General features: G+C 47.6%; 1 protein-coding gene and 1 pseudogene across 1 annotated transcript; both read right to left on the reverse strand.

Moving 5' to 3' along the window:
* Positions 1 to 34,335: 34,335 nt before the first annotated feature.
* On the reverse strand, positions 34,336 to 35,705 carry LOC123135292 (coumaroyl-CoA:anthocyanidin 3-O-glucoside-6''-O-coumaroyltransferase 2-like; annotated as a pseudogene).
* Positions 35,706 to 43,123: 7,418 nt separating this feature from the next.
* LOC123135293 (wall-associated receptor kinase 3-like) lies at positions 43,124 to 51,880 on the reverse strand. Its single transcript, XM_044554344.1, has 5 exons — positions 50,971 to 51,880; positions 50,657 to 50,868; positions 50,362 to 50,617; positions 46,976 to 47,128; positions 43,124 to 44,364 (listed from the first exon to the last, which is right to left on the reverse strand). The coding sequence occupies exons 1-5, from the start codon at positions 51,878 to 51,880 to the stop codon at positions 43,124 to 43,126; spliced, it is 2,772 nt and encodes a 923-aa protein (XP_044410279.1).
* Positions 51,881 to 72,089: the final 20,209 nt, after the last annotated feature.

The raw sequence follows: 72,089 nt of genomic DNA on the forward strand, positions 1-72,089 counted from the left end.
ACTGGATGAATTTTCGGAAGAAATCGACGATGCCCAAGGTACACGTTCTTCTTACAATTTGGCAAATGTACACTTTCAGTCTCATGTAAGCAGTGCGTGCATGCATTGTATCCCTTATTTGACAGTCCCGAAAGGTTACTAAGAGCAGGCCAATCGTTGATGGTTACGAAAAGCAACGCTCGTAGGTCAAATTCCTCTTGTTTGTGCTCATCCCACACACGGACACCACCCCACAGCTGTAAAAGTTCATCAACTAATGGCCTTAGGTACACATCGATGTCGTTGCCGGGTTGCTTCGGACCTTCGATGAGCACTGGCATCATAATGAACTTCCGCTTCATGCACAACCAAGGAGGAAGGTTGTAGATGCATAGAGTCACGGGCCAGGTGCTATGGCTGGAGCTCTGCTCGCCAAAAGGATTCATGCCATCCGTACTTAGAGCAAATCTTATGTTCCTTGCGTCAGCTGCAAAATCTTTGAACCATCTGTCGATCTTTCTCCATTGCGTTCCATCTGCGGTGTGTCTCAACTCCCCGTCCGACTTACGGTCCTCTTTGTGCCATCGCAACAACTTGGCATGCTCTTTGTTCCTGAACAGACGTTTCAACCGTGGTATTATAGGAGCATACCACATCACCTTGGCGGGAACCCTCTTCCTGGGTTTCTGGCCCTCAACATCGTCACCAGGGTCATCGCCTCTGATCTTATAACGCAATGCAGTGCATACCGGGCATTCATTCAAATTCTCGTATTCACCGCGGTAGAGGATGCAGTCGTTGATGCATGCATGTATCTTCAGAACCTCTAAACCTAGAGGGCAGACAACCTTCTTTGCTTCGTACGTACTGGCGGGCAACTCGTTATCCTTTGGAAACATATTCTTCAACATTTTCAGCAAGTTTTCAAATGCCGAGTCAGCTACACCTGCCTCTGCCTTCCATTTCAGCAAATCCAGTGTGCAGCCCAGCTTTTTCAGACCATCATCGCATCCGGGGTACAGCGCCTTTCTGTGATCCTCTAACATGCGATCCAAATTCTCCCTCTCCTTTTCAGTTTCGCAGCGTCTCCGTGCATCAGCAATGGTCCGACCAAGATCATCAATGGGATCATCACGTGCCTCTTCTTCACCTTCCCCTTCACCTTCAGCATCCTCCATGAAAGTATCACCGAAATGAGCAAGATAGCTTTCATCGATGAAATCATCCCCTTCTTCATCTTCTTCCATTATAACCCCTCTTTCTCCATGCTTGGTCCAACAATTATAGCTTGGCATGAAACCGTGCCGAAGCAGATGCATGTGAACATCTCTTGAGGAAGAGTAACCCTTCTGATTCTTACAGATAACACATGGACAGATAACAAAACCCCCCTGCTTGTTCGCATTAGCCACTACGAGGAAATCTTTCAAACCCGTAGTGAACTCGCCGGAGAGTCGGTTACCGTACATCCATTGCCGATTCATCTGCATTATTATAATATAAAATATATAATTAACCATCATGCATTTGTTAAACTAACTAGCTACAAATAATATAAATTAAACAATGAACTGCACACATGCATATTTTATCAATGACACACATGCATGAAAGGTTCAAGTTGCTAACCGCGATCGAGGAGGAAAAAATAAATGAGGAACCTCAAGTGTGGCTCCAACACTTCATATCATGTTTGTTTCACCCTCTTAGGGCATTTCATCAAACACCTTGTGTGCATAAGAGGAACCAAAAGCAAACCTACACCCCCTTGTGAAGCTTGTGAAGAGAAGTGGCACCAAATGGCTAAGTGAGCGTGCTGAACTGGTATATATAGGGGAGGAGCTTTAGTCGCGGTTGGCCTGGCAAACCGCGACTAAAGCCCGCGAGCTTTAGTCGCGGTTGGCCAGGCCAACCGCGACTAAAGGCCTTTGGGCACCTTTAGTCGCGGTTGGCCTGGACAACCGCGACTAAAGCCCGCGAGCGCCCTGGGCCCAGGCATTTGGTCGCGGTTCATCTGCCGAACCGCGACTGAAGACTTCATTAGTCGCGGTTCCTACAGTTTCGCGACTAATGAGGCTGGACGGAAGCCTCTTTTTCTACTAGTGGTAGTGAAGAAGGCTATGATTATGATGGCTCCGGTGACCCAATGACGGTACAAGAAGTAGACCGTCATGACGGCTCCGATGACCAAACCGGATCCGTCTAGCTAATTGATGCATTCATTGTTTTCGTATGTACACATATTAATTAACTCTCGTCTTTCTTCTATTCTCTAGCCCTCTAGATCGAGGACAACTTCGGTAAAGAAACGAGGCCCGAAGAAAAAGTTGCGCTCGGATGAAAGGTTTGAGATCACAGCAATCGCACGCGATGGCAACACTACTAGGAAAAGGCATGCTAGTGGCGCACCAGTTTTGCCTTCTAATGGCATACTACTGGTGCGCCACTAGCATCACGCCATTAGAATTAAATTCTAATGGCGCACCACTGGTGCGCCATTAGTATCTGGTGTTCTAATGGTGCACCACGTAGTGCGCCATTAGTATTGCCCACCGTGTGCCATTAGTGTGATTATCACAGTGCGCCATTAGTGTCTTGTGTGGTGCGCCACTAGTATCTGGTATACTAATGGTGCACCACATGGAAGTTCGCCATTAGTAACAATTTTTTTAATTTTTTTTTCGTTTTTTTAATCTCAGGTCACTATTTCACATATGAGATATCCAACACATATATATACAACAAGCATCCATATAAAAATCATATCCAACACACAAGTTTCATCATATATACATACATAGCCAACACATAGTTCCATCGTTACATATTAAAAAAGTTTCACATTGTTCATCCAACACCGTTATCCATCCATCCATATATAACAAGTTCCAACCATGCAAGCTCATTGATACAAAATAAAAGCACAAATGGAAAAGAAGCACTCCATCCATGCAAGCTTCCGTGAATTAAATCAAATATGCAAAATGATAAACAACATGTTAGAAGAAGAAGAAGAAAATGAAGAAGAAGAAGACTATAAGAAGTAAGAATATTTAAGTAAAATGGAGCTAACCTAGAAGAAAATGAAGAAGAAGAAGAAGACTAGAAGAATACTAGAAGAAGAAGAAGTAAACTTGGTCATTTTGTGCTAACATAAGTAATTTTGGAGTTAACCTATAGGAAACTAAGTATATTAGAGCTAAGTTAGAGCTAACTTATGTCATTTTGGAGAAGAAGAAGAAGAAGAAGAAGAAGAAGAAGAAGAAGAAGAAGAAGAAGAAGAAGAAGAAGAAGAGGAAGAAGAAGAAGAAGAAGACTATAAGCTTATTATGTAAACTTGGTCATTTTGTGCTAACATAAGTAATTTTGGAGCTAACCTATAGGAAACTAAGCATATAAGAGATAACTTAGCATATTAGAGACAACTTAGGTAAAATGGAGCCAACCTAGATAATTATTCCATCTTGGAGTGAACTAAGCATATTAGAGCTAACTTAGAGCTAACTTATGTCATTTTGGAGAAGAAGAAGAAGAAGAAGAATAAGAAGAAGAAGACTATAAGCTTATTATGTAAACTTGATCATTTTGTGCTAACATGAGTAATTTTGGAGCTAACCTATAGGAAACTAAGCATAGTAGAGATAACATAGGTAACTAAGTATATATATATATATATATCATTTTGGAGATCTGACATACCTAACATAGTTCAGTTCTCATTGTTCTTCTCCTTCTCCTTCCTCAGCCTGATGCGCCAGGAGCGGCGAGGTGGTGGAGGCAGCTGTGGGATGTAGTCTTGTACCACAATTGGCGTGGTCATGTCGCCCAACTGTGCGATCGCCGACGCCACCACCGGTGCATGGTCATTGTCAGGCACCACCACCATCGCGAGGCCACCTTCAGGCAGGACGGGCATGACCATCGCTTGGTCATCGTCAGCCACCTCCATCGCTTGCCCATGGTCAGCCACCACCATCTCTTGCCCATGGTCAGCCACCACCATCTCTTGCCCTTGGTCAGCCACCACCAGCGCTAGGTCATCCTCAGCCTGATGCCCATCATCATCCTGCAGCTCCTCATCCCCACTCCGCTCCTCTTCTCCCGCACTCCAGTCCGGATCATCCTTCTTGTTGTCTTTGCTGCTCCCAGAATCGCTGCTGCTTTCGCTAAAGCCAGAATCGTTGTTGCTTTTGCTACAGCCATAGTCGCTGCTGCTTTGGCTGTAGCCAGTGTCGCTGCTGCTGCTCCCATTGCCTGTCCAAATGCAACAATGACCGTTAACAATCAATGTGAGACAAAGCCAAATGTAGAGGAATAAGAAGAGGCAGAACATACTGGCATCATCATCGTCAGCGTAGCGCATGCGACACATAGTCACGTTGAACACCTTCACGATGAGCATGGTGGCGTCGTCATCGTACCTGAAGAGAAGGAAGTACCCCAGCCGCAGGTCGTAGGCACGCTAGAACTTCTCCCACCCACGATACAAGTACATGTGGCCCTCCTTGATCACCAACTCCACATCCCACAGCCTGTGTAACCTGCTGCCGGCCTGTCGCAGCTTCACATTATTTGGCGGATCTTCACCCAGCATGTTCATAAAACTGTCAGGCAGCCTCTGCAGTTTGGGACAATGAGTGATGTAGCAAACAACAGATATCATAATGAGATGGGTGAAGGGGAGATCTCTCGTTTTATATACCTGCGTCATGGATGATACTGAAGTCCCAAGTATGATATTGAAGAACTCGGAAGCATCCAACTCGTACTGCGGTGTGGCAGAGCGGCGGTGGCTGCTTCCCCCCATCTCTTATAAGCAGCAGAAGAGACCAATTAGTACCCTTACAACAGATCATAAAACATGCATGATAACAGGCTGTACTAAAAGTCCAATTGTACTGGACTATAAATTAGGGTAACAATGACACAGAAGATGGGAGCACCTAGTACATATTAGCAAAACAAAAACGTACCACGCTTAAAAGGAAAGACCTATACAAACACCTCATATTAATAAGGTTTCTTGAACAAGTGTTATCTATCAATACATTTGGGGATTAGCACTAACAATTCAGAAGAACAAATTCTAACAAGGCAATCAACTAACTTGTTCAGTTACAGAGTAAGCTCATCTGCAGCCCCATCATGATAACCGTGATGATGGTCTCATCATTTAGGGTTTGACGACACCGAGGCATCCTAAAAGCTAAGCTTTTATCATTTAGGGTTTGTCGACGCTGAGGCACCCTAAAAGCCTAAGCGTACATCATTTAGGTTCTCATCGACACCGAGGCACCCTATAGAAGCCAAGGTTTCATCATTTAGGGTTTGTCGACGCCGAGGCATCCTAGGTTGGGCCTAATCACTTGGCACTAATCACTTGGCTCTATTGCCACCTATGTTGGGTTTATCATCTAGGGTTTATCGATGCTAAGGAGAATTCTAAGTTGGGCCTCATCACGTGGCTTTATTGCCACCTATGGTTTAATGCAACAAGAATAAAGGGGCAGTTGATCCTACTTAACTAAGTACTAAGATACCCCGGCACATGCATTAGTCTCAAGTACCCCATATGTCCTATTTTTAGCAAATTCATGCTAAAATTCATGAAAAATTTCAGCATGACCTTTGCTGAAAATAGGACATATGGAGTACCCGAATTTGCCGGAATGGAAGTTAATCGACATTCCGGAAAACTCAAGGGCCTCTCGGGGTACCTGCCAATTCATCACGACATAATGGTCGGAGACAAAACCCAGCAAACTAGCACCAAAATCTGCCTCTACTTTCATATGGATGAAAAGGCTTTCTCCCCATTCCTTGCTTCTCCAAACTAAATAAGCAAGCAAAGCAGAGTAGCAAACAAGAAATGCAATAGGTAGATAATATCACAAGTAGTCCAGTGACTACTGACAACACAACTAGCAGCAGCACATCACCAGCACAATTAATGAACTAAAGCTTTAAACACTTGCTAAATAGTTATATCAGCACATCACAAGTAAGTACTAAGTAAACAACAGGTCAGGAGCACAACACAACTAACTAGCAGCAGCAGAGCACAAAACAACACACTATGTATAGCAGAAAGCAACAGTGCAACATAGCACAAGGAAACACAGTACAGAGAACCACCGCACTAGTATACCAGCAACCAGCAGCAGCAGAGCATGACCAGCTGCAAGAAAAATAGCACCAGCAACCAGTAGCTTGAAAATGTTCAGTTAGAATCAAAATGGTTGGCCACAGTCCACAGATCCAATAAATCTGCAGCACACATGACTACATGAGCATATCTGTATATGACACAATAGAGCAGCCGCAACTACACTACAGAACTACTAGCAGCCTAGCACTAGCAAAAGTGAACGAGCAACCGAAGTAACTAACAACAGCACACGAGCAGTAGACTAGCAGTAGCACATGCAACACATGTAGCAGACTAGCAGTAGCACCAGTGCCCCACCAACAAGTAGCAGTAGCAACATACAGCAGCAGCCAACAGCCAAAAAATCATGGATTGCTGTTAACTAAAAATCATGGATTGCTTATAACTAAAAATCATGGGTTGCTGTTAACTAAAAATCATGGATTGTTGTTAACTAAAAAAATCATGGATTGTTGTTGACCTAAACACTAGTCAAATACAGTAGGAAATATATTGCATCCAAGTATCATAGATGCAGTGCAAGTGTGTAACTACTGACAGCTGCTGCTGTGCTCCTTGAGCTCAGTCCTTATATTTTGCACAATCCTATACAACTCTGTCTACCTGAATAGAACATGACAGCTTTGACCAAACAATCAACAAGAGGAAAACAATCAAACGTATTGATCAGCAAATGAATTAGTACTGATTTATTCACACTACTGAACTTTTGCTCTTATACTTTGTCTTATAACATATAGTCTAGATAAACATGACGTAACCATACAACAAGCATTTCCGAGGGATAGCACCATCTAGAGAAGCTGGGTTGAAGAGATTCAAAGAGGACTACTCATTCCTAGCTTATAGTTTTCTTTTGTTTAATACAATCCTATAACCTTATGATACTTCAGAAAGCCATCTGTGTTGTTAGTTTTGTCATGTTATTTGTGATGGCAGTACGCCACTAGATTGCACGAAACAAAGAGCATGCACAGTCTCACCGAAAACATACATAGCTGTTCCAGTGGAAATACTTTGTTTAATTCAACACTTCTACTAGGAGTAGCCTTTTTAGTGCTAGCTGAACTTTGAGTAATGGCTTTTGAGTGGAGTCCACAGCAAATGCTTTTGGATTGAAGCTCTTTCCTGCCTAAAATGAAAGACCCTTGGCCTTGGGTTACTGACCACACTAGCCAAGTGGCTTTGACCATTTAATTCCCTTCACTGAAGAGGGAAACATATACCTATTATGCAAATGGTTTTGATTATGGGTGCAGTTATATTTAATCATGATTAAAATATTATTGCATCTACAAGGCATTCTCAGCATAGAACTGATGGGTTGCTGACCAAAATTAGCAATTTTTTGAACCTAATTTGACCTAAATTAGTGAGGGATTTGACCTAAACCTAGCAATAAAGAGAAGAAGAGGGCATGGCCGGGAGGGAGGAGAGGAGGAAGAGAGGAGAAGAGAGGCAGAGGGAGGAGGGTTACCTGACCACGATGAGGTGGTGGCCGGAGCGGAGATGACGGAGGGCGGAGACGGCGAGCTTGGGGGAGGCGGGGATAGACGGCGGGGAGGTCGCCGGCCTCCTCTCCTGGTGGACGTGGGGCGGCGCCGAGGCTCCAAGTCTCCGGCGGCTCCGAGGGTTAGGGAGGGAGGCGAGAGAGGCAGCGCTCGCGGGGGAGGCGGGGCTCGGGGGGGAGGCGGCGCTCGAGGGGGAGGAAGGGGAGAGGGAGGCGGTGGGGGCGCGTGGGCGGCTGCGGCGGACGGAGGGGGCGGCGGCGTACGGTTGGGGAATCTGGCGAGGGAGGGAGGGAGGCCACAGTGCAAGGTGAGTACGTGATGTGGGGGGAGGGTTCTAATGGCACACCGACCCCTAGTGCGCCATAAGTACGACGATTCTAATGGCGCACCTCCCCTTGGTGCGCCATTAGAATTTTGTTTTAATTACTAGCCCGACTGGTCAGGTTATATACAACCTAACCCTATCTACATCAGAACACGCCCACTAGCCTGACTGGTCAGCACGCAGCACACACACTAGGAGGTCTTGGGTCTGATTCCCAGGCTCCCCAATTTTTGTTTTTATGCATTTAAAATGCTTTTTGATATTTATTTGTGTTTAAATATGTTCAAACTTGTTTAAATCATAACAGTAATATTTTTTATAAAAATAGTAATATTTTTTTAAAAATATCATCAAATTTGTTATTTGAAAATATTTATGAATATGAAAAAATATCATCAAATTTGTTATTTGAAAATATAATCAATTTTTTTTGCAATTTTAGTTGCATTCATTTGTGACGGTGGAGTGGGTCGGGGAGGGTGCGGGGAAGAGGGTGCGGGGGGTCGTCGGCGGTGGTGGAGTGGGGGAGGGTGCATGCCGGGGTAGGGTGGTCCTGCTTCTTCTTGTGGTGTATGCTGATACTTCATCGTCATCGTCATGTTCCATCTTCGGGTCGCCGTACTAGTCGAAGTCTTGCTCATTGGCGACTCCATCCATTCCAATGATCTTCCTTTTTCCTCTCCTCACGACAACACGACTGGGCTTTGGCGGGTCGGTAATGAAGAAGCATTGGTCCACTTGGGAAGCCAGTACCCATGGCTCATTTTTCGCGGTGACATTTGCGCCCGCGGTCTTGGAATTGGCTTCGGGTATAACCATGGTGGTGAAATACCGGTCTTCTTTTATGACGCTCTTGGCCCATCTGACACGGAACATCGGGACCTTCGCTCCAGCGTAGCTCAGCTCCCAGATCTCCTCGATCCTTCAGTAGTATCTGTCCTTGTCGTTACCGGTGTGGGATTCCATCGTTACCCCGGAGTTCTGATAACCATCGGTCTTCATGTCCTTGTCCTCGGTGTAGAATGTGTAGCCGTTGATATCGTATGCCTCATAGGTCATAAGGCTGTGCTCGGCGCCCTGTGACAAGGCGAATATGAGTTGTTCTTCTGCGGAAGAATCCTCATGTAAAGGGTACGACAGAAGCTTCTGCTTGAACCAACACGTGAAACATGAGTTGTGCTCTTTGATTATATCTCCGTCCGTCCTCTGTTGGCCTCGGTCATTGTACGTCTTCTCAATAAAGGTTTTGTGATCTACCACCCAAGGATCGACCACGTCTATGTGTTGTAGCGCGACTAGGTTTTCTCTTTCAAAGTCGGCGAGTCGACCCTCGAAGTCGACATGCATTTCGCGGCGACCCTCACGGTGACCCCATCCAGCGAGCCTGCCGAGTTGCCTATTGACGGGCAGACAAACGGGGTCCTCGATGCATAGATAATTCGTGCAGTAGGAGATGCACTCTTCGTTCATAAAGCCCCTAGCTATGCTTCCCTCTGGACGTGACATGTTGCGAACGTATCCTTTGATGACACCATTCATCCTTTCGAATGACATCATGCTGTGCAGGAACGTCGGCCCGAGTTGGATGATATCCTCCACGATATGGACCAGCAGATGCACCATAATGTCGAAGAATGCGGGCGGGAAGTACATCTCAAGCTCACATAGTATCACCACGATCTCTTCATGTAGCCTTCTGAGTTGCCTCACGCCAACCGACTTCCGAGAGATGAGGTCGAAAAAGATGCATAGGCCAAATAGCGTTTCACGGACGTGCACGTCCATGATCCCACGGATTGCAACTGGAAGTATCTGCGTCATCAGCACGTGACAGTCGTGAGACATCATCCCGCTGAAGTTCTACTTTGCTGGGTCGAGGTATCTGCTTCTCTTCCCCGTGTAACCGTAAGGAAGTTTTACTCCTACGAGGCAGGTGAAAAACTGATCGATCTCCTCTTGACTTAGAGTGAAGCACGCGGGAGGGTAGTCATTTCCGGTCTTCTTGGCCTTTTTGCCTTCGCGACGACTTTCCATGTCCTGCTTCACCTCATCATCATCATCATCATCATGATCTTTAGCGTGAAGCTCCTCCCTGATGCCCATTGATTTCAAGTCTGCCCTTGCTTTCAGCCCATCTTTGGTCCTCTCTGGCATGTTGAGCAGGGTACCAAGCAGACTCTCGCACACATTCTTCGTGATATGCATGACATCAAGGCTGTGAGGCATACGGTGGATCTTCCAGTACGGCAAGTCCCAGAAAACAGACCTCATTTTCCATACCTTCAGCAGCGGCTCTGGCGCCTTTCGCTATTTCCGGGCTCTGGCGCCTTTTGCTTCTTTCCCGGCAGTGGGCAATCTTTCCAATTTTCAACAGCTTGTGTATTTCCTTGCCGCTCCTCGTACGCGGGCATCTTCAGGGTTCGGTTTCACCATCGAACAGATCCTTGCATTTCCTCCACGGGTCATCATGGCGAAGCCACCTTTGATGTCCCATGAACAAGGTTTCGAAGACCCGGGATCTCTATCTAGCTTGCGATACGTTGTGTCATCCATGCACCTGACGCATCCAGAAAATCCGTGGACCACCTGCCCCGCGAGATATCCGTAACCGAGATAGTAGTGCACCATCGTGAGCAGTGCGGCTCTCATAGGGAAATATTCTTTCTCTGCGGCATCCCACGTATTGGCTGGCGTTTTCCACAGCGTGTCTAGCTCCTCTTTCAGCAGCCCTAGATACAGATTGATGTCGTTCCCTGGTTGTTTCGGCCCTTCAATTAGCATACTCATGTGAATGTACTTTCTCTTCATTCACAACTAGGGGGGAAGGTTGTACATCCACACAAACACAGGCCGGGTGCTATGTGTGCTTCTCTGGCTGCCAAACGGATTGACTCCATCGGTGCTCGTGCCCAACATGATGTTCCTTGGATCCTTCCCAAATTCTGTGTGTTCGAAGTTCAATGCTTGCCACTGCCTCGCATACTTTGGGTGACTCATCATCTTGTCTTTTTTATTTATCTCTGGATCATTTGCGTCATATTCTTGCTTCTTCTCCTCCATATTCGCGTGCCAACGCAGGAGCTTTGGTACCTTAGGGTCCGCGAAATACCGCTGCAGACGAGGAGTGATCTGAAAGTACCACACCACTTTTCGAGGAGCTTTCTTCCTCTTCTTTTATCGAGTGACGCCGCACACCGGACATATGGTAGAATCCGCGTGCTCGTCCCGATAAATGATGCAATTGTTCATGCACACATGGTATTTCTCGTGCGATAAATCCAGAGGACACACAATTTTCTTCGCCTCCTCGAAACTGGTCGGGCACTTGTTCCCCTTGGGAAGACGTTCGTGCCAGAATGACATGTTCTCGTCGAAGCATGCGTCGGTCATTTTGTGTTTTACCATCATCTCCAGAGCCATGAGCGTTACTTTCAGGCGGGTATCCTCGGGTCTGCATCCTTCATACAACGGAGTAACTGCGTCTATCTCCAGTTGATCCAGCTTGGCTTTCTCTCGGGCGGCAGCTCTTGCGTTATCCGTCTGCTTGAGAAGCAGCTCTTGAATATGAGGGTCTTGCACCCAGCCCATCGATGGTCCATCGTCGTCTGCTCCGTTGGCATCTTCATCTTCATGATCATGCCCTTCGTCTGCTCCAGCATCTTCCTCATCATCATGTCCGGCATCTTCTACATGATGACAGTGTACAGCATCACCGTCGTGATCATGTCCTGGAGATTCTTCGTCTTCTCGCCCGCCCAAGCCGCGGTGGTTGTCTTGCTGCCCTTCCTCATTTCTTGCCCGGCCCCCATGGACGACTTCATAGTCATCTTCATCACCTTGCCACCGATAGCCATCCATGAAACCACCCAAGAGCAGGTGGTCCCACACCTGCCCGGAAACTGGGTCCGCAATAAGGCTCTTCAGATTGCATCTTCGACACGGACATCTTATCTCCGTCTCGTTCTTTTGAAGCATCTCGGCCTTCGCGGAGCTCAAAAACCTATTCATGATGCCTTCGGTCATCGTGCGGACCATGGTCGCCTGTGGGGTAGAGCAAAACAATATTTTAGAACCAAGAAAAATTTTGGCATGACTTTCCCTAAAAATAGGACCAAAAATAATGCATAGTGCCAAAATTCTCGACGAAACGGAAATGAATCGACATTCCAGCAAAATATTGGCAACTATCGCATTTCAAATACCGGTACCTGCAAACACAAACATATATGCAACACCACAAACATATGCAACACCACGAACATACATAGATCTAGCTAGGCCACAAAAAGTGCATGTGCACATTGTTGGAGAGGGAGAACAACATAAAGATAGCTTCCCCCCTTACTTACCTATCAAAAAAAGGTAATTTAACCACTTAATTTGGATGAATCTATGGTGCAAATGAGGTGAGGAGGAGGAGGCAGCCGAGACAAGCTTGGAGGAGGAGGTGGAGAGAATGATGTGGGGAAAGTGAGTGGGTAGGTGGGCTGTCCAAAATATCTTGTTGGTCCGAGGTTACTAATGGCGCACTATATGCAAATGTGCCATTAGTAACCCTGGTTACTAATGGCGCACCTGCTTCTGGTGCGCCATTAGAAGTTTTGCAAGAAAAGTATATATTCTAATGGCGCACCGTGGCACAGTGCGCCATTACTAGTTAGCACTAGTAATGGCACGCCGAGCCATGATACACCAAAACATGTTGCTCCATTAGTATATACTAATGGCGCACCTGTGTCCATCTCATCTATAGCCCTTTTCCTAGTAGTGCAAGCCGATTGAACCCATCCGGACAATGGATGCATTTCATGCTCAGTGCGGGGTTCTTGTTAGGGACAAGATCCTGATCAGTATCCAGCAATGGTTAAAGCCTAAGAAGGAAGACCCTGAGGTGTCTTATGTCTCCGATATGCAGAAAGAAGATCTTTGAACATCACTTAAGGCAACTTTCACCCTACCGCCAGAGGAGGATCCAGAGAAGCCAGTTAAAGAGCAATTGATCAAGTCTCATGCTCTTAAGAAGATGGCAGAACTATTCAGGAGGTGGAAGAATGAGCTAAAAACAGAGTTTGTCGATGAAGATTTGACACCAGAATTCACCGTAAAGTATGAGAAGATCAGAGATCACTGGCCCGCATTTGTGGCCCACAAGACATTGGAAAAGAGTAAGAAGAAGTCAGCGATAAACAAGAAAAATGCTGCAAAGAAGAAGCATCACCATCGCACGGGGTCAGGTGGCTACCTCAAAGCCCGACCTTTGTGGGACAAGGCTGAGAATGACCTGATTGGTAAAGGGGTCGAACCAGAGACATTGAACTGGCCAGACCGTTGCCGGACTTGGTTCTTCGGGGTTGGCAGAACCTTGGACCCTGTAACAGGGAAGTGTGTTTGGACGGAAGAGCAACTTCGAATACCCATCACAAGGCTTCAGGAGTATATTGAGAAAGCGCAGCAAGGGACGTTCGTCCCAGACAGAGAGAAGGACGAGCTCACAATGGCCCTCGGGAATCCTGAGCACCCTGGACGGACACGAGGCATGCCAGGCTCCTATCCGTGGAAGGCTGGCTTTCCGGACGTAGGGGGGACAAAACCCAGGAGAGGAGGAAGAAAGTGGAGCATAGCCAACTACAGGCGCTGCACGAAAGGGTACAAGGGCTAGAGGAACGAGAAGCAGATCGCAGCAAAGGACCTGCCGAATCTTCCCCTGAAGCTACCCCGCCATCTCAGAGAAGAAGCAGCGTGGCTTCCACCGAGCAGACTCAGTAGCTGGAGCCTTTCACGGCTCCTTCTAGCTAGCCCGTGGATGCTATCACGAAGTCTCAACATTGACACCTTATGACGCGATGGATGACATTGAATGTCAAGGCGGCTGTTGGCTCTGTTATACCTAATGAACCTGGCTCAACCTACCACGGCCAGCCGATTCCAGAAGGATATGCTAGGGTGATGGTGGATCAAATAACAGACGGATTTGAGGACCTTCAGCTTGACCACCCTATGGGTGAAGGGGAGATTCGGTCGGGTTCTTCTTTGAAGACTCCATGCCTATGGCGGAAGGAGCTCATCAACCTTCCGAACTGGACGCCTCCACCTCCTCCTCCTCCTCCGGCGAGTCAGGGCAATCCGCCTCCTCCTCCCCCTCTAGCGAGTCAGGGCAATCTGCCTCCTCCTCCGCCTCCTCATCCGGCGAGTGATCAGGGCACTCAGTCTCCTTCTCTGGTGCATGGCGGCACTCCGCCTCCTTCTCCGCCTGCGCCGGTGTGCCCAAGCAACCAGCCTCCTCCTTCTCCGCCTCGTGAACAAGGGCGGATCAAGAGACCCGCCGCCGCTCCAGCTGCTCCGACGCATCGTAGTCCTTCTCCTCCGCCTCGTAAGAAAGGAAAGACAGCCGCAGCCGCTCCGTCTGCTCCGGCGTCTAGCAGCACAGCCAGAGCCGGGAGGCAATACAAATTCGGTCCTTCTCTCAAGACTCTAGATAAGTTACCATATGAGAGGATCATGGAGGAAAACAGGCAGATCGTGCAAGCCGAAGTGAAGAACTTCTTTGAAGGTGTGAAAGCAAAGAAACAGCCACCTCCGGAGGAGAAGATAGATCCGGTAAAAGTGAAGCTTACTCTGGCTGCCCTGAAGAAACCGCCAAAGTCTCCGGCAAAAGGCAACTATGAGCGCATTCTTACAAAGTCATTTGTGGAAGCGTCGCGGTCGGGAAGTACTATCAGTGGTCAACGACAAGATGGGAAAAAAGTTGCCCAGCTCGTTGAACAAGCGAACCAATCGTTCCCCATGCTGCAGGTGTCTAGCGATATCGTCGGTAATGTTCAGGGCGGGATGGTTCCCGGTTATAACAATCTTGAAGATTACCTGCCCGACGATGTACATTATGATTTCTTGAAGGTGAACGAAGACAAATACGTGTACGCGAAGCCTCTTGTCAAAGATGAAAGATCTCTACCAACGATGATGTTCAGATTCCATGACTGGTACATGAAAACCTGCAGAGAGTCTGAGGGGACGAATATTTGGACGCTGAGAGTAAGAGAGGAGCATGACCTCATTGTAATTGAACTGTTGAATGTTCCATTTGAGGAGTTCTTCATGTTTTTCAATCTAAAGGCCCTTGATAAATTAATCATCACTTGCTACTGCCTGTAAGTACAATACTACTTCTGTCATTAAGTCTCTCTATATAGGTCAGCTCTTTCATTGCATATATTTTTAATTATCCTCACTATATTATGCAGATTGAAGACCGCCGAATTGAAGAGAAGACAAATTTGTGATATTGGGTTCATTAAATCTCATAGATGCATATATGGTTGAATTTCATGCCAAAGATACAGAGGCCAAGCTGCTACAATCGTTTGTATTAAATCAAAACAAAGCTATAATACTCTTCCCTTACGAATTCTAGTGAGTGTTACTGTCTTGTGCATATTCGGTTTCCCTTATTAGTCGAGGTTATAGTAATGTAATTGATGAGTTATGCATGCGTGCGCAGATTCCACTATATTCTCCTAGAGATTAAGCTTGAGCAGGGACTAGTAACCGTCTTAGACTCGAGGCGAAAAGATACCAAGGAGTATGCGGACATGATTGAAATTCTAGAGAAGTAAGTTAAATCGATCATTATCGCACCATATCGCAACTTTGTTCATTTCCTGATATCAAGTAATTGTTTTCTTTGTCTGGCAGGGTTTGCAAAACATTCACCTCAAAAACTTCAGGACTGCCGAAGAAGCTGCAATTTAGACACCCGAAAGTAAGTACTATAGTACGTAGCATGTTCCACGCATCTCCTAGTGATTCAAGCGCTAGTTTCATCAATTAATACCATTTTGCATGGTTCCTAAATATCAGTTTGATTGACCTCTGTTTCTTGTAAAGTTGTTGTGGCAGGAACAAGGGAATGATTACTGTCGATACTACATTTGCGAGTCCATCCGCCACACGACCTGTGAGCGGGGCTACTCTGACAAACAATATGAAGTGCGTAAATAATAATATTCACAATTTTATTTTATTACCATCATTTGTGTTCAGTTTCATTTATTCATATATATATATATATATATATATATATATATATATATATATATATATATATATATATTGGCCCCCTTCTTCAAATTAGATATTTCGGATGCACTACTAGGAAAACCCTTATCAGTAGCGCTGGTTATTTGGCTATTAGTAGTGCGGGCGGGCGCGCTACTGCTATTTTTTAGCAGTAGCGCTTGTTTGAACCAGCGCTACTGCTATCTGCATCTAGCAGTAGCGCACATCTGCCCATCCCTACAGCTAATGCTAGTAGCGTGGCCCAACAAACAAACACTACTGGTAAGCAGCGCTACTACTACTCCAATACCCCATGCTACTGCTAGTATTTTCTTTTTTTTATGTTGCTGTGTTCGTATTTTCACATGTTTTATACAGTTACAACATTCACATACACTGGAACTATATGAAAAAGGAATGTCTCATCATCATCATCGAAGTGGTACAACATAGTCTCATCATATCAACATAGTCTCAACACAAATGATGTCGATCTCATCATCATCTCGAAATAGCGATACAAGTTATAATGATGACATGTATCTTACATTGTCACCGTAGACACATGTTTCATCATCTACCTAAACTAAGACATACACGATAAGAGCGATTACGATGATCAAAAGCGGTATTATGTAGTAGTTTTTGTAGCGGCGCTGGTTCTAAATCCCCTGGTTTGCTATGAATCTCAAGTAACTAGCTTCGGCTTCCGCTCTACTATCAAACCCTTTCTGCCTTCTGCCGGAGAAGCCAGAGACTTGGTCCTGACACTCTGGCCACTCATCATACACACCCGGAACATGCCCTACATACACGGCATACCACTTCTTCGCCATCGTTGATCTATATACCTGTCAGAGATGCACATATATATACCATGAAGCGAATTCAACAAAATAGTTATGAAATAGAAGCAACATATATAGTAAACATAGTTAACATATTTTATCATACTGAAAGTAATTAACTAGAGCGCGGCACCATACATCTAATAGTTTCGTCGTACTGAGAGATTCGAAGTTTCGTCGTACAGAAAGTAACAAGTAACTAAACAGACACATTGTTTTTAAGCAGTGCACTCTTCCCATCGGTCCATATCTGGGAGGACAGACCCAAGCTTAGTGAAAGGCGTCATGTCCTGACACTGTAGGGAAATGCGGTTTTGAACGTCAGCTCGCGATATTGGGCCGGCGTAGAACATCCCATTCTCTTCGAGGACATCTTTGATGATGATTGACGCAATTTCCTGTTGGATCCGGTACAAATCATTTCGAAGTCAATTATCCGGCACGGTTCCAAAGGCAACGGCCCATCTCTGGATATGGGTATCGGATGAAGATTTCATGCAAAGTGATTGCAGATCCCTTCTATACTCCATCATTAGATGGATGACATAGAATCCATCATTCTCACTTCTTGCCGGTTGCTGGATGCAACAAAAGTCAGTCATGTGGGTGAAACAAAGCTCGGCCTTATTTGTTTTTTTGTGTTGGATGTAGCCACCCCGCATGCTGAAGCCCAACATAGCTCTGTCCAGAACATACTTTATGTGTGTGTAATCTTTCTTCTGTATGTTCTTCGACAGGTCCAAATATAGAGTGCGGGAGTGACGCGGGTAAAGAACAATGAGAACGGCATGACACCCCCCGCTGCGCAAAATACACGATCAAGTATAGCCTCCATGCGTGCAAAGTAACTATTGAAATGCACAAAAGGATGTATGTGTTATAGTGCTATCCACGGATGACTTACTTGGGATGATAAGGTAGGAGAATCGTTTCTTTGTCATTATTGCTGACCATGAATTCTTCGATGTACCGACTCGCATATTGACGGTTGGCGTCCGCGACCGCAAGACCGATGACTTGCTCTCTTCTGACGATGTAGTTCATGTGCAGCGCATACAGGCGAACGAACGTAAAATCGAGTGTCCTCATTTGAAACATCTGGAAGATGTAATCAAACCTCGGGAAGAAGAGGTCCGCGGGGCATGTGTGGACATACATATTGCAACTGCTCAACACATGAACCGTATAAAGTGGGTATCCTGGATCATCCGAGGCGAGGAGGCTTCTCTCTGTCGAAAGCACATGGTCATGGAGTCTCCTGAGATCCCCTTCTATGGGAGCTAGTGCATTCGCCGGTACCATTGGCTCTCCCGCGACATGGATTAATGGCGCATGTTTCATCGGTACATGGTAAACCTTGGTCGAAGGCTGCTGGCTGCTAGAACCAACATTTCCAGCTTTATTGGATTTTCTTGCCGCCGGTCTCTTGCTCTGCTTCTTCTTGGTGGTCTGAGGTGCTGGTGGGTCTATCAGACCCTCCCTGAGAACCACCCTAGTGTTTCCGGGCTCAGCATTGGACGACTCTGGCTAAGTAGTTGAGCTTCGGTGGAGTCGGCATCTGGAGGCGTGTCCTGCGAGGATTGCATGAACAAAGACTTCTTGCACTCCCGAGGACGTTCCGGCTCTGGTACATGCATCTCATATTCATATGGTTGACTCATGATTACTTCGTTGTCAAAGGAAGTATTGAAATACTGGTTAGGGTCATCGTCGACATCATTCGAGTCATGATCCCTATCCTCTTCCATCGGGCAGATGGCATCATCTGCCGGCGGAACGGTTGGCCCTCCTTCCTCATGTCTCTCGATCTCAGCAAGCAGCACAGACGATGGTTGTACTTGTGTAGGTGGTGTTGTGGTCATACCTTCATGAGGTCCCGTTGGTGTGCTCCCGGCCACCTCGACACGAAGAAGATTTTTCGACCATAGGATCGGCTAATTTTTGCATTGGCCAAGCTGCGTGGGGGTCTCGTCATCCTCTCCATCAGTTTGTATCAGATGAGGGAGACCCTCGTAGACCGCTTTCACACTCGCCACGGAGACCCTTAAGGCGTTATCAGGCATCTGCCGGCGGTGAAACAATCGATCCTTAGGCTTCACTATAGTACCCTTCCCCACATCCACTAACCTGCCCTTCATGTTGTAAAGGAGGGTGCACGGAGTGGAGTCAGCCTACAAAGACATATACATGCGGCATCAGAGATCCAAAAATAATGGCAACTGAAGATTAATTAATTAGTTGAGTTAATGAAGGTGCGACGACGCGTATTTACCGTGAGGGCGTCGAGCTCAGCCTATGTCGACGGCCCGACATTCAAGCCAGAGACGGAGCTAGGGCTACTGTGAGAGCTGGGCGTAGGAGCAGGTGCTGGAGGAGGTGCGGGTGCGGTTGCCATACTAGGTACGGGTATGGGTGCGATGTTCATTGAGTTGCTCCCGGTGAAGCTGGCATTGGGAAATTCACTTGGTGGCGCATTTGGATTTTGTTGCACCCATGTGACCACTGCTGGAATCAAGGTTGTAAAGGCATCCATGAAATCAGATCTACAGGCAGCGATTATCTCAGCTTTGGTCTCACCTTTTGCTTTCTCCATCGCCCGCGCCACCTTCTCATCGATAGTCACTTGACTGAACTTCTTTCTCTGTCTTTTGGCCTCGGGGTCCTTGCTATAATAGTACTTCCAAGTGGCCCCATCCCAGGCGCCATGCACACGTCCATATTGCGGCCGCTGGACGGGCGGGTTTCCCATCATTATGTTCATGGCCCGGTTGAAAGGAGTGTCCCACTTGTACTTCGCCGACGGCTGAGTCGATTGAGTCGATGAGTCGCTCTCGGCCACCGCAAGCTTGTGTTGCTCTCTCTGCAAAATGGACCGTGAATCATTTACGAATGCGACTAGAATGTAGTAGACTTTGTTGATCAAAACCTAATATGTATGGTGGTCAAAGGATAATTACCAGTATTCTCATGAATTTCCTAGTCGGCCCGTCGGTGAAAAAAAAATCTTTTTCTTGGGGTCGCACGAGAATCAGGCCCTGATGAAGTCGTGCTCCTGCTGGTCGGTGAACTCAGCCAATGGGTCTGGGATCCCCTGACGTTCTGCGTCTTCCTTAGCCCACACGGGCCTCTTTCCCGTGTAACCACGACTTCCAAGGCGGTGGTTCCCCATGTTCTTTGCCTGCAGCTGCTTGCCTCTCTCCGACCTGGCCTTGGCAGCTTCTTCATTGCAAGTCTCCTTGAACTTTTCAAATTCCTCTATCGTAATTTTCGGATTGTCTGCAACAATCTCAGTGTAGGTTTCATGGTCTACTTGAATCACCTTTTTCACCCTAGTTTTCCAAGCGCTCAATGCGTTGCTGAACTTCCCTAGGGCTTTGTTGTTGATTTTTTTTCATGGCATGATCATCCCATGGGTCGACTTCATCATTATGACCGGGGAACAGGAATCTTGCGTGCAACCTAGTTAGAAGCAGCTTCTTCAATTGATCATTCTTCCATATTTTTGTGGTGTTGATGTTAGCGGTATCCCATAGTTAGAAGCAGCTTCTTCAATTGATCATCGGCAGCGTGCAACCTTGTTAGAAGCAGCTTCTCCAATTGATCATTCTTGCTAGTTGGTTGCCGTAACACGCTGCCACTTCTCGCGGATCTATTTGCTCGAACTCACCAGGGTGCACCGCCGTGACCACCAGTGTTCCGGTGCCGAGCTCATTTTGGCGTCGTGTTCTCTTTTCATTCTTTCCCTCACTGGCTTAGGAGGTCCCACCTTCCATGGTATAGTTAGGAACATCATCAACGCCAGTCTCTGTGCCAGTGTCGTTGGTGGCATCAGTGTCGGCGCCGGCGCCACCACCGTCATCATCTGTCGGACACCCAGCTTCCTGTCTCTCCTGATCCGCCAAAAAGTCGAGGTAGGTGTGTGCTCGACCTAATTGGGAGTGAGAACCTCCGGCCTCATCGGTGTCGGTCATGTTTCCTAGGGTTCAATGCCGTAGTCGTTTAGTTATCGAGCTTCATATAATAAAGTGAATAATGACAAAAAAAGTGACGACCTTTGTTTTGCCAGAAATATCGTTCATTCCCGTCGCGACAAATCTCAAGCACTCGATATGTCCAACTTTCTAGCACCAGTCATGCCGAAATTCACAGAAAATTTCGGCATGACCTTTGCCAGAAAGTGCACATATAGAGCGCCTGAAATTTGCCAGAATGGAAATGAATCAACATTTCCGGCAAAACATAGGTCACTTAGGTCAATATTTTGCCAAATCATCAATATAAGCTGCAAAACTGATCTCACTACATAGAAGATCTCAATAGCATCCAAATCATCACACACACACACACACACACACACACACTGAATTAACTGAATCATGCATGATTCAGTTAACTGAATTTATTGTCAATAGCAGCAGCACACATGCACCAATAGCAGCAGCACACATGCATCAATATTAACACTAACTGAATTTCAAAAACAGTAGCAGCACACATGCATCAATATTAAAACTAACTATCACTGGGCTAACACTAACACTAACAGCAATTAACTAACTAGCACTAAAAGCAAATTAAGCTAACTAACAATAACTAACACTAACATCAATTAAATTAAGCTAACTAACACTTGGGAGGGGAGGGAAAGGCACCTGTCTAGTGCTAGCTGGCGTTGCTGGGCGTCGCCGGCTGCTTCACGGAGGGAGGCGCTGAAGGGGTCGGGGTCGGTGGCCGGCGTCGGGGTCGCCAGGGTCGCCGATCTGTAGAGAGCGGGAGGGGGTCAGAGAGGGAGAGAGAGCCGGGGCTGAGGGGTCGGAGAGGAAGGAAGAGGGGGCGGGTGGCATACATGAGCGGGTGGGGGTCGAGGCGGGGCGGGGCGGGGCTGGCATCGGCGGCGTGGACGGGATGGGGCGGGGCTGGCATCGGCAGCGTGGGCAGGGCGGGGCGGGGCTGGCGTCGGCGGCGGGGCGGGCGGGGCAGGGCAGGGCTGGCATCGGCGGCGGCGTGGGCGGGGCGGCATCGGCGGTGGAGTCAAGAGGGGATCGACCGGAGCGAGTGAGAGAGAGTCAGAGGGGATCGGGCGGACCGGTGCTATAGCTAACTTAGCTATAGCGCGTGTTAGCAAAACGCGCTATAGCTAACTTAGCTATAGCGCTAGTCCAGCAAAAACGCGCTACTGCTACTTCTTTTCTTTATTTATTTTTTATTTTCCTTTTTCTTAGCTATAGTGCTTCCGAGGATAAAACGCGCTACTGCTAACTCTTTTTTTTTCTTTTTTTTTATTTTTTTATTTTTCTTGCATTTCATTTTCCACAACTTATTAGTTTCTTTTTCTTTTTCTTTTCATTTCATTTTTCAAAACTTCCTTTCTTTTTATTTTTATTTTTCTTTCATTTGCACTTTTCTTTTTCTTTTTCTTTCATTTTGCAATATACCATTGTTACCCTCCGGATAATAATTAGTATAATATATTTCTTACATCATTTGACCGCTATCGGCGGTATACAAAATAGCTAGACACACACAAACTTTGGGATTAGTTTGTCGATCAGCTTGGGCGACGACGACGCTTCAAACTGATCTTCTTCCCACTTTTCTTCGTTGTCGAATAATTGAGCCCATGGTCGTGACTTTTCCTTCTCCAGGGAATACGATCTTTCGTAGGTAATGTAGTCTTCATTCTTATTTTGACATATGTTTTGTTGTCATCAGCATCATCTTCCCTCATCGGATCACCGTACTGGTCATAGTCCTCCTCGTTGGCGACTCCATCCATTCCGGCGATGCTCCTTTTGCTTGTCTTCACGACAACACGGCTGGGATTGATCGGATCAGTTATGAACAAACATTGTGTCACGTGTTTAGCGTGTACCCATGGCTCATTTTTGGCGATGGCGTTGACGGTACAGCTATCATCGGAGTCGAGTATACACATGGTAGTGAAATTTCAGTTTTCTCTGTGTACATTTTTAGCACGTCTAACATGGAACATCGTCGCATTATGCAATCCAGAGTAGTTAAGCTCCCATATCTCTTCGACCCTTCCGTAATATCTTTCAATTACATTCCCGGTCATGGCTTCCATCGCCACCCCTGAGTTTTGGTCATCACTGTTTTTATCTTTCTCCTCTGTGTACAACGTGTATCCATTGATATCGTATGCTTGATAAGTCGCGAGGTTGGTCGAGGGGCCATGTGCTAAGGCGTATATGAGTGTTCCGTTCGGACAACCCTCTTCCGAGGGATTAGCCAGAACTCGCTCATTGAACCAATGCAAGAAAGTGGAGTTGTGGTCTCTAATAACTTCAGCGTTTGTCCTGTGCACCCCACGGTCACGGTACTTCTTTGCGATGGTCTCTTTGTGCAGTGTCACGAAATCTTCTAGCACATCTAGGTGTTGTAGCACTACTAAGTTTGCCCTGTCAAGGTCATTTTGTCAGCCCGAGCGTAACACATTCACATCCCTATGGCCGTTGGTGTGACCTTCGCCTTCGAGCCTTCGAGAGTGCTTGTTGACGGGCAAACCAACAACAGGGTCTTTGGTCAGATAACTCTCACAGAAAGAGATGCACTCTTTCGTCAGATATCCCTGGGCTATGCTTCCATCTGGACGGGACATGTTACGAACGAATCCTTTGATTACCCTATTCATCCTCTCGAACGGCATCATGCTATGTAGGAATGTCGGCCCTAGGTCGATGATGTCGTCCATGATGTGGACACATAGATGCACCATGACATCAAAGAACGCGGGCGGGAAGTACATCTCTAGCTCATTCACTATGACAACGATCTCTTCCTGTAGCCTATGGAGTTGCTTCACACTGATCGACTTTCAAGAGATAGCATCGAAAAAGTGGCATAGGTCAGTAAGCGTCTCACGCACATGTGTGTCCATAATCCCTCTAAGTGCAACCGGGAGTAACTGCGTCATCATCACATGACAGTCGTGAGACTTCATCCCACTGAACCTTTTTTTCTTACTGTCCAGATATCTGCTTATCTTCCCACAGTATCCGGAACTAACTTTGATTCCGGCAAGGCACTTGAACAATTGATCGACCTCCTTCGGATCTAAGGTGAAGCAAGAGGGGGGCAATATTGTTCTTCCTTCTTGTTTACATTTTTCCCTATCTTCCGTCTCCGTCTCCGTCTCGGTCTCCTCTGACGACCTTTTACCGGGCATTTGAAGATCTTTCCTCATTTTCAAAAATTCCAAGTCTTTTCTTGCCTTCGGCCCATCCTTGGTCCTCTCCGGCATGTTCATCAATGTTCCAAGCAAACTCTCAAGGATATCTTTTGTGATATGCATTTGATCAAGGCTATGAGGCGTGTCGGGTATGGGCCAGTATTCCATGTCCCAAAAACAGATCTCGTCTTCCATATCTTCAGTAGGGGCTCCGGCGCCTTTTTCTTAGTCTTTCCCGGCGAGGGGCACTCTTCCCAGTTCTTCCATAACTCATATATTTCTGCACCGCTACACTTACGTGGAGGACCTTGATGCTCAGCCTTACCATTAAATAGATCTCCATGCTTTCTCCATGGGTCATCCTTCTCGAGCCATCTTCGATGCCCCATGTACATGATTTTCGAAGACCCGCCATCTTTCGATAGCTGCAGAGAAGTTGTATCATCCATGCACCTCGTGCATCCGCAATATCCATGGCACACCTGGCCGGAGAGATAGCCGTAACCGAGATAGTCTTGCACCGTCGTGATCAGCGCGGCTCTCATGTAGAAATACTCTCCTTTGCTTGCATCCCATGTCTTGGCCAACGTTGTCCATAAGGTCTGTAACTCCTCTTTCAGTAATCCGAGATACAAATTTATATCATTTCCCGGTTCTCGGCCCTTGAATAAGCATAGCCATGTGTATGTATTTTTCCTTCATGCACAACCAGGGGGGAGGTTGTACATCCATACAAACACGGGCCATGTGCTATGATTGGTGTTCTGGTTGCCAAATGGATTGATGCCATCACTACTAGCGCCAAGCATGATGTTCCTTGGATCATTTGCGAAAAATTGAAATTCAGCATTTAATGCTCTCCACTGGCTAGCATCTCCAAGGTGTCTCAGCTTCGGTTCATCAATCCGTCATCTGGCTTCACCCTCTTCGCGTGCCAGCGCATAAGCTTTGCTTCCTTAGGATCTACGAAATACCGCTGTAGACGCAGAGTGATCGGAAAGTACCATACAACTTTCTGTGGAGCTTTATTTCCGGCCTTTTTATATCGTGAAGCATTGCACTTTGGACAGATGATTTTTTCCGCGTGCTCGTTCCGATACATGATGCAATCATTGATGCATGCATGCTATCTAATATGTGGCAGATCAAGAGGCCACACGATTTTCTTTGCCTCCTCGACACTAGTAGGACACAGGCTTCCCGCGGGAAGAACCTTCTTTAGGTACTTCAGAAGCTCATCCAGGCTTGTATCTGTCCATTTGTTTTTTGCCTTCATCTTTAGAAGTTCTAGTGTGAAACTCAAGCGGGTCACCTCGGGATTATTGCAACCATCATACAAACAGTCATCGAGTCTACCTCCAGTTGCACCAGTTTGGCCTCCTCTCTAGAAGCAACTCTGTCGCTAGTCGTCTTCTTGCGAAGCAGGTCTCGAACATGCGGGTCCCGCATGGCTGAACTTAGTAGCGACGAATATGGTGGCGTGTCCGCGTCTTCTCCACCTTGAACTGCCTCTTCGCCATCGACATTTCCGAGGTCGTCTTCCTCTTCGGGCACATAATCGGCCATCTCTTCATCTGGTGGCCCCATGTCATTATTTCCTGCCCCGTCGACGTCCTCCTCCTCCTCATCATCATCATCTTCTTCTTCACTTATCCACCGAGTATGGCCATGCATGAAACCATGCATGAGCAGGTCCGCCTTGAATTTACCACCCTCAAAGGGGTCGAGCCTAACTCTTCCTTTGCATTTTCCACACGGACATAAAACATCCCTCAGTCTTTTTTCATACATGTCATCCACAGCGGATTGCCAGTATCTTTCCACCATCCTTCCCTTGACCTTCATGATCACCTGCGGACGGAGCAAATATTATAACAACGTATATATGCATGCATGGATCAAATTCATACAAAAATTCGGCATGACCTTCCCTAAACATATGGCATATTGAGTTTGCATGCCCGAAATTCACCGAAACGGAATTGAATCGACATTTCGGCAAAACATAGGCAACTAATGTCACCCACATTATTTCATCAAATACACAATGTAGACAACTCAAATTATGCCACACACAATTCGGTATATATATTCTCATATCACCCACTATATATATATATATATATATATATATATATATATATATATATATATATATATATAGTTTCGGTCCTATCCACACAAACACCTTTTTTTGCTCACCTATGTGTCGAGAGAGATATCGAGCACCTTTCTTCTTAATTACCTAGTAGCTCTAGATATATAGATCTAACTAGCTAGCTAGCTAGCTAGGGAGAGAGAGAGAGAGAGAGAGAGAGAGAGCTAGCTAGCTAGGGAGATAGTGGGAGAGGAGAGGGAGAGAAGAGGGAAGGCATTAATGGAAGTGGGAGGAGGGAAAAGAAGAGGGGGAGGGAGGGTATTAATGAAGGGGGTGGTGGTGGAGGGCACAAAGAAAAGGGGGATGGTGGAGGGTAAAGAAGAGGGGGAGGGAGCGGGCTCTAATGGAGGGGTGGTGGAGTGGCAAAGAAGAGGGGGAGGGAGGGGGGCTCTAATGGAGGGGTGGTGGAGGGGCAAAGAAGAGGGGGAGGGAGGGCTCTAATGGAGGGGTGGTGGTGGGGGAGCATTGAAAGGAACAAGCAAGGTGCAAGGAAAGGGGGAGAAAGGAAGGGGGAAGAAGAGAGGGGAGGAAGAAGGGGAAAGGTGGTAGGTGGCTGGCGGGCATAGCAGTAGCACGGGTCACCCATACACGCTACTGTTATGGCAGCTTGCAAAATATCTACAGCTAGGGTTGCACTACTTATAGCACTGGCCAGAAACACACGCTACTGGTAAAATTTTATACATAGAAAAATTAGCAGTAGCGTGCTTAGTAAAACAGGCGCTATAGATACTATACTAGCAGTAGTGCAGGTTGGAGGACAGACGCTGCTGCTATTTTTTGACCAGGGGGTGTGGTGTGTTACACTTAGTAGTAGCATGGGCCCATGTAACAAGCGCTACTGCTAACATATACCAATAGCGCTGTTTGTAGCCAGCGCTACTACTAACTACTAGTAGCGTTGGGTTGCAAACAAACGCTACTGGTAAACTTCTATCTATAGGCATTTTCCTAGTAGTGATGCGGGATGAACTCCTACCACCAGATCGTATGCGAGGAATTCAAGAGGAATTGGCGGCATTCTTTCCTGACCACGTGATCGCTAAAGACGGAGAATACCATATGGACCCTAATCAGCTCGTTTTTAATTAGGAGATTATATGGTAAGAGATACTTATATTGCATATATGTAGCCAGTACGTAGCGTCAGATAGATATATGAGAACTTGTTATTCGACCAATCTCTCAGAGAAGAAGAGGTGGTCGATATCACTTCTCTCTATATGCATATGTTCATGACGATCTTCTGTTTCCTTCATTTGCTACTAGCTAGCGTGTCTAGTCCTCTCTATACGTATGGTACGTAGCGTCGACCAAGCACAGAGATAAGAGAGGACACTTCTCTCTATTAATTAGCTAGCTAACACAATATATGAAACACCTAAATTAACCCCCCAAACCCCCCTAAACCCCCACCGCCCTTAAAAAACAAAAACCCCAGCGCCTAAAATGCTGACGCATGGATGCCAATTAGTCCCGGTTAGTGCCACCAACCGGGACCAAAGGGCCTCCTGCCTGGGCTCGCCGCATCAGCCACGTGGAGGTCCATCTGTCCCGGTTTATGCAAGAACCGGTACTAAAGGTATAGGGCATTAGTACCGACACTTTAGTCCCCGGTTCAAAAATCGGGCCAAATGGCCCTTACGAACTGGGACAATAGGTCCCTTTTCTACTAGTGATCATGCCCAATCATCACGTGGTGGTTTGAAACAATGAACCTTCACAACGGTGCACAGTTAGGGGGAACACTTTCTTGAAATTTTATGAGGGATCATCTTATTTATGCCACCGTCGTTCTAAGCAAATAAGATGTAAAACATGATAAACATCACATGCAATCAAATAGTGATATGACATGGCCAATATCATTTTGCTCCTTTTTGATCTCCATCTTTTGGGCGCCATGATCATCATCGTCACCGACATGACACCATGATATCCATCATCATGATCTCCATCATCGTGTCTTCATGAAGTTGTCTCGCCAACTATTACTTCTACTACTATGGCTAACGGATTAGCAATAAAGTAAAGTAATTACATGGCGTTATTCAGTGACATGCAGGTCATACAATAAATTAAGACAACTCCTATGGCTCCTGCCGGTTGTCATACTCATCGACATGAAAGTCATGATTCCTATTACAAGAACATGGTCAATCTCACACATCACATATATATCATTCATCACATCCTTTTGGCCATATCACATCACACGACATATGCTGCAAGAACAAGTTAGACGTCCTCTAATTGGTGTTGCAAGTTTTTACGTGGCTGCTATAGGTTTCTAGCAAGAACATTTCTTACCTACGCCAAAACCACAACGTGACATGCCAATTGCTATTTACCCTTCATAACGACCCTTTTCATCGAATCCGATCCAACTAAAGTGGGAGAGACAGACACCCACTAGTCACCTTATGCAACTAGTGCATGTCAGTCGGTGGAACCTGTCTCACTTAAGCGTACGTGTAAGGTCGGTCCGGGCCGCTTCATCCCACGATGCCGCCGAATCAACATAAGACTAGTAGTGGCAAGTAAATTGAAAAAATCGACGCCCACAACAACTTGTGTTCTACTCGTGCTTAGAAACTACACATAGACCTAGCTCATGATGCCACTGTTGGGGATCGTTGAAGAAATTAAAAAGATTCTACGCATCACCAAGATCAATCTATGGAGAAACTAGCAACGAGTGAGAGGGGAGTGCATCTTCATACCCTTGAAGATCGTGACACGAAAGCATTACAAGAACGCGGATGAAGGAGTCGTGCTCGTAGCGATTCAGATCACGGTGGATTCCGATCTAAGCGCCGAACAACGGCACCACCGCGTTCAACACACGTGCAGCCCGGTGACGTCTCCCGCGCCTTGATCCAACCAGGAGGAGGGAGAGGTTGAGGAAGACAGCTCTAGCAGCAGCACGACGGCGTGGTGGTGGTGGAGCAGCGGTTCTCCGGCAGGGCTTCGCCAAGCTCAAACGAAGGAGGAGAGGTGTTGGAGAGGGGGAGGAATGCTCCTTCGATGTGGTGCGGCTGCCCTCCCTCCTCCCCTCTATTTATAGGGTGAAGAGGGAAGGGGGCCGCCCCTCTAGATGAGATCTAGAGGGATGGCGGCAGCCAAGGGGAGCGGTCTTGCCCCCCAAGCCAAGGGGGTGCCCCCTTTAGGGTTCCCCCAACCCTAGGCGCATGAACCCTAGGGGGGATGGCACCCAGCCCACTTGGGGCTGGTTCCCTTCCACATACAGCCCATAAGGGCCCTCCGGGGCAGGTGGACCCTCTCGGTGGAACCCTGAAACCCCTTCGGTGGTCCCGATACAATACCGATAAACCCACGAATACTTCCGGTGACCATAGGATGACATCCCATATATAAGTCTTCACCTCCGGGCTATTCCGGAACTCCTTGTGACATCCGGGATCTCATTCGGAACTCCGTACAACATTCAGTAACAGTGTACAAACCTTCCCTACAACCCTAGCGTCATCGAACCTTAAGTGTGCAGACCCTACGGGTTCGGGAATCATGCAGACATGACCGAGACAGCTCTCCGGCCAATAACTAATAGCAGGATCTAGATACCCATGTTGGCTCCCACATGTTCCACGATGATCTCATCGGATGAACCACGATGTCGAGGATTCAAGCAATCCCTTATACAATTCCATTTGTCAATCGGTAAGTTACTTGCCCAAGATTCGATCGTCGGTATCCCAATGCCTCGTTCAATCTCGTTACCAGCAAGTCACTTTACTCGTTCCGTAATGCATGATCCCGTGACCAACTACTTAGTCACATTGAGCTCATTATGATGATCCATTACCGAGTGGGCCCAGAGATACCTCTCCATCATGCGGAGTGACAAATCCCAGTCTCGATTCGTGCCAACCCAACAGACACTTTTGGAGATATCTGTAGTGCACCTTTATAGCCACCCAGTTACATTATGACGTTTGGTATGCCCAAAGCATTCCTACGGTATCCGGGAGTTGCACAATCTCATGGTCTAAGGAAATGATACTTGACATTAGAAAAGCTATAGCAAACAAACTACACGATCTTGTGCTATGCTTAGGATTGGGTCTTGTCCATCACATCATTCTCCTAATGATGTGATCCCGTTATCAATGACATCCAATGTCCATAGTCAGGAAACCATGACCATCTGTTGATTAATGAGCTAGTCAACTAGAGGCTCACTAGGGACATGTTTTGTTCTATGTATTCACACATGTATTACAATTTCCGTTCAATATAATTATAGCATGAACAATAGACAATTATCATGAACAAGGAAGTATAATAATAATCATTGTATTATTGCCTCTAGGGCATATTTCCAACACACAGCCTGCATGATATGTAGGCGATAGCCAATCCAGCCGTGTCAGCTGGAGTCTGGTCCCATGCATGGACGAATTGATCTTCCGTGTCATGCAGGGATCGTCCACGCACCGATGTCTGTACAACACTGCTCAAGTACTATCGCTCATCTCTCTCTTCTATTAACTCACCCGACTTGCGGGGCCAGGCAGTGTGCCTATGGTCGGTTCTCAACTGTGGTCCCACATGTGTGTGCAAACGCAATATGACGTGCATTCCATTCGGAGAGCGGCATGCCAGACCGACCGACCATCTGGGGTGCGACGCGAACGCGACGGGCGTGTTGTATACTCCGTACATGTGTACCGCCGTTTTCTTGAGGCTTTGCTCCATGGCGCAATCCATAGATACAAAGTTATATTTAAAAGTCGAGGGCGGGGCTTTTCCCGCGCGGTAGGCGGGGCAGTTCCGCCTAGTCGGTTTGACAGAGACAAGAGAAGATGAGGGAGTTGGCTGCTGCAAACGTAGGGTTGTGTAATTTGACAGCGAGTTACTGCTGGACAGGTGGGGCCATATAAATTGACTTTCCATTATCATTTTAACTGCGGCGCTACGACCGCCATGAGTCTCCTGATTCCTGACCACATCCATGGTATATATGTGCCTCTCCCAATGCTCCATCATGTAGAGCATGGTTAATAGTATAGCCAGGCTGGCTATAAACATGCCATGTCATTAAAACTTAGTAGTATTAATTTTTAGTCATACAATAGGGTTGGCTATATGGTTGGCTATGAGGTTACAACTTTCTCTCTATCTCTCTCCTTGCATTAAACTAGCTGTGTGGCCCGCGCAATTGCGCGGCTAGATTTACTAATATACAATATTAAAATTAAATAGACATAAAATTTGTATTGTATAAAATGTAAAGAAATATGATTATGTACTTTTGCACAATGTTCTTTCCATTTTAGTGCTTGCATTGTAACGAATTTCTGAGCCAAAAAAGGATAAATGATAACCATATATGTGTCTCCCATGGAAACTCTAGACTGAATTATGACTTTCTCTCTTCCGAAGTTCCATTCCACATCCAACAAAATTAAGGAACTTCACATCGATGGTTCAAATCTAAATGCCTATCATCTTCTCTGATCATCAGCCGTCGTATTTACATTTTCTACTCATCTTCTATATGCTTGCATGCATGTTCATCTTGCTCAATTGTCATATGTCGCTTGGCCTTCAAAGGCAATGTAATTTCACTATACATTTATTGGAAATCTCTACAATTATTATCTTTTAGTGAATCCCATAACAGCTTGTCCTTTCTTACCATATACACTTTTGTGAACTTATATTCTTTTTGCATAACCGAAACAACTCATTATGTGCACGACGTACATATGTTTGTATTCTATCGATTCATGCTATTTAATATGAGTATTAATCACGCTGAAATCATGCTAGCTACTGAGTTCACATTGAGTTTGTTAAAATAGTGATGAACTGTTGATCCAACAAATATGTCTCATCGAGAAGAAACATTAAAACTATAGTTTTTTAGGGAAACAATATTGAAATTCTCCAATGTAAAAATTAGAACTAACTATAGTTCATGAAGACTTGTATCAATGTAGCTAGTTTTCACAACACAAACATGGGCCACTCTCCCATAATTATAGATCTCTTCTCTTTATCTATAAACACCTTGTACATCTTTTCCTTCTAGTCAAAATACTATAGAACGATTTTGATTCCCAATCAAAAGAATACTCCCTTGTCCAAAAATAAGTGTCATTTAGTACAACGTTTTACTAAATCTGCGACACTTATTCTGGGATGGAGGAAGTATATAACAGAAAGGCCATCTATGTAAGAAATACTTCACAACCAAGTGATCAGACACATGCATCATGCACATCCCATCTACAATTTTCTGGGGGTATCCCATAGAGAAAAATAAAAGAAATACTATACCCCTGGCAGAAAAAAAACAACGTCTGACAAACGTATGCAACCTAGTTGGTATGTTCCCATGTTGTAGCTGGTGCCATGAAGAATCAATCAGCACACATGTTCACGTGCAGGCGCATGCGTACGTACGTGAGTGTTGTGTTGTGATCAGCCGAAGCTCCAGATCGTGTTCACTTCTTGAGTCGACACTCTACGGTGCCGCCACAACTGTATGTCAGTGACCACCCAGCCAAGCCGCTGCATTCTTGCCACACGACACGTGCCTCTGTCACTACCATAGCCGACATCGTCGCTCACACACTCGTGTGTGGTATCTTGCACTATCATTAACATAAATCCAGCTAGTAGCTAAATAGATGATGCTTCGTATTCCTCCTGCCAATTTAGTGCGCAATCATATACGTCTTCTGCGTCGGTGCGCCGGGGAGATCGCGCGGAGCATGAGGAGGTCGTTCTCCCACTTGCTTGGCAGCAGCTTCCGCGTCGGTGCGCCGGCGAGATCGCGCGGAGCATGAGGAGGTCGTTCTGCCGCTTGCTTGGCAGCTGCTTCAGCGTCGGTGCGCCGGCGAGATGGCGCAGAGCATGAGGAGGTCATGGACCTCGATTTGTTGCACGGTCGATATAGAGTATTGCCAAGTATCGAACCATGACTAACCATGTCCAACTCATAATAGGTATTGACTTATCTATGCATGTATGCTAGAGCCAGTTGGAGTCATTTTGTCTCTGGGATGTTCCTTTGAAAATACCTTTTCCTTTTGAGAGTATATGAATTGACGCTTATGGTCGATAAAAGTACTTTTCTGATGTAGGTTATCTACAGGTGTACTGGGATTCTTCGTTTATGATCCTCTCTACAACGTGTCGATAATCGAGGCCTGTTTACGGAGGTGTGTATACGATTGGAGGATACGGCGAGGGATACTTTTACCCAACATGGGTGGCAGCATGATCTTAGGATTGACCCACCTCCGCTTTAGGCGTTATACATACTTTGTTTCTTTGTATTTCGCATTCTTAATTTTCGTTTGTGTGAGAGAACTTGTTTGGCTGTGTGCATCATAGTTATGCAGAGGGCAGGTGTAATGCTTATAAACCTTTTAAGTAATAAAGTGCCTCTTTTCGAAAAATCTGAATTGAGGTGTGTTAGCACTAACCAAGAGTACGTGTGAACTCTGGAGTGTCTTTTTTAGCGCAGAAGCCTAGGAGTCCAGATTGACTGCTGTTCCAATGCGCAGCCGTAAGGACTCTTCCTTTTTTTTAATCGGGTGCTTCCTTCCTTTTTTTCAATGGGACTCTTACTTTGTTCGCTGGCTGGCTACCTAGTAGGCTGTCATTGCCATGTCCGTAAGATATGTCTGGTCGTGTGGGACAGATTTTTTTAATAAAAAGGCATACGAGTTAGGCAATCAAAGACGTGTTACTTGTCTGTGACACGTGTCAAACTATTTATATTTGACATATTTACATGTAACGCTACTTCTTTTAAATCACAACAGTTAATATCTATAATTTATGGTCAAGAAAATTTAATCTGTGTGGACGTTTTGACATATTTACGTGTAACGCTACTTCTTTTAAATCACAACCGTTAATATCTATAATTTACGGTCAAGATACTGTAATCTGTGTGGACGAACGTGATGACTTGCTTGACTCTTGTTTTATAAGTATATAATAGATATGAATATGTGTATTATTCATGATCAGGAGTACAATACATCATTCGTGATAGGAAGTGTGAAATATAATTAGGTATGCTTGCATGAGAAGGATATTGCACAAAACTTGTACATCACTAGCTTATTTCATGGTGATGAAGCCATGCAACGGCATCATCGAAGCACTTTTGGAACCTCCGCATGCCATCTGGACGCAGAGAAATGCCGACCTCCAAGCCATCGCCGGCGTTTCTCCCGCGGCTCTCCGCCACCGCCATTGCACCGGTCCTAGCCACAGACACGATCTCCACCTTGGCCGGCCTCCCGAACCCGAAGTCAACATCATAGACTCGGAACCTCGGCGATCCGGCGGTGCTCAGCAAACCGCCACCACTCATGACGGCCTCTCTTATGTTCTCCCCCCACAACTCTGGTGACCTCGTGCCGCTGGACACGGCTTCCTCAATAGCTGCAGCCACCGCAGTACACGCAACCAGGAGGCCGCTGGCGCCGGCAGCCAGGAGTTGTGCCTTGGGCGCGCCCTGCATGGCGGGGCCAATGCAGTTACCAAAGTACTCATTTGGGATAGGATCGGGCTTCATCCGGGAGCGGTGGTTAACAGGAATGGCGATGTAGGTGGTGTTGCCGCCACGGATTGCTTCGTCATCATCCTTAGCTCGCTGGTAGCATGACCAGATAAAGCCCAAGGTGGCAACCAGCGAGGTGCAGCGCGGCGGCGGTTCTCGCGCCTCGCCGGCGGCAACCAACACGACTTCTTTGATGCGCTGTATGTCTTGCTTGGACAGCGTGAAGGTGGCGAGGAGCTTGTCGTCGGACATCTTCGCAAACTCCCACTCGCCGGTGCTCGCGGTCGCGGCTCTCATGCAGACGTCGTAGAAGCCGCTTGGGTCCTTGATGAGACTTCTGTTGACGACAGGGGTTGGCTGCAGCTGCATCGCGGCCGTGCCGGCTGCAGCTTCCGCCCAGGTGTGGAGAAAGCGCGTGGAGGATGCCCCATCACAGGCGGCATGGTGCAGGACCATGCCGACGGCGAGGCCGCCGCGCAGAACAGTGGCCTGCAGGGCTAGCAGGGCTCCCTCAGCAGCCCGAGAGTTGGCACAAGCGGTAAGATCTTGGCGACCTCCCTCGGGCCGTCCACCACCAGCTCATCAACATCGACGTCGTACTCGGTGACGGTGAAGGCGACACCGTCGCCAGGACAGTAGTGCAGTTCGTAGCGGTCTGTGGTGCCAGGTGTGAGGCGGAGGCGGCCGGCGAGCGGGTAGAAGGCGTGGAGAGCTTGGGAAAGTGATGTCTTAAGGTTGGAGAGGACATGGCCGCGGTTGCAGGGGCTGAGTCGGTAGAAGAAGAGGCGCTCCACCGGTGGGGAGTTGAGCCAGATGATGTCCAGAAAGGTTAGCGGGAGAGAGGTCTCCAGCACCCCCGCCGGCAAGGGTGCTACGACGGCGGTCTCGAGCACGATCAGCTGCGGACAAGGTAGCGCCATTGCTCCTTATGTTATGCTGCTTGGTGATGGGATGATCTTAATTATGCAGCCAAGCAGAGCGCGCAGTTACTCCCTCCGTTCCAAAATAGATGACCTAACTTTATATTAAAGTTAGTACAAAATTGAGTCATCTATTTTGGAACCGAGGAAGTAGCTCTATATACAGCATAGCAAGATAGCATAGGGCTCACGTAGCTGTTGTTTTTTCATTTTCCAACTGCATAGCAAGATAGCAACAGCTCATTCACGTGTAACACGCATTAATTACACGTCAAACCATAATATAGCCAGTAACAGCTCATATCAGCTTCGTTGATTGGTACTCACTTTTTGTGGTTGTTAGTGATATTAAATATTACAAAAATAGGAAATAGGAAATCATCGACACGGGTAGATAGGTGCTTTTTCTTGCGCAATACTTTCAATCTATTCATATTCAATCATGGCCGTACATCCGAGCAGAGCACACAGCTAGCTCAATATATATGCAGAAGGATATCAGCTATGACGGTATGTACCAATTAATTATGACCACAAGTTCTGGGGCTAGTGTGTTGAAATAATCCTTACTGTCAACATTTATTTGCCGTAGAGATAAAGTTTTCGATAACAGAGTATATATTGGCTAGTCAGAATGTTTGTTAACAGAGTAAATATTGGTTATAATTAATTTGATATATTTATTTAACATATGTTTCTGTTAGCATTTATTTTCTAGTGCAACCATATTTGAGGAAAATATATTTGACAAATGCATATAAAGAGGTCAAATTCTGGTATTGCGCAGTAGAACACATAGCAACTCAGTTGTCAGCATAGAGAAAATGGTGCATTTTTACAGCCCTAGCAATTTGTCCTAATAGAAATATGGTTCATTCTAGAGCATCCTGAACAGCTGGTAGAAGAACACGGCCTTAACTAGCTACTTACGAGGATGGATGTGAACTTGGTAGTAGGGATTGACTGGGCGGGTGCAGGAACTACCCTGGTAATATTTCGGGAAGTTGTGTAGTACTACAATACCACTGCACCTGAAAAATATCATGTGCTACCCGAGCACCTAAGCTTAGGTGCTCAGAGCTTTTCAACCTTCGATATGAGATCCAAAGGTCGTCTAGTGATGTGCTGGATCTGAGTGTAATAACAGACTCCTGAGGGTTTCTTTGCAAATGCTCGTGTCGTGGTTGATGAGGTGGTGGACCAATATTCGGGGCTAGACCGTGACATTCCTGGAGGTGACGAGGTCCTATGGAGAAAAGATTGCATCATCTTTCGAAGGCCACTGACACCTCGTCAGCCGACTCCTCCTCGAAGTCCTCCACCGCGTCAGCAGACTCCCGCTACTCCATGTCCAGCACAGCGTCATGCCACTCCTACTGCTTCAACTCAGCCAATGCTTCAGGGCACTCCTCCTCCTCCAAGTCCACCAACAAGTCATGCCACTCCTCAGCGTCAGGGCACTCCTCCTGCTTCAAGTCCGCCAACGCGTCAGGCTACTCCTCCTCCAAGTCCAACACCGCGTCAGCCGTCTCCGCTGCCTCAGCAATCGCGGAAGAGAGCCGCCGCAGCTATGTTGCGTAGCGGTGCAAGTCGAGGGAGTACAGGACGTACAGGCGGAGGAAAGCGATTTCGATATGGTTCAAGCCTCACGCCTCTTCCGCAGAGGCCTTACGACATGACCGACGAGCAAAATGAAGCCATAGTGAAGGCCCAAGTGGGCGCCCATTCTGGACCAAACCGCCACCGGCACCAAGGGAGAAAGTGCCTGAGGATAAGATTGACCACCTTATTCGTATGGGTAAAGCACCAGCTCCCAATCCTGTTGACTCAGACTATGAGCGCCAAATCAGGAAGGCACATCGAGCACGAAAAAAGAAGGAGTCGAGCTCGAGCTCGAGCCAAGCAGCTGGCAAAAATGCGGGAAAGCCGTTCACCATCTGGGAGAACAGGTGGTGCAATCGACCCCCCCGCTTGTTGTACCAACACATGAGAGTACCGGCGCCGGTCAGCTGGTAATAACGGACGAGCATAGAAGGCAGGGTGAAATGCTCGGTATCACTGTTGGACAACTCCTCGAGATTGAGCCCATGTCTCCGATTAGAGAGGAGGACATAAAACGGAAATATGTCCACGACGAACCTTTGGTCGAGCCTGAGGAGGTTAAGAACCTCCCAACGAGAATGTATGAATTGCATGATTGGTACATGAAAATTATCAAGAGTTCCAATCAAGAGTCCCTCATGATGAACGTCAAGGAAGAGCATTACTTCCATAAGCTAGCTCTGCCTGTTGAGTATTCAGAACTTTTTCAGTTATTCAATCAAGAAGCACTCGACAAATCTCTCGTTAGTTGCTATTGTATGTAAGTGATTTCTTTCTATAATTTAAGTCTCAAGCTAGTTGTAGTGCTCATTGATCGATCATTATCTGTAGTTATCCTGACTATATTCGTTTCTCTAGTATTATTCAGGATGAAGTTGTATGAAATGAAAAAAGGTAGACACTATGTCATTGGGTTCATTGACCCAAATACTATTAATGAAGACACATGGAAATTGAAATGGTATAAAACAGATGTAGAGAAAAACATGCTAGAGTTCTTGAAGCGCCTTAATACCAATGAAGATATACTACTTCCTTACAACTTCATGTGTGTCACACTGTCTTGTAATACAAATTCTGTTTTTACTTACTAGCTAGGTAGATGTTAATAATTAAGTGTATAGGGTTTAGGGTAGTTGATGAGTGTTATGCACCTGCCCGCTTAATTAAGACATGCAAACGTGTGCGCATGCAGTTACCACTGGATCTTGTTAATCATTAAAGTTGAAGAAGGAAGAGTTGAAGTACTGGACTCACTACTTAAAAAACAAAGTGACCACTCAATCTTGAAGGGGATAGTCGACAGGTAATTTCAATCATTACTAATTATATGTCAGCCTCTTTAGTTCGCCATTTCCTGATATCAACTCTTTAATAACTTCTTTATTCATTTTCTTTGCCGGCGGGCAGGGCTTGGGAAAAGTTCATCAGCATAACTCGAGGCCAATGGCGAAAAAGGTTGTATTGGTTTCGACCCAAGGTAAGTAATTAAGTGGTACTAGCTAACTACCACCTCTTTAATTCTTGTTTCAATACCATTAATTATCATGCTTGATTAATTATTACCTGATTAAATTTTATTCTCGTAAGGGCCCTGAAGCAGGCGCCGGGGACTGAAGTGTGTGCATAATATGTTTGCGAGAACATCCACATGATGGCATCTGAAAGGACCAAATCTGATAGACAGCTATGGGTACGTTTGCTAGAACACTATTCATAATTTTTTCATCATTATCAATATTTAGTCACACAACTAATACACATGCATATTGATCTCCTTCCTAACAGTTCAATGAGGTGCTGGAGACGCTCCTACCAAAGGAGCGCATACGAGCACTTCAAGAGGAAAATAGCGGGATTTCTGCTCGACCAGGTCATAGATCTCAAAGGAGAATACCATTACCCGCTACCGCCCCCATGAACCACTCCCAATTATCATCGTGCTTCGAAGGCACCAAGGCAAATGCCATTGGCTCCGAAGGTATATATGATCGGTTCTACGAGAAATTCTATTTTTTTTAGAAAAGGAGGATGACCTCCGGCCTCTGCATCTGGACGATGCATACGGCCACTTTATTAATTATTCTCACAAGACCTTACAAAGCCATACAACAGCAAGACTAAAGCCACCGTCTAAGCAACAATTGTCCCCACACCTATCCAATTGATGAAGGGGCGCGGATAGTCTATGCCTAATACCAAACAGACATCGCAGTCAAACCTAAACATCTAAGACCTGAGGTCCCAACGAGGACGCCTGCCGGGTATGGGGCATCAACCAGTCCGGCGCTCTCCTCAACCAGGACGCCTGCCGGTATGAGGCCGCCGCAGCCACCTGCCACCAACCATCTTCAGAGCTGCACTGTTGCATGTACCGTGCCAGGTCTCTCTGCCATCGACGACATCACGACGCCCGACAGCGTCGTCCTCCTGCGCGAGTCCATCCTCCCACAACGAACTCCGAATCTGCACTGTGCCATGCCGTCAGGATCCGTCGCCATCAGTGTGTGGGATGAAGCACCGCTCCACCAAAGAATCCGTCCTCTGGTCCCTCGGTCACGTGTGTACCTCCAAGAATGACTCCCCGAAGGGAGGAACGACACCAGAGCGCCGCCGTCATCCGATCATCCGATCTGGGTTTCCCCCGGAAGTAGCAGAGAGTGGCCTTGAACTTCTCCACGGCGATGCCCTCACGAAGGAAACAACGCAGATAGCACCACCACCGCCGGCCTTAGCAGTAGCCGAAGGCAAGTTTTCACCCAGATCAGTTCGAAGGGATCCAACTCTCGTGTCAGGGCCACCGTCACCACCAGCACCACCAGGCAGACCCAGGAGTACCGGCATAGCAGCGAGCCGCTGGCACCACCGCATCCATATCGCCGGCCACGTTGGGCCACGCCATCCCGCGCGCCGTCCGTGTCAGAGACAAAGCCGCCGACCGCGCACAGGGACCGCCGCCGCCTGCACACACCGGAGCGCTGCCGAGATCCCACCGCCCGCCACCGCTTGCCGAAGCCATCAGAACGGGGAGAAAGACGTGTGCCGACCACACTCACGTACCCCGCCGCATGCCCGAGCGCCGGCCCCACCGCGGCGCCATCAGATCGGGATGAGGAGCAGCCCGTGCGCTCGCCGCCCTACGCAGACCACGCCGCCGCCAGCGCCGCAGCGCCACCAAGCAGGGGAGCCCCGCCCAGATCCGATGGCGGCCCACCTGCCCCGAGCCGAGCGCCGCCGCGAGGGCCGGCCGTCCCGTGCCGCACAGGAGCCTCGCGCGGGGGGAGGGAGCCCCGCCGACGCCGACGCACGCGCCGGCTTTGCCGGGCGGCGTCACCTGGCTACGGCGAGGGAGAAGGAAGGCGAGGAAGGGGAGCGGCGGCGGCGATCTAGGGTTCCGCACGGGGGACGAGGGGACGAGAAATTCTATTTATATATATGCATAACGTGTATAATATGTAGTATCGTAAAACCCCAGCAAACGAAAAAGAATTAAATGAAAAACACAAAATTAAAGGAAAAAGAAATCATGAACCCAAAACTCCCAAACCTTTTAGCACCGTTTGGTGGGCTCCCCACCCCCGGTGCTGGCATATGCCACGTGGTGGCCCTTTAATGGCGGTTCGTGCAGAACCAGTACTAAAAAAGGGAACTTTAGTCTCCACCCTTTAGTGTCGGTTACAGAACCGGCACTAAAGAGCCTTATGAACCGGTGCTATTACCCGGTTCTGCATTAGTGGTTGTGGCCAGGGTCGTCCACGTCGTCGCACTGGCCAGGTTGCAGATGTACGCCTGCTGAGGGTCCTGGACGTCTGAGCCACCTCCATCATGGAGGCCAAAGTGACGTGCCCACAGTGCAAGCTGGCAATGGTGACCAAGGTAATGTTCGTGCTTCCGTCCGCCACGCCCAGAACATGTCAAAAAGGAAAACCTTTTAAGCCGACCGACTGGCCAAGTCCCTGCCACAACAAGCATCGGATTCGGCCATATCTGGCGCTGGAACCCAGCCAGGGGGTGCTAAAAGCTGCTCACGGCGAGTGCTCCAGCCGGCCAGGATGGGAGCTACAACCAACCACAACGGAAGTTGGAACAGGCCATCTTTTTTGCTACAGCCGACAAGAGCAACCGACAGCGGCATGTTGTTTTTCTGTAACCAGCAACCAGATTTGCTAGAACCAGCGATCGGAATTGGTACATCCATGGTGGCAAGAAGTCGCCAAGGTGCTGGAACTGACGACTTTTTTTTATGCAATCGGCGAGAACGTTTGCTGGAACCAGCAAATGTTTGTTGTTGGATTGGAGCATGACGGCGAGCAGCGGCCGGCGATCAGAGGAAAAAAAAAGGTACAACTGTATTTAAAAAAAAGCTTCAATGGTTTTGAAGGGAGCTGCAGCCCGTGGTGCTGCAAGAACCGGTGGCCGGAGAAAAAGATGCAACCGTCTTCCAGGAAGCTACTACGGCGACATGGATTGTTACCACCATTCGCGGCAGTGCCGGTGACTGGATTCGGCGCTGCTACAACTGTGCTCATGGAGCTAGCTATCACCATTGACGCTTTCCGTTGGAGAATGCTATCACCGTGTCCAGCACAAGCTACAACCACACGGGCGCAAAGCGGCAACCATTGGTGTTTTCCTACAACCACTGCTACGAGCTGCCGCCAGCCGGAGACAACAGAAAGACGCGTTGCCGGCGAGTACAACGCGGAGGATGACACGAGGCGGCACAGGTGGAGGGCGAGCGTGGCAACGCGGGCTAGCTGCACGAGAACACGCGAGATCTGGGGAGCTGCACGATGCTTGCTTGATTCACTAGCACTGGCTGGTGAATAAATTCCAACAATCGATATTTATGTCCCTTCACTTTCATCTCCCAGAAACATTGCGCTCTTCTCGACGACATGGAAATAAATGACTAGATCCCAAACCAAGATGCAGACTTTTCCAGACGCGTCAACATTAATTCACTAGCACTGGCTGGTGAATTGGAGAATGTCGATCAGCAGCAACATGACAAATTAACGATAGCCATTGAAATCATGCTGAATTTTCCATGGAGAATGTCACCATATCTTCATTTGCAAAGGCTGTTAGCATCCTGGTATATATGGCATTTGTTCAGCAGCTGCACAGAATTTCTGTAGCTTCAACATATGGAATCAGTCCTTTTTATTCCTCGAAACGACTAAACCAATAAAAAGGTGGTGTTGGAACTCTCATACAAGCAGGCCAAAAAGAAAATCGACATTTCCTTGAGCATCAAAAGCTACCAACTCAAACCCGAACAAGATTACAGAAGATGCCATACCTAACGACAATATACCACACATTGCCCACTCGCTCTAGGCAGTAGAACCCAGATCTTGCCATGTGACAACGAGGACCGGGAACTGTGTCTAAGCGGACACGTGTACATGATGAGAGACGTCCGAGGACACCCCATGTTCTGACTTCGAAGTCATTTACAGTGTTAATATAAGAAATACAACGAACTATCTCTATATTGGGCATCAGTCAGATCTTATTGGAGCATTAACCAAGGAAGCCAACAGAAATATGTTTTTCTCCACCACCGCAACTCAAGTACTATGATGTAACTTAAGTTATTCATTGCAAGCATATTTGTCACAAATAATTGTAAAATAATTGTACACAATTGACATGAGCTACTAATAAATTTTGCTAATATACAAAACCGAAACTACATGACATAATCTCATTTAAAGTGAACTGTGTAACATAACATAAATACACAGAAAATAAATGGTAATTCAAATGAATACTAGGAAGGACGGGATTGTATTATTGCACATATGTACTTAGCGTGGCCATGTGACCGACAATGAAAGTTCTTGCTCGAGACTGTAGCAACTAGATGTGCCTTTTGATGTTGAATTACCAGCATTGACAGCATTCATTGGTGCATCAGAATTACCAACCTTTGGGCATAAAAAAGGCTCAATCTCTTCATCACTAGCTGGTAGAATTTTGCATTTTCTTAGCCTCTTAGTTCTCAGGAATTGCAACCTCATATCTACTTCTTTCATAGTAGGTCTGTCTCTTCCTTTCAGTCTCAAGCATGCTTCAGCAAGTGAGCAAATATCATCAATCTCTTCCGGATTTGCCTCTCTCACAACCTGAGGATCCATTATTTCCATGATAGATCCCTCTTGCAATCCTTCAACGAAATAATGGGACAAGTTTTGTTTTGCACCTCGATCGTTGATAAAAATTGGCCTTTTTCTTATCAAAAGTTCCACAAGAATTACTCCAAAACTGTACACATCACTCTTTTCAGTTAGCTCCCCAGTATGGTAATACTCTGGATCTAGGTAACCGAATGTTCCTTGGACAATAGTCACCACATGAGTCTCATCAAGTGAAAGTGACCTTGAAGCACCAAAGTCGGAAACCTTTGTAGCGAAGCTGCTATCCAACAGTATGTTTGAAGATTTCACATCTCTATGGAAAATTGGTATTGCAGCAGCAGAGTGTAGATAAGCAAGTGCACCTGCTGCTTCTACCGCAATCCTAACGCGGTCATCCCAAGACAGCAAGCATTCAACACTAACATCAATATGAAGAAGGTCGTGCAGCGTACCATTAGATATGAACTCGTAAACCAGCAAAGGCACCTCAGATTCGAGGCAACAACCAAATAGCTTTACGACATTGCGATGAATGATTTGAGACAAGATAGCAACCTCATTGATAAACTGGTCTATCTCAGTTTGCTCGACAATTTTGGATTTTTTAATAGCCACCACCCGTTGGTCAGATAGAATACCTTTATAAACTGTACCGTGTCCACCACGACCAAGAACACGAGTGGCATCGAAGTTGTTGGTTGCCTTCTCTAGTTCCTCTAAGGAGAATATCTTTGTTTTGTTTGTGGCGCTTTCATCTGAGATAAGCTGCTCCAAGAGTAGGCCTTGATTTTTCTTGAAGTGTGCTCGCCGGATTCTCTTCTGGATGCCGTTCTTCCACTTGTTGGTGAATACGAATACACAAACTGCAATAAGTATGGAGCCTAGGCCACATCCAGTTCCAATTGCGATACCTACATTTAATCATCGCTCTGTGAGTCACTTCATAATTGGTTAATTTTAATTGTAATGAGGATATTTTTCTAGCTACGTACTCCCACCATTCACTATTATAAGATGGTTTTTGTTGAGTATATTGATTCCTTAGGAAACATAAGATAGACTAGGATTTGTTTTGCCTTTTCTTGTACTCCAATTTGATCATTGCACTTCTATATATATACGCATGAGGCTCAAGAAATACAATGAACGATTCCACCAATCCCTCTCTCCCTTCTAACATTGTATCAGCCAAACCAATCCAAACCCTAGCCGCTGCCCGATGCTTCCACCCGCGCATCGCCCCCGGGGCGGTCGGCCTCGTCGGCCTCCATGACCGCCGCCGGGGCCGCACCGCCCATACATAGGGTTTGTCTGCCGGTCGTGTTGACCGGCTGCTCTAAAGAGTCTTTTTCCTGAGCCCTTGCTCCGGATTCTCTCTCTCTCGCCGGTCGCTTTGATCGGCGTTTTCGTTTTGGTATTCCGATCAATGCTTGATCGGTTTGGGTCGCCCGCCACTGCCGTCGATCCCCGTGCGCCTCTACTCGGACACTGGCGCGACCGACCGGCTTCTTCACCGACCGACATGATTTTCTCTCTCTCGCCGGCCGCTTTGATCGGCGTTTTATTTTTGGTCGTCCGTGCATCGGCCCGCTCATCGATCTACGCCAGCCGTCACCGCCCTCTCCGACCAGTACACCTGCATTGCCAAACCCGGCGGCCTCGTGCCATGCAGCCACCCATCATAGTCGTTGTACACGCGACGGCCCGCCCATCGATCCACGCCACCCACCACCGTCGTGTCTACACGTCGGCCCTGCGTTCTACCTTGCCGGCCTCGTCCCAGGCGGCGTCAGGCTTGTCAACTATCTTAGCTCGGGCGCCGCTGCTACGTTGGTTGCTCGGGCCTCGCTGCCTGGGCGTCGGCGCTGCTTTGGCAGCCCGAGTGCCGGTCGCACGACGTCCCACGCCGTCCGGCATCGCCGTCTTCATCTCGGACACCGCCGCCACCCTGCCTTCCCGAGCGGCATCCCCGACCTCGCGCGCGATGTGCTTGGTCACCTGCTCGCCGCCATGATCCGCCTCATCTACGCCCCGCGAACGACCTGGCCCGTCGGCTGCTCGCGCCTCCACAGGTCCCGTGAAGATCGTCCCCGAGATCAGTGCGTCGCCCCGGACGGGCCTCAACGCCGCCGCCCCGTGGTTCTCGTCGCGGCTGCATCGACTCATGCGTCGCCGATGTGTCGCCCCTTTGGGCCGTAGTGCCGCGATACGCGGTCCCTGCCGCCGCCCCGAGGTCTTCCGTTATTGCCTCGACCCGCCTGCTGCCGTCGCGTCGCCCCTTCAGGCCATGGCGCTGCGGCCCGCGGTCCACCGCCGTCCCCGCGCGTTGACTTCCCGTGTTATGCGCCGCGCTGCCTCCCTTGGCGCATGAACGCCACCATCCGCTCCGATCTTTGTCACGCTGTTGGGTTCTCCTCGCCTACTTCGAGCACCACCGCCGTACTCGTAACTTAGCTGCCGCCACTACCGCTCTTCTTCGGCCACCGCCACCACCACCCGTCCACCCCCTTCGTCTTCGTCCCGCACCAGCCCAACGCCAGCATCGTCGTCATATACCCCAACCATTTCGTGTACTCCGACCACTGTTGGAGACATCGGCCCTGCGTTGATTGGCGCCACAACCGTCCTTGAGTCTTCTTCTCTGCTGGTCCTCCGACTCCTCGATATTGCGCACAGCTCGTGCAGGTCCCTCGTCTATGCATGCGCGGTGCTGGCAACACCGATGAGTGTCTTTGTCCATGACGTGTCCCCGGGTCTAGCAAGCCTGCTGTGGCGCTTCGTCAACTTCTCCTTCGTCCGTCCACGCATGCCCGGTGCTGGCAACACCGGTGCGTTCCTTCATCTATGACGTGTCCTCGGGCTTGGCAAACCCCGCCGCGATGCGTCATCAACAACTTCTTCTTCCCGGCGCACCCCTCCTTCGACACCACTGCCCCCATGCTAACTCGGCGCCTCCTTGCGCCCGCGGCGACTTCCTCGACACCGGCTACCCCGACTCAACATCGACCACGGCATTCTTTGCACAGCTACCTCGACCACGGCTACACCACCCTACGCTCTCGACTACTTTGACAAACGGCACAAAGGGATACCGCCTTGCTTGAGCAACCTCGTCGGTTTCCACTCCAGCCACGACTTCTGCGATGCGTTGACCGTTACGACTGTGGGTGTGTCCGTCGTCTTACCTTTGGATTCTTCTACAGTCTCACCGTCTGCGTCGCTACCATTGTGACTGCGGGGGATGTTGAGTATACTGATTCGTAAGGAAACATAAGATAGACTAGGATTTGTCATGCCTTGTTTTGTACTCCAACTTGATCATACTCCTATATATATATGCCCATGAGGCTCAAGCAATACATCAAACGATTCCACCAATCCCTCTGTCCCTTCTAGTTTTGATTCTTCAGTGTGGATACGAACAAAAATGAGTGAACTGACACACGAAAGCACATCTATATACATCTAATTCAGAAAAAGGTAGAACATCTTATATCAGTAAACGGAGGAAGTAGGACTTACCCAAAAGAAGATTGTGTTCCTTTGTTGATGTAACACACTGCTTTTTTATTAGATTAAACTCTTCTCCATGAGAGCAACCCGTGCAATGGTAGCCTCCAGGAAAATTTTGACATGTCCCATTGCAGTAGTTTGATAGTGCGCATTCATCGATATCTGTAGAAAACTTTCATTGGTTAGACCGGTAGAGAATGTATTACTACTTGCTAAAAATGCTAGATTAGTCTGGTATGATTAAAACTGAGAATGGTTATTAAAAAACTGGGTGAAACGGTTCGGTTCTTGCTTTGGGTTTGATTGGTACAGGTTTTATTGGGCTGAATCTTTTTTAGTTTGGTTTTGGTTTGGGTATATGAAGAAACCAATTTGAGTATAGTTGGTTATGGGCTTAAACAGTTTGGTTATTAGCGGCTATAAACTATGGGTCCAAACCGGTTTCTGGGCATTGGTTATGTGCAATAAGCAACGACGCATCAACAACAAGTATCTTTGATCCGTGTACATGCTGCGATGCACTATGTAATTTTGTATTATGGGGAAACACCACACCCAAATCGAATGTGTTTGCTTGTGCTTTAGCTAAGCAATTGTTTTAATACACTTGTCAGTGAGCTTTTCAGTCGTGGGCATTATCTTTTTGACACTTGCTGTGTGTTGACCGTATCTCAACGATAACTTTTTCCCAAACTATTGTAGATGCACTTATGCCTTTTCTATGTCATTTGCTTCTTGACATGTCGATTTGTGCAATCATATACACATTGAAGCAAACCCATAGTTATGTATTTGGTTTAAACCCACAGTTATGTATTGGGTTTAAATTGGTTTGGGTGGAAAAAAATAGAGGGTTTAGTTTTGGTTGGGCTGAAAATGGCATTAAACGGGTATGGTTCAAGTATGGTTTTGAGAGAGACATGATGGGTATGGTTCAAGTATGGTTTAAGTATGAAACCATTCTCAGATTTAGGTATGATCTCGAAATATGCATCGATTGATACTGCTTTAGGTTTGCGTGATGTTTTCATCAACTAATAAGGTGGCCCTCGCATTCGCGAGTGCCTCATGCCCTCATCGTTAGCTTGTCGAAGCTGTTAATTATTTATTTTATCTCAAGTAGATTTTTTACTCATATTTACCTCCTTTATTGTATAATACATTTCATTTTATACATTGATAAAATTCTAGAGGTATATCTTGGACCTTTATTTTATAGATAAATATATGATTATGTTGCTAATAGAAGAAACAAGGGCTGGAATGTTATTTACAAAAAATCTAATGTTTATGATTCTTGTTAATAATATATTTATCCAATCAGTCGTTGAGCCGCAAGGACATCGACTAAAGATGAGATTCATCTTTATATATATAAAAAGTACATCTTCAAGCCTTCGGTTCTGGTAATCAACGGGCTTTTATGTACTCCCCGTAAATGCATATTATTGGTGCCTATGACACACCCAACCATTTTCCTTTACATAACACCCTTGAAATATTGTGTATGCTTTTGATAGTACTAACTATGTACATAGATGAATTTTTCCATTGGCTATATTTTTTTATAGGGATCCAATCGAATATTTGTCAATTGTGTTCAATTAGCATTGGTGATGTGGTAAGGACTACCATGATTGAAAGCAGGCGTAACATGAGTTTTTCATTTATAGTTCAATTAATAAATAACACGTGAATGTAAAACCAGTTGTGCAGGATCTGTATAAGTGTAATTATGATGATCTATTGGCTATGATTTTTTAGATACGGAGATCCAACTTATGTGATTAGATACAGCTATTAAGATATGATTAGATACAGCTATGAAGATCCAACTTATGTGATTTGTGTAGGTATGACTAGGTGTAGTACTATGAAGATCTAACAGATTTGATTAGGTGTAGTACTATGCATATTTAACGGAATGTAGATCTAATGGTTACTATCTGTTTATGTAAATTATTAATATAGGATGCAATATGTTTAGATAAGATTATGAAAATATAACGGGTGTGATCATTTTAGGTGGATCTAACAATTTTGTTTTTTGAAAAGGAGGATGACCTCGGTCTCTGCGTCGATCCATGCATACATTCACGAGAATCCCGACAAAGAAGTACATTGATAAACCCAAAGCCACCATCCTTGCAACCATAATTACTATACGTACAAGCTTCATAATGTGACGTGACCACGTGTCAACACAAACCATCTAATCCGGTGGCCTCACTAAGCCGCCCGCCGGCAAGCCGAGGGCATCAACCGGTCTAGCAGACCCTCAACATGCATCGCATGAACACGCTCTAGAATTAGCAGTGGAAGAAGGAACACCACTCCTCCTCTTGTCCCCGCTAGCCAGCACCAGCTCCAAGATGATGCCCTCCGGAGGGAGGACGGCCTCGAAGGCCCCGCCATTGTCCGACTCGGGAATCCCGGATCTCGAGTTTCCTCCGGAGCTACCGAACAGAGTGGGCGATGGCTGAAACCGTCGAGGCCTTCGACAAGGTGACGAAACCAAAGTCACTGCCATCTTCCACCATGACCGAGGTCGACATGGTTTTGACGGGCAATCGCACGATCCTGACCCCGCCGCATGCTAGATCCGTGCGAACCACGCCGTGAAAACGAACGCATCAGTTGGAACGACCGGTAGAGGGCATCTAGCACTCCTCACCGCCCCCTCCATACGCCGCAGGACGGTTAAAAATCACGTCGTGATGTGATCTGGACGCTTGCTAGAAGCACGACTGCCACCACCGGCCATCGCAAAGCTGGGCTGCCAGCCGAAGTGCACATCCTGGTTGCCATAGAAGCGAAGGCCAAGGATGCTGACCAGACCACCGCTGCGCTCAAGATCGGACCATTCGAGAGAGAGCACCACCACCACGTTTCACCGGCGCCAGGACAATTGCCGACCGCTCTCCACGCCTCGTGTCGCCACGCTCGTCAGCCAGTGCAGCACCCGTCCCGTCAAATCTGGCATGTGTGAGGGGATGAAGAAGACCCCGTCGCCGCCTGTGCAGACTGGGCTTGTCCAGTCCGCACTCTCAGCCGCTAGCGAGGGTGTGGGGAGAGGGAGGAGGGTTCCCTGGCAGTGGCGGTAGGTTTCTCCTCCCGGTCGCCTGTAGGAGCGACTCCGGAGGTAGGGTCATGTGAGACGTGACCCACTATATCTCACATGTGGATCTAACTGTTGTGATCGGCAAATTAGTGTTATACTTATTTGTGGGGGTTTTTAACAGTCTTGCTAATTTTATTCCATATTGTGCTTTTAGTATATAATTTTTAGATATATCGATAGATTTTTTGAACATTTGTAGCTATGAGAAAAACATTAGTGCCCCCCGCAAAAAAAAACATTAGTGCACAATGATGGGTGATGAGGAGGATCAGACCTTTGCAGCCATCCTGGACGTACGGATTTCCTTGAAAGCCTGACGAGCAGTTGCAACGATAGCCCATAAATATTTCCCCGTGGGTGACGTTTAGGCAGTTGCTCTGGGAACTGCGGCATGCATATGTAGTGTTCTTCTGCATAGCTGTTTGACATGTTAAATTGGCAACCGCCCACTTTATAACAAAGTGATCGAATTCCATAGAGAAATCAAATTGAGCTTCCACAGGTGTCTCTTCTACATATCCTTCGTCGGTCTGGATTAATATCCACTCTTTCGCATGATTTCCGTTCACCATGTTGCTAACAGTCAGAGTCCCATCTTCCACGGATACATTAGTCACGTGATATTGTACATTTTCTGAGAACGAAACTGTGAGATTACCAGATGTACAATTCAGATGAAATTTTTTGTTGGCAAAGCACCCTTCTTCGAGCCCAAAGGGGAAGGGAATAGTAATGCGTCCACATGATGCAGGACAGTGTTCTTTGGGCTTGGACTTATAATCTGCTCCACAATAGATAGACACAAAAAGTAAGAACAAGAGGATGAAGGATAAATAGAAGGGAATTTTAACTCCTTTGGTGAAAAAAGTAGGGAAGGAAGCACCTTCTTGTCGCATGCATCCATCTAAAATGTAAGGGTTGCCTCCGCCATAAGAAGAGCAGTCACATTGGTAACCACCGTATGAGGAACCCCGACAGCTGCTATCATTGCTACATGCATAGCTTTCGTTCTTCAGTTGTGCACTTACACAGCTTGGTTGGTCCATGATGGCAACTCTAAGCGACGCGTCATCAATTATGCTTGCATTTGTCCAACTAGAGAAAAGGTCGGTTGTATTATCTCTGTAAGAATATGGATTACTTGACACCAACGCCATGATGCCAGGGTGCAACCAATCTGATTGTGTTGCAGTAGTATTAGTGCTGACAAGATTTGCGTGAAAGCCTGGCAGGTCACTTGCAAAGGGGATGAGGCAGCAGCCCTTTCCATAACAAGGCCCTCCAGTCGGTGCCTTCCTGCCGGCGCATCTAGTCATACAAGAACCAACCATGTTTCTTGTACCATACTTGAACAAGGTGACGTCCAAATCACAACCAGCTACGTACAAAGTATTATCACTAGTGAGAGTAATACCTTTAGCAGGGACCTTCCATATGATGTCGTACGTATTTGTACCTAGACTCGTTGTAAGGTTGTAGATTATAGGGGTCCATACTACGCCGGAGTATATGTCAATGTCAGTGACCTGGATAGTGCTGCTGCCTAAAAAGAGCCTGGGATTGTAGGTGGAGTGGTTGCAGGTGAGCTCGAAGCCTTGACGGAAGCAGCCGGGTCCTATACCGAAGGGATAGGGGATGTCGACGTCCCCGCACCTTGGGATGCAGTGAGCCAAGGAGTCACTAGAAGGGACCCGCAGGATCCCTCCGGCGGCTCCAAGGACTGCGGCTGATGCTTGCGGCGTAGATGCCGAGAGCATCAGCACAAAAGACATGGCGATGAGTACCTTGCTCATCGTTGCGGTGCGCCAGTAGGCTGGTCCGTCTGGAGTTGGTGCTGGTGATGGGGGTTCGGTGTTTGGTTTGGCGCAATTTGTAGACTGTATAAAGGCGACCCCGGGTACGAGTCGTCTGTTGTGTCAATCAAGATAGTAAATGTAGCTAGGAAATTCCAGGGCCAGTATTCCAATAAGATGTGATGGTCGTTGCTAACGCTAATTAACATGACTCGCCTATGGCCACATAAAAACGCAGAGTCGATGTCAAGTGAAAAATCTGCAAGACTGCCGACTTGACTCGCTAATAAAGGATTTTATACCTCTTCGCAAAAAAAAAAGATTTTCTAATTATTTCCACCGGGACAGTGCTTGTCTACCAGGAAAAAAATTGCAACAACGAAATGTCACCCATTATTTCCAAAAAAAAAGTTGCTACGAAAAACATTTACTTCCACCCAGTATGTATACAGTACGGTATGGTAACATATACGGTCGGTCGTGCATGCTTGCTTGCCGTGTGCGTGCTGCAACTGCAGTGCTAATATTCCAGTATTGTCTACATCTCTATTTTTTCATTTCCCAAAAATGATGTGGTCTTTTCCATATATATATGCGTCACCATTAATTCAACCAGCAGCAACACGGCATGTAAATTGGCAATGACAATCAAAATCATGAAGAGTTTTCCACGGATAATGTCGACCATACCTTGGTCAGCAAAGACTATTACCATTGTGGTATACAAAACGCAGTTGCGACTGGTCAAACATTTGGATGAAAACCACAGGATACTGAATTATTTGGGGGATGGACTGAGTTGTTGCTGTAATATATGTGGAAGGGCTGAGAGATGCTATATCTGTGGTTCTCTGTTGGACGTGTATTCAGAGGGAATGAACAAGCAGCCATTTTGATGTTTTGTCTAATTTCCACAGCAACGCGAGAGGTATCATCTTGTTAATAGTATGTATGTACAAGCAGCCATTTTTGCACGGCCATGGTTTGAGTAAATATATATAACATTTGACTGTGTATGCACCTCTCTCTTTTTCTGGAAATTTATAAATTCAAATTTATTTTCTAAAATTAAAAAAATGCTTATGTTTTAAAAGTATTTTAAACGTGTTCATGAGAATTGTTTTTGTTGAAATCTTAAAAGCATTCATAAGTCTAAATAGTGTCTACCGCGTTTTAAATACATGATCATGATTTGAAAAGTATTCAAGAATTTTAAAAACAGAATTTAAAAACATGTTTATTGAATCTTAAAGTGTGTTAATCAATTTCATAAAATATGTTAAGGATAAATAACATACTCATGAATTTAAAAATGTTCACTGCTGCAAAGGAATGTGCATGTATTACTAGTGTTAAAGGTGCCACTGACACGCACCCTAGACAATTTGCCTGTTGTCGACGTAAAGGAATGTAACAGCTGTGTGGTGCATGATGATTTCCGGTGCAATTTCTATTGAAAAGCCACTATGCAATCCAAACCAAACTTGTACGAACAGCCCAACTAAAGATAATGCAGTCTGACACTGCCTCTGATCTATCATAATTTTGTCGGACCGAAACTGTCGTCGCATAACATCACTTGTTGATGGAATTGATAAGGAATGATGCTTGTGCTGATGCTGCTTGTGCCTTACTGCACTTCAGTTGTTCTGTTAGTACATGTTCCCAACTTAAAGGATGCTGCTGCCTGCGGACATCAAACTCTGCTTGCGGATCAAGTTTGAAAGTTCATGTTCTACTGAGAATCAACTGTATCTAAAGTACAGTGGAACGGAGCAACCATCACAATTCAGCAATGACGGGATATCTGATTTGCCTTTCTGTTTTTTGCTTTCTGCAGTTGCTTCTTTCCCTAGAAGAAGCACAAGAGCAGAAAGTGCATGTAAACAATTGATGTGATCTTGACAGCTCTATGCTAACAATTATTTTTAGCCATGAATCCATCGGATCAGCTCAACTGTATGTGCACATTAGGATTTTTTGAGACAGAGTCAGGGGTGTACATTGTTATGAAACAACACCTTGAATGAAATCTTGTAGGATGTGATTCAAAGTAAAAAATAATTGTTATTCTTTGCAAATCTTAATGAATATATTTTGCACATTTGTGTTAGGCAGTAGAATACCGTCGTGTACGCACTCTGTATAGTCACCGCGTACACGACGCGCACCGGCTCGTGCAGCCAGATCGTGGCGCACGACGGGTAGTTTCTCCACCCCATGATCTCCACTCTGTAGGCAGGTAGCGCTAAGCTGTACATATACCCCCTACACGATCAATGAGAATGCGTGGTGTGTGTTCTCGCTAATCTCGATCTTCTCCCTTAACATGGTATCAGATACCCCCGATTCTGCTCCCGCTTCCGCTGCCATGGAAGGTGCCGGCGCCGGCGACGTCTCCAACGCCGTGCCCCTGGCCGCCGCACCCCTTGCTGGCTCTGGTGCGGTTCCCGTCGCGCCTCCGGCCCCTGTTGCGCCGTCCGCTCCGACTCTGCCCGCACCGCCCGCGGCTGTCGCGCCGGCTGTCGCAACTGCCTCCCCTCTCCCATCGTCGATCCTTCAGACCGTCGACATCCGGCGTCACGTCCCCGTCACGCTCGACCTCCTCTCCGGGAACTATTCCTAGTGGCGCCGGCACTTCGACACGGTCATCGGCATGTTCGGCCTCCGCGATCACGTCGACCACGAGGCCGTTCCCCGCCTCGACGTCCCTGAGTGGCTGATGGCTGATCACGTCGTCATCCACTGGCTCTACTCCACCATCTCGCTGGAGCTCCTCGACGCTGTGATGCAGCCGACGACACCACGCTCGCCGTCTGGGGTGCCGTCGACGGCATCTTCCACGACAACCAACTCGCCCGTGCCGTGTACATCGATGCCGAGTATCATGCGCTCGTTCAGGGCGACCTGACCGTGATGCAGTACTGCACCAAGCTCAAGGCGTTCACCGATCAGCTGCGCGATCTCGGCCAGCCCGTGACGGACACGAGCCAGGTCTTCCACCTGCTCCGGGGGCTCAACCGTCAGTTTCATGCCGTGACCCCCCACATCACGTCGCAGCTGCCCCTCCCGTCCTTCCTCCAGGTGCGCTCCTTCTTCCTTCTGGAGGACACCACGCTCGCCGTCTGGGGTGCCGTCGACGGCATCTTCCGCGACAACCAACTCGCCCGTGCCGTGTACATCGATGCCGAGTATCATGCGCTCGTTCAGGGCGACCTGACCGTGATGCAGTACTGCACCAAGCTCAAGGCGTTCACCGATCAGCTGCGCGATCTCGGCCAGCCCGTGACGGACACGAGCCAGGTCTTCCACCTGCTCCGGGGGCTCAACCGTCAGTTTCATGCCGTGACCCCCCACATCACGTCGCAGCTGCCCCTCCCGTCCTTCCTCCAGGTGCGCTCCTTCTTCCTTCTGGAGGAGCTCCGGGCCGAGCAGACCGCACGTCTGCAGACCGCGCACGCCATGCTCGCCGGGCGCGCTGCTCCGACCCCTGTCCCCGTGCTCACCAACGACAACACTCGTGGGCGCGGGCGCAGCCGGCGCCGCGGTCGAGGGAACGGCTCTGGCACGGTCCCGGCTTCTCCAACACCTCCTTCGCCGCGGCCAGCCTCCCTCCCCGCCCCCGCCCCTGGTGCCAACTCCCGGACTGGCCTCGTCCAGGCCTGGCCGATGCCCTGGCGCGCACCGGGCTCTGACGTCCTCGGACCGCGCCCCGGCATGCCTCACCAACAGGCCATGGTCGTCGTGCCGGCTTCGCCTGCGTTCCCCCCGCACGGGTATGGCACGCCCGGTGCTCCGGCCGGCCACGCCTACCCCAGCTACGGGCACCCTGGTGCCGGCCCATCCTCCTCGCCGTCCCCAGCCTGGGACATGGCGGCGCTGCAGGCTGCGCTTCACAGCGCCACCGCTGGGCCTTCGACGTCCGGATCCACGCCAGAGTGGTACCTCGACTCTGGCGCCGCCTCCCACATGAGCTCCTCATCTGGTAATCTTCTTTCTGCCCAACCTTACCTCTCTGATTCTCGGGTCATTGTTGGGAGCGGTGAGTGCCTGCCGATCACACATGTAGGGAGTGGCTCCCTCATCTCCGGCACCTCGCCTATCCAGCTCCGCAATGTTCTTGTCTGTCCCTCTCTCATAAAAAATCTCCTTTCCGTCCGTCAGTTATGTCGTGACAATCCAGTTTCAGTTGAGTTTGACATTTTTGGTTTCTCTGTCAAGGACATTCGAACCAAGGCGGTGATCCTCCGATGTAACTCCGACGGCGATCTCTACCCCGTTGGACAGCCCTCGCCTCCCTCCTCATGGCGGTTCGCCGGCGTCGTCACCACCGATGTCTGGCATCAACGACTTGGGCACCCCGGCCGTGCGTCGCTCGGTGCCCTTCCTCTCGAGTTCAGCAAGTCTGCGCCTCATGTCTGCCATGCGTGCCGTGTGGGAAAGCACGCTCGTCTCCCATTTCAGTCTTCTGCTAGCCGTAGTTTGTTTCCTTTTCAGTTGTTGCACCTTGATGTATGGACCTCCCCTGTTGTAAGCATCTCTGGTTATCAGTTTTATCTGATCATACTAGATGATTACACGCATTATATCTGGTCTTTCCCTGTCAAGCACAAGTCTGAAGTTTCTCAAATTCTGCTTGAGTTTTTTGCTTACGTTCAGACGCAGTTTCAGCTGCCGATCCTTGCGCTGCAGACCGACAACGGACGCGAGTTCGATAACTCTGCCATCCGCTCGCTTCTTGCTCGTCATGGCACACATTTTCGCCTCAACTGTCCATACACCAGTCAGCAGAATGGCAAAGCGGAGCGTGCTCTGCGCACTCTCAACGACGGCGTGCGTGCTCTGCTGATGCACGCATCCATGCCCGCTCGCTTCTGGGCTGAAGCCCTCAGCACCTCCACCTTCCTCCTCAACCGCCGTCCTTGCCACACCAACAAGCCGCAGTCCCCGCACGAGCTCCTGCTTGGCGTGCCGCCCGACTATGCTCAGCTCCGCGTGTTCGGGTGCCTCTGCTATCGCAACCTCACCGCCACCTCTCGCCACAAACTAGACACTCTCTTCGCCGCTTGTGTGTTTCTCGGCTACCCGCCTGACCATCGTGGCTACCGCTTTTTTGACCCTGTCTCTCGCCGCGTGATCACTTCGCGCCACGTCGTGTTCCATGAACACATCTTCCCCTTCGCCACACCCTCCCCTCCTTCGGTCCCTTCCCCACCACCACCCGCTCCTTCGGCCACCGTTTTGCAGGTCTCGCTCGTGGCTAGCTCATCGGGTGCGCGCGTTCTGCCCCCGTCCCCTGACGCGGTCGCCCCGCTCCCTTCACGTGCGGCGCCACTCCGTCCACCTACCACCACCAGATCGGGATCGGGCGGCTCTGCGTCCTTATCTGTTGGCGCGCCGAGCCTCCCTTCAAACTCCACCGTCCGATCCTCTCCGGGCGGCATCCACGACAGCGCGCCCCCGCCACATCAAAAATGGGCTCTGGCTCCCGCGCGAGCTCCTCGAGATCGCCGTCGACCTCGCCCGTTGCTGCTGCATCATATCTGGCGCCCGCGGTTCGCTCCAGGCTAGTGACGCGCGCGCAACGCGACATCTTCCGTCCCAACCCGAAGTACTTCGACGCAGCTGCCGTCGACACCTCGCCGGCCCTCTCACCGGTTCCTGCCTCTGTCCGCGTTGCGGTTCGCGATCCCCGGTGGCTCGCCGCCATGCGCGACGAGTACGACGCCCTGGTCCGCAACCGCACGTGGGAAACTGGTGCCGCGTCCCCCCGGCGCCAACCTCATCACGGCAAATGGATCTTCAAGCACAAGCTCAACTCCGACGGCTCCCACGCCCGCTACAAAGCCCGATGGGTCGTGCGCGGCTTCCGCCAGCGCGCCGGCGTCGACTACGGCGAGACCTTCTTGCCGGTCGTCAAGTCCGCCACCATCCGCACGGTCCTCACGCTCGCTGCGTCGCGGGACTGGCCTGTGCATCAACTTGACGTCTCCAATGCCTTTCTGCACGGCACCCTGGACGAGGAGGTGTTCTGTCTTCAACCTGCCGGCTTCGTCGACCCCGATCGTCCTCACCATGTATGCCGCCTCTCAAAGTCGCTCTATGGCTTGAAGCAGGCGCCCCGCGCCTGGTTCCTTCGGTTCGCGGGCTTCGTCAAGACGCTTGGCTTCTCCGCCACGCGCTCGGACTCCTCCCTGTTCACGCTCCGCCGCGGTGGGGACACGGCGTACCTTCTTCTCTACGTCGACGACATTGTGCTCACCGCGTCCACGCCGGCCATGCTTCAGCGCATCATCACTGGACTCACGAGGGAGTTCGCCATGAAGGACCTCGGGCCTCTGCACTTCTTCCTGGGCATCAAGGTCACGCGCACGCCCGTGGGCTTCTTTCTTTGTCAACAACAGTACGCCGAGGATGTGCTCGACCGCGCCAGCATGGACACCTGCCGGCCCTCTCCCACGCCTGTCGACACCAAGGGCAAGCTCCCCACCGCCGACGGCCCTCGTGTGGACGACGCCTCCGCCTACCGCAGCACTGCAGGCGCGCTGCAGTACCTCACCATCAACAGGCCGGAGATCGCTTACGCCGTGCAGCAAGTCTGCTTGCATATGCACGACCCGCGCGAGTGCCATCTCGCTCTGGTCAAGCGCGTTATGCGCTACATTCGCGGCACGACGCACCTCGGGCTGCATCTCCACGCCTCGCGCTCCCTGGATCTTCGCGCCTTCACCGACGCCGACTGGGCCGGCTGCCCCGACACACGGCGCTCCACCTCCGGCTTCTGCATCTATCTTGGCGACACCCTCGTCTCCTGGTCCTCCAAGCGACAGGCGACAGTGTCCCGCTCCAGTGCAGAGGCCGAGTACCGCGGCGTTGCCAATGCCGTGGCCGAGTGCGTGTGGCTGCGCCAACTCCTCGGCGAGCTCTTCCTGCCGGTCGACAAGGCGACCCTCGTCTACTGCGACAACGTGTCCGCGGTGTATCTCTCCGTCAACCCCATCCACCATCGTCGCACGAAGCATGTGGAGCTGGACATTCACTTTGTGCGCGAGCGCGTGGCCCTTGGCGAGTTCCGCGTTCTCCACATCCCCACGCGCCAGCAGCTCGCCGACATCATGATGAAGGGGCTGCCCACGGATGCCTTCTGTGACTTCCGTTCCAGTCTTTGCGTCGCTGCTGCCGACGTCACGACTGCGGGGGGTGTTAGGCAGTAGAATACCGTCGTGTGTGCACTCTGTATAGTCATTGCGTACACGACGCGCACCGGCTCGTGCAGCCAGATCGTGGCGCACGACGGGTAGTTTCTCCACCCCATGATCTCCACTCTGTAGGCAGGTAGCGCTAAGCTGTACATATACCCCCTACACGATCAATGAGAATGCGTGGTGTGTGTTCTCCCTAATCTCGATCTTCTCCCTTAACAATTTGGAAGAAGAGAAACAGTACAGTCTGGGGGTGGGTGGGTGGGTGGGGGGGGGGGGGCAACAAAGTGCATCCCCCAAGATCAAGGTACCATTTGTACCGAATAATACAGTCATCGGGGCTATCATACAATGTAACAGCCTAGGCGCAGCGAAAATGCGCTGGTCAAGATAGCTGCATTGGCTAGGATTTGACATTTTCACATTACACTACATTTATCTGATAGTTGTTCCAGAGAAAATGGCTGCAAACGAAACAATGCTTAGTGAAGATTGATTGTGGATAACGTCCTCTGGCCCTGTTGCTACAATGCTAGTGCACAACATTAGGATGATTTTACATTACAATTTTTTCTGATACTGTTGGAAATGTAATGCTTGTTGGCTGTACTTGCAACTGACTGGTAGTACTTGTACTACTTTTTACTGACCGGGCAAACTTTGTGCAATGCTAAATAGTTATGTGGTTTACCGTGCTGCTGCTTTTGCAAGCTTGTTGGGCAAATAAGCCGCGGCTCTGGGTCGGATGGGTCGGGCGCGTGTGTGGCCGTGCGCTGCGCGTGATGGACGCGTCGGGTCCGTGGCGTAGGTGTGCGTGTGGTGCACGGGTGTGTCCGGGCACAAGTACAACGTGTGCGCGTGTGTAGGTGTATGTTTTTGGCGAGTTGCACGGCGCAATCTGTTGGAATATTAGGCAAGTTCATGATTAATTCCAGTAAATAATTTATGACTAGAAGAGATACTAGCATGCAATAATCTAGCAAACTAGAAGAACAGCAAGACATGCATAACAGCAGGAAACACGTAACAATAGTTGTAGAAACAGACATGAACAAAGGATGTTGGACGTACTGATCGTTAGCTATTATGGGTGCGACAGTGTTGATGGCGATGTTGGCGACGATCTGCTGCTGACGGCGATGAATACGACGATGAGTAACACCGCCCGACTTGGACGGAAGACGACCCGTGATGACGAATTTGAGCAGTCGCGCACAGCGCTTCCCAAAAACCTAATTCGTCCTCTCCCGATGCAGGATCGCAAAGACGAACGGTTCCGGAGACCTGCTCTCCCACGCGCCGATGCACGCCGGCGTTTGGGATGGAGTAGACCACGATGGCGGTGCAAGTTGTGAGATGAGGCAAAACCCTAGATGTTTTTCGGTGTGTCTCTGGCCGCAGCCGGTAGCTATATATATATTAGGACCAGAGGCGGTATTGTGTCGCGACCACAATCCCAAACCGACTCGGTTTCTAATTCGTATACTTACCGGACAAGAAATCAAAAACTTGTCTGCCAAGACATAAAAAATAAAATGGCAAAAGGAAGCTGCGCTCCTGCAAGGAGACGGACCGGATTTCGGCGGACCATTCACGCCTCGCCAGGCCAGGCCAGGCCAGGCCAGGCCAGGCCAGGCGAGCGAGCGCGCGCGTGTGGTTTTCCCTTTCTCTTCTCACACACCACTTAGAGTGGTGGAGAGAACCCACTATATAAAGAGGTCCAACTCTTCTTCAACTTCCAAGGTGGGACTAAACTTAGCACCACCACTTGCTATTTTACACATGGGCTTTGAGATTTCAGAAATTGCTATGGGCCTAGCCCATTAATTCTAACAATCCCCCACCAGATCTCAAATACCCATTTAGAGATTTGCCTTCTCTCACCACTTGTTTAATATACCAGTGTTTCAGCAGAGACTGTTAAGTTGAACTTCTGCCTAGAACTTTAAGCTACATCCATTCACAACTTGACAATGGACTATGCCTTGAATTGCTAGTTTTGTGTGAACAGGTTTCACTCAAAGTCTTAACCAGTACCTGACCGCCAGTAGGCTACCCCGCGGTTTGGAGCTTATACGTCATACTCCCTGGTCTCTTCGTGAGTTTACTAGAGATCACCCAAATCTCATAGACTGCGACGTTTACAGTCAGAACTCATATAGGTGTGTTCTTTCAAGACTGCTCCGTAGGACAGCATCTTTGCTAATTATAGCCAATAGAACCACATTAAGGCATGTTGCCAACCTTCCTTACAGATCTGAGCCTTACAGCTCTGAGAGTTTTGCATCTTCACTTGGAGACGATCATAAGTTATTACTCTCCTCAGTTAACCAATAGCTTGTTCTTCCCAGATCCTAATTCACGGGATCTCCGATCACAAAGGTTGGGTTACTACTATGGTGTAACATCTATGGGTCTCATACCCATCTCCCTTGATGCAATATCTATCACATTTCGTGATAGTCCCTTTGTAAAGGGATCTGCCAGGTTTTTGTCTATTTGTATATACGTAATAGTTATTACTCCGGAGTTTCTCAACTTCCTGACAGACTTCAAACGTCTTTTCACGTGTCTTGATGACTTTGCATTATCTTTAGAATTGTTCACTTTAGCGATAACCGTTTGGTTATCACAATTCATAAGAATAGCCGGTACAGGTTTTTCAACAACCGGCAAGTCCATCAAGAGCTCACGCAGCCATTCTGCCTCAACAGTAGCTGTGTCCAAAGCAGTTAATTCTGCTTCCATAGTTGACCTCGTCAATATGGTTTGCTTGCAAGACCTCCATGACACTGCGCCACCACCATGAGTAAATACATACCCACTTGTTGCGTAAAGTACATCAACATCGGAGATCCAATTTGAATCACTATATCCTTCTAGCACAGCAGGATGCCCTGAATAAGTAATTCCGTAACTCATAGTACCTCTCAGATAGCGCAAGACCCTTTCTAGAGCATGCCAATGATCATCACCCGGGTTGGACATGAACCTACTCAGTTTGCTCACAGCAAAGGAGATATCTGGTCTTGTAGCACTAGCTAAGTACATGAGTGAACCGACAATTTGAGAGTATCTTAATTGATCTCTCGGTTCTTTCTTGTTCTTTCTGAGTGTCACGCTGGGATCATAAGGTGTTGGAGAAGGCTTGCTATCCATAAAACCGAATCGGTTCAAGACCTTCTCAACATAGTGAGATTGCGTTAATGTAATCCCACTCTCATCCTTAATAAGTTTGATGTTTAGAATTACATCGGCTTCTCCCAGATCTTTCATGTCAAAACTTTTTGATAGAAAAGACTTGACCTCATTAATTGCATTAATGTTTGTACCAAAGATCAGTATGTCGTCCACATACAAACATAATATGACACTATTGCCCCCACCATGGCGATAGTAAACACACCTATCAGCCTCGTTAATGACAAATCCTGCAGAAGTCAAAGTTCTTTCAAACTTCTCATGCCATTGCTTAGGTGCCTGTTTCAGACCATACAAAGATTTTAACAACTTGCACACCTTTCTCTCTTCACCCTTTACAACAAATCCGTCAGGCTGATCCATATAGATCTCCTCTTCCAACTCTCCATTGAGAAAAGCTGTCTTTACATCCATTTGATGAATGATAAGACCATAAGAGGCAGCCAAGGAAAGTAACACTCGAATGGTGGTCGTTCTAGCAACGGGTGAATAGGTGTCAAAGTAATCTTCGCCTTCTTTATGAGTGTAGCCCTTGGCCACTAGCCGTGACTTGTACTTATCAATAGTACCATCAGGCTTTAGCTTCTTTTTGAACACCCACTTACAGCCCACAGGTTTACAACCATATGGTCTATCAGTTAGTTCCCAAGTTCCATTAGAAAGAATTGAGTCCATCTCATTATGAACAGCTTCTTTCCAATCATCTACATCCGGAGATGCATATGCTTCTGCAATCGTCTTGGGTGTGTCGTCCACAAGGTATACAATGAAATCATCACCAAAGGATTTTGCAATCCTTTGTCTCTTGTTCCTTCTAGGAACTTCATTGTTATCCTTCTCAAGGACTTCCTCATGTGATTGTTCGAAATATTCATCAGTTGTACTAGATTCAGGAATTATCTCAGAAGAAAATCTAGCAATGCTATGCATATCTTTCATAGGAAATATGTTCTCAAAAAATGTTGCATCACGAGATTCCATTATAGTATCAACATGCATATCAGGTACTTAAGATTTTACCACTAAAAACCTATAAGCAATGCTCCGTTGAGCATACCCTAGAAAGACACAATCCACTGTCTTTGGTCCAAGTTTGCGTTTCTTAGGAATAGGAATATTGACCTTTGCCAAACATCCCCAAGTGCGCAAATAAGAAAGTGATGGTTTTCTCCCAACCCACTCCTCATAAGGGGTTTTCTCTTTATTATTGTTGGGAACTCTATTCAGGACATGACATGAAGTCAATAGAGCCTCCCCCCACCATGCCTTAGATAAACCAGCAGTGTCTAACATGGCATTCACTAAGTCAGTCAATGTGCGGTTTTTCCTCTCGGCCACTCCATTTGATTGAGGTGAATAGGGAGGCGTCCTCTCATGAATAATACCATGTTCCTCACAAAATTCATCAAAAACTTTTGGAAAATACTCTCAACCACGATCGGACCTAAGACGCTTGATCTTTCTCTCTAGTTGATTTTCAACTTCAGCTTTATAGATTTTAAAGTAGTCTAATGCTTCATCTTTAGTTTGGAACAAATAAACATAGCAAAATCTAGTCGCATCATCAATCAAAGTCATGAAATATCTCTTTCCACCTTTTGTCAACACACCATTCATCTCACAAAGATCAGAATGTATGAGTTCTAGAGGTGCCAAGTTTCTCTCCTCGGCAGCCTTATGAGGCTTTCGAGGTTGCTTAGATTGCACACAACTATGGCACTTAGAACCTTTGGCAACTGTGAAGTTCGGAATTAAACTCATGCTGGATAGCCGAGACATTAAACCAAAATTAATATGACATAAACGAGAGTGCCAAATACTTGCATCTTCATTAACACTTGCACAAATTTGGTTTATTGACTTATTGCAAAAATCTGAAAGAGAAAAGCGGAACAAGCCTCCGCACTCATAGCCTTTTCCTATAAATTGTCCAAATCTTGACACGATTACTTTATTGGACTCTAAAACTACCTTAAATCCATCTCGACATAGAAGGGAGCCGCTAACTAGATTCTTGTTCATAGTAGGGACATGCTGCACGTTCCTTAGTTGCACGATCTTTCCCGAAGTAAACTTCAGATCCACCGTGCCAATGCCACGAACAGAAGCATGTGACCCATTCCCCATTAGGACGGAAGAATCCCTTGCGACCTGATAAGAAGTAAACAGGGAGATGTCAGCACACACATGAACGTTAGCACCCGAATCAATCCACCACGAAGATGATTGAAATACTGAAAGCACAATAGGTAAATTACCATACCCATCAGTATTGCTAGCGGTCACCATGTTGACTGTCTTGGAGCTTGTTTTCCCTCTGCGGTCTGCACGTTCAGGGCATTCCTTGGAAAAGTGTCCAGGCTTCCCACAGGCGTAGCACTCTAGCTCAGCCTTGTTGAACTTCTTCTTCTTGTAGGTAGTAGTCTTGGTAGGCTTGTTTAAAACAAGTTTGTTCTTCCCTTTGTTCTTGTTCTGTGGGTACCTCTGCACCATGTTAGCAGTAGGCTGAACCTCACCTCCTTTTTCAGAGGTATCTTTAGCCCGAGCTTTTTCTTCAACATCAAGAGATGCAATCAGATTTTCAACTGATATCTCCTGTCTCTTATGCTTCAGAGTTGTGGCGAAATTCCTCCATGAAGGAGGCAACTTTGCAATCATGTACCCAGCCATGAATTTGTCGGGTAGAACACATTTAAGGAGTTCAAGTTCCTTCACAATGCACTGTATCTCATGAGCTTGTTCAACCACAGAACGGTTATTCACCATCTTGTAGTCATGAAAACTCTCCATGATGTACAGTTCACTGCCTGCATCTGTTGCACCGAATTTTGCATTCAGTGCATCCCAGAGAATTTTTCCGTCGTTTATGTGCATGTACACATCACACAAACGGTCAGCAAGAACACTCAGAATGCATCCCACAAACATAGTATTGGCTTCTTGGAATTTTCTCCGATCTTCGTCGGTCATTCCCTCTGGAGCACCAACACTAGTGTGGAAAACTTTCAGAGCAGTAAGCCAGAGCGTGGTCTTCACCTGCCACCTCTTAAAGTGCACACCCGTAAACTTATCCGGCCTCAGTGCATCAGCGAATCCAGCCATAGTTAACTCAGGAAATTGCCTATAATTAGGTTTTTGGATTGTTGGAATATTAGGCAAGTTCATGATTAATTCCAGTAAATAATTCATGACTAGAAGATATACTAGCATGCAATAATCTAGCAAACTAGAAGAACAACAAGACATGCATAACAGCAGGAAACATGTAACAATAGCTGTAGAAACAGACATGAACAAAGGATGTTGGACGTACTGATCATTAGCTATTATGGGCGCGACAGTGTTGATGGCGATGTTGGCGACGATCTGCTGCTGACGGTGATGAATACGACGATGAGTAACACCGTCCGACTTGGACGGAAGACGACCCGTGATGACGAATTTGAGCAGTCGTGCACAGCGCTTCCCAAAAACCTAATTCGTCCTCTCCCGGTGCAGGATCGCAAAGACGAACGGTTCCGGAGACCTGCTCTCCCACGCGCCGATGCACGCCGGCGTTTGGGATGGAGTAGACCACGATGGCGGCGCAAGTTGTGAGATGAGGCAAAACCCTAGATGTTTTTCGGTGTGTCTCTGGCCGCAGCCGGTAGCTATATATATATTAGGACCAGAGGCGGTATTGTGTCGCGACCACAATCCCAAACCGACTCGGTTTCTAATTCGTATACTTACCGGACAAGAAATCAAAAACTTGTCTGCCAAGACATAAAAAATAAAATGGCAAAAGGAAGCTGCGCTCCTGCAAGGAGACGGACCGGATTTCGGCGGACCATTCACGCGCATGTCGCATGTACGCGCCGCCTCGCCTTGCCTCGCCACGCCACGCCCCGGCCCGGCCAGGCGAGGCAAGGCGAGCGAGCGCACGCGTGTGGTTTTCCCTTTCTCTTCTCACACACCACTTAGAGTGGTGGAGAGAACCCACTATATAAAGAGGTCCAACTCTTCTTCAACTTCCAAGGTGGGACTAAACTTAGCACCACCACTTGCTATTTTACACATGGGCTTTGAGATTTCAGAAATTGCTATGGGCCTAGCCCATTAATTCTAACACAATCTGGCTCGTTCTGTTGGTGCTCACCGTGAGTCACGCGCGTCCGAGCGCGTTGCGGGAGCGGCCAGAGCATGCTGAGCGTGGGCATGATCGGGGCAAGGGGAGGTGTGGGTGCGTGCCCAGGGCGCCGACTTGGGGCTGTAAAGTCGTGTGGAGACTGTTGTAACAGCCGAGGTGCTCGAGTTTGTGCTTGAGGAAACATAAAGCTGTACGTGCAGCGGGCGTTCGTGCGCCGGAAATTCTCCTGTGTCCACCGTGCCATCTTCTTCCTCCCATCTACTTCTGTGTGTGAGAGAGAGAAGCAAGCAGAGAGAGAGACAGAGAGAGAGGGCAGATGCGAGCTATGGTTTAGGACTTCAGCTTCAACAATTGGCATCAGGGCCTCGGTTCGGAGGTGAACACCGGCGGCCGTGGCACTTGTACCGCACGTGAGGGCTGGCTTACGGAGAGCGAGGATAAACCCACTTGTTTGCTTGAGATTCTCCGATATGTGGCCATCATACTCTTGACAGTCAATCTTTTAAAGACCCTTAACTTGTCAAGGTTAAAATGGTAGAATTATGTCACGAGAGAGCCCACATACAGGTTGTTGCTTGACATTCTCCATTATGTGACTCACTGTACTCTTGACAGTCAATCTTTTATGACCCTGAACTAGTTAAGGTTAAAACAATGGGCTATGTCATGGAGGACCGTCTTATGAAAGAAGGCTATGGCTGTCACACTAAGCTTCATTGAAGCAAGATCTGAGCCTTAAAAGACAGTGTTTTTTCGAGCCTTAATAGCCACCTTACAAATGTTGGGATATACATGTTATCCTTGACGCACAGATGTGAGCTTTAAAAGTCAGTCTTCTGTTGAGCCTTAAAAGCCGACATTTTGTATACTCTATCATCATACATTGCGTGCATTGCATCATCATACAATGCATCATATATGCATGGATATATTGGTTTATGTTGCAGGAGCCGTTTTTTTCAAATCGGATTACATTATTCAAATCTTTAATAGCCAACATGGCTGAATTTTCATTATGGTTATCATAACCAGTATTGGATGATTGAGGTTTTTCAAAACCCCTTCAGAGAAATGGCTATTTTTCTCTAATCGAAAAATACCAACTCACAACAAGGAGCATGGTTCAGCATTTATATGCAAAGCATTCAGCAACATCGCCCAGACAATGGATACGGGTTATTTGAAGGAAATATGCCCTAGAGGCAATAATAAAGTTGTTATTTTATATTTCCTTATTCATGATAAATGTTTATTATTCCTGCTAGAATTGTATTAACCAGAAACCTGATACATGTGTGAATACATAGACAAAACACCGTGTCCCTAGTATGCCTCTACTAGACTAGCTCGTTAATCAAAGATGGTTTTAGTTCCTAGCCATGGACATGTGTTGTCATTTGATGGAGGGGATCACATCATTAGTGGAATGATGTGATGGACAAGACCCATTTGTTAGCTTAGCATAATGATCATTCAGTTTGATTGCTACTGCTTTCTTCATGTCAAATATATATTCCTCCGACTATGAGATTATGCAACTCACGGACACCGGAGGAATGGCATGTGTGCTATCAAACATCACAACATAACTGGGTGATTATAAAGATGCTCTACAGGTATCTCTGAAGGTGTCTGTTGGGTTGGCATAAATCGAGATTACGATTTCTCACTCCGAGTATCGGAGAGGTATCTCGGGGCCCTCTCGGTAATGCACATCATATGAAGCCTTACAAGCAATGTGACTAATGAGTTAGTTGCAGGATGATGCATTGCAGAACAAGTAAAGAGACTTGCCGGTAACGAGATTGAACTACATATGAAGATACCGACGATCAAATCTCGGGCAAGTAACATACCGATGACAAAGGGACTAACGTATGTTGATATTGCGGTTCGACCGATAAAGATGTTCATAGAATATGTGGGAACCAATATGAGCATCCAGGTTCCGCTATTGGTTATTGACCGGAGAGGTGTCTCGGTCATGTCTACATAGTTCTCTAACCCGTAGGGTCCACGCGCTTAGCGTTCGATGACAATATGTATTATGAGTTATGTGTTTTGGTGACTGAAGGTTGTTCGGAGTCTCGGATGAGATCATGGACATGAAGAGGAGTCTCGAAATGGTTGAGAGGTACAGATTGACATATTGGAAGGTAGTATTTGTACACTGCAAGGGTTCCAGAGTGTATCGGGTACATACCGGAGTACCAGAGGGGTTACCGGAACCCTCGAGAAAGATATGGGCCATATGGGCCATAGGAGGGAGGCACACCAACCCACAAGGGGCTGGCGCACCCCCCCCCCCCCACCAAAGGGAAACCGAATTGGACAAGGGGTGGGGGCGACGCCCACCTTTAACTCTTCTTCTCCTACTCCTTCCCCCTTTCCCCTCCAGAAAAAGGAAGGGGGGCCGAATCCCACTAGGTGTCCAAGTGGGACTCCCCCCACTTGGGGCGCGCCTAGGACGGCCTCCTCTCTGTCGCTCCTTTATATACGCGGGGGGGGGGGGGGAGGGGGCGCATCTATGAGACACACCAATTGCTCCAAGCCGTGTGCGGTGACCCCCTCCATAGTTTACGCCTTCGATCATATTGTCATGGTGCTTAGGCGAAGCCCTGCGCGGATCACATCACCATCACCGTCACAACGCCGTCGTGCTGACGGAACTCATCTACGCCTTCGACCCTCCGCTGAATCAAGAGCTCGAGGGACGTCATTGCGCCGAACGTGTGCAGAACTCGGAGGTGTCATATGTTCGGTACTCGACCGGTCAGAACGAGAAGACGTTCGACTACATCAACCACGTGGAGCAAACACTTCCGCTTTCGGTCTACGAGGGTACATGGACACACTCTCCCCCTCCCGTTGCTATGCATCTCGTATATAGATCTTGCGTGAGCATAGGCATTTTTTTGAATGGCATGCTACGTTTCCCTACATTATTCTATAATGGAAGGAATAGTCCCGAGTCGCTGCAGGCATACGACCTGGCACTTGGGGGCTACATTATTCAAATCAAGATTATATCAAGATTGCAAGACTTATTGCAGTGCAAGCATGCATAATGGCACATGGCGGATAATGTACTATCATTTTCAAGTTAAGGGATCATATGAAGACCTGTCAAATCAAATAAAGATGAGCCGACCCTTGGGGGTTGCACATTGTTGCTTAAGTCTACATAATTAGACCTACAAAGTCCCTGCTCGTTATTGCATAATGACCGGGCCCTTGGGGGCAACACTGGCTAAATTTTTATGAGCATATGACAAATACAAAGTCCTAGGTTACTGCAGGAAAGACAACCCGACACTTGGGGGCTATAGCATTCAGTTGTTTTCAACAGATTATAAGGTCCCAATTGATGACCCGTCCCATCACATATTGATGAGCTGGCCCTTGGGGGCTACACGTGAAATACAAAACATTCAGTTTATGGCCGGTGACTCAGATGAACAACCTGGATTTTTCAAAGTTGCAACATTTCTATTGAAGCAATTCTTAAGCTATCACTAGGTTCTCCTCTTAAGACTTGGGGGCTACAAGTGATATGCATATAATGGTGGCACATATTCAAGTTCTCGGTTCTATGAAAACCAGGTATCACATTCTCAGTGGAGAAATTGGCAAAGTTTATCTCCTACAAAGCTGTTCATAGAAAGGCCTGGAGAGACATTTAACGATTGAAAGCTATATTTACAAAAGCAAGCACCAAGTCATGATAAGATTTGCCCTGAAGAATTTAGGAAGACCAAATATATGAACCGGCAATCATGATCCGATATCATTAATATTTGTAACTCGGTAGTTTCGATGATCATAAGTCGACCAGCTCCACATCCTCAAGCATGATGAACATCAGATGAATATCTCTATTTTTGTCAAGTCAGAGCATTGGAAGCCGATTTTAATGGATTAAGCTCATCCCATCAAATATTTGACTCGGGTGGGTGTTTTCACAGAAGGAAAGGACAAGGACTTAAGGATGAACAGATGTCGGCTCAGAAGAACCCCCGATCCGGTACACAACTGGTCGCATTTGTTCTCGTGTTTTTTTGCAGGATAAGTTTAACATGGATAAATCCAAATTAAACTGGGTGCTAACGTTGGGGATGTACCCCGTGGTATGACAAGGCCTGATGTATGACCCAGTCGAAACTTGATGACTCACTAGTGACCCGCCTAAACTTGGCGACTCACTGACCCGACCCAGACTGGTGACTCACTTGTGACCTGGAGGACGGGTCAGATGAATGACAAGGCTCAAGGCCCAGAAGGCAACTCGTGAGAAGACCGACTCAAACCACGGTACCCGGTGGGCCGGCTTGAGAGGAAAGGCATAAGGAGTATTTCCCTTACAAGATAAGCAAGATATTGACTAGGATTCCACTTGTAATAGAAATAGATCAGTCCTAATCCTACTAGGACACTACATGTAAGCCGCCCCTTGCTACCTCTTGAGCATTGCGTTGGATTTCCCCGAAGAGGAAAGGATGATGCAGCAAACTAGCGTAAGTATTTCCCTCAGTTTTTGAGAATCAAGGTATCAATCCAGTAGGAGACCACGCACAAGTCCCTCGTACCTACACAAAACGATAGCTACTCGCAACCAACGCAATTAGGGGTTGTCAATCCCTTCACGGTCACTTACGAGGGTGAGATCTGATAGAGATGATAAATAATATTTTTGGTATTTTTGATAGATAGATGCAAAGTAAAAAGTAAAAGGAAAAGTAAAAACAAAGCAAGTAAATAAAGCGATAGAGATTGATATGATGAGAATATACCCGGGGGCCATAGGTTTCACTAGTGGCTTCTCTCAAGAGCATAGATATTCTACGGTGGGTGAACAAATGACTGTTGAGCAATTGACAGAATTGAGCATAGTTATGAGCATATCTAGGCAGTGATCATGTATATAGGCATCACGTCCAAGACAAGTAGATCGAAACGATTATGCATCTACTACTATTACTCCACTCATCGACCGCAAGATGACATGATGTAGAGGGATAAATTCATGCAATATGATAAAAACCCCATCTTGTTATCCTCGATGGCAACAATACAATATGTGCCTTGCAACCCTTTCTGTCACTGGGTAAGGACACCGCAAGATTGAACCCAAAGCTAAGCAATTCTCCCATTGCAAGAACTACCAATCTAGTTGGCCAAACCAAAAAGGATAATTCGAAGAGACTTGCAAAGATAACTCAATCATACATAAAAGAATTCAGAGAAGAATCAAATATTTTCCATAGATAATACTGGATCATAAACCCACAATTCATCGGTCTCAACAAACACACCGCAAAAAGAAGATTACATCGAATAGATCTCCACAAGAGAGGGGGAGAACATTGTATTGAGATCCAAAAAGAGAGAAGAATCCATCTAGCTACTAGCTATGGACCCGATGGTCTGAAGTAAACTACTCACACTTCATCGGAGGGGCTATGGTGTTGATGTAGAAGCCCTCCATGGTGGATGCCCCCTCCGGCGGAGCTCCGGAACTGTCACATCCCCAGTTCAGGCCTTGCTTGTTCTAGCTTTAGCATCCATGCATCATGTTTAAATTTTATGAAACTTGAAATGGGGGCTGATAAACCCTAGCAGCTAATGAATTCAACTAGGGTCAACATAAAATCTTTTTCAATAACCCAAAATGTCCTCT

This window comes from Triticum aestivum, chromosome 6B (assembly GCF_018294505.1).
Source record: "Triticum aestivum cultivar Chinese Spring chromosome 6B, IWGSC CS RefSeq v2.1, whole genome shotgun sequence".
Lineage (NCBI taxonomy): Eukaryota > Viridiplantae > Streptophyta > Magnoliopsida > Poales > Poaceae > Triticum > Triticum aestivum.

Excerpts from the sequence above, each read along its gene's own strand:
- LOC123135293 (XM_044554344.1), bottom strand. The coding sequence starts at position 51,880 with ATGAGCAAGGTACTCATCGCCATGTCTTTTGTGCTGATGCTCTCGGCA. Across the intron at positions 50,869-50,970 it reads TGGATGCATGCGACAAGAAG|ATTATAAGTCCAAGCCCAAA; the intron begins GTGCTTCCTTCC and ends ATTGTGGAGCAG. Across the intron at positions 50,618-50,656 it reads CTCTGACTGTTAGCAACATG|ACCGACGAAGGATATGTAGA; the intron begins GTGAACGGAAAT and ends ATATTAATCCAG.